Source organism: Schistocerca cancellata, chromosome 2, assembly GCF_023864275.1.
Source record: "Schistocerca cancellata isolate TAMUIC-IGC-003103 chromosome 2, iqSchCanc2.1, whole genome shotgun sequence".
NCBI classification, from domain to species: Eukaryota; Metazoa; Arthropoda; class Insecta; order Orthoptera; family Acrididae; genus Schistocerca; species Schistocerca cancellata.
Window position 1 is genome coordinate 286,130,101 of NC_064627.1, and position 72,089 is coordinate 286,202,189.

Genomic DNA, 72,089 nt, shown 5'->3' on the forward strand with positions numbered 1-72,089 from the left:
GAAGAAACGTGCAGCGGAAGCGCGACCTCTTGCTTTCTCCTCTCCAAATCGCGAAAGCTACAATACTGTTTTCTCCATGCGGGAACTCCAACATGCACTCTTCTTCTCGCTCCTCCGCCCCAGGACCGGATGGTATCCACGTCCAAATGTTGCTGCATTTATCAACCCATAGTCTACGTTACCTCCTTCGCCTTTATAATCGAATTTGGACCGACAGTACTTTTCCCCGACGATGGCGGGAAGCTGTCGTCGTTCCTGTTCCGAAACCTGGAAAGGACAAACATCTCCCCTCTAGCTATCGCCCCATTTCTCTCACGAGTAGTGTCTGTAAGGTTTTGGAGCGTATGGTGAATTACCGTCTAGCGTGGTGGCTGGAGTCCCGCAGTCTTTTAACACCAGCCCAATGCGGATTCCGAAAGCATCGTTCTGCCGTTGACCATCTTGTTGCTCTCTCCACTTATATCATGAATAATTTTCTCCGGAAACGCCAAACAGTAGCGATATTTTTTGATCTGGAGAGAGCATACGATACCTGTTGGAGGACAGGTATCCTCCGCACACTGTTCTCTTGGGGCTTTCGAGGTCGGCTGCCCCTTTTTCTTCGCGAATTTATGGCAGAGCGCACATTTAGGATGCGGGTCAACACTACTCTCTCCCGTACTTTCTCCCAAGAAAACGGGGTACCCCAGGGCTCCGTGCTGAGTGTTGTACTGTTTGCCATTGCCATCAATCTAATTATGGATTGTCTCCTTCCTGATGTCTCGGGCTCCCTCTTTGTGGACGATTTTGCGATCTACTACAGCTCTCAACGGACCAGCCTTCTTGAACGACGTCTTCAAGGATGTCTCGATCGCCTCCACTCTTGGAGCATCGAAACCGGCTTCCGTTTTTCTCCCAGTAAGGCCGTTTATGTGAATTTTTGGCGCCGTAAGGAGTTTCTTCCACCCTCCTTACATCTAGGACCTGTCAACCTTCCGTTTTCAGACGTCGCTAAATTCTTGGGTCTTATGTTTGACAGAAAACTGTGCTGGTCCTCCCACGTTTCCTATCTTTTGGCTCGCTGTCTGCGATCCCTCAGCACCCTCCGTGTCCTGAATGGTACCTCCTGGGGAGCGGACCGAGTGGTCCTTCTCCGCCTCTATCGCGCCTTAGTGCGCTCGAAATTGGATTACGGAAGCATAGTCTACTCCTCTGCTCGGCCGTCTATTCTTCGGCGTCTCGACTCTATCCACCACCGTGGATTACGTTTAGTGTCTGGAGCTTTTTACACCAGCCCTGTGGAAAGCCTTTATGCTGAGACTGCTGAACCTCCGCTGTCCAATCGGCGAGCAGTCCTTCTGAGCAGTTATGCCAGCCGTCTTTCTTCCATGCCTGCTAATCCAGCCCATGCCATATTTTTCGACGCCTCCTTTGATGTAGAGTATGCAGGCCGCCCCCTCCTCCCTAGTACCACCGGGAGTCCGCTTCCGTCAACTGCTCCATTCTCTTTCCTTCCGCTTTCCTAAAACCTTCTTGACAACTTGGGGTACAGCACCGCCTTGGCTCCGTCCCCAGATCTGCCTGCTCCGTGACCTTTGTCGATTTCCCAAGGATGGTACCCCTTCACTTGTTTATCGTCGGGCATTTGCTGCTCTATGTGCACAAATGACGGAGGCCACATTTATTTACACCGATGGCTCGAAAACATCGTTAGGTGTAGGGAGTGCCTATGTTGTTGGCGACACCCCAAATCACTTTCGGCTTCCCGACCAGTGTTCGGTCTATACCGCGGAGCTTTACGCTGTTCTCCGGGCTGTCCACTACATCCGCCGCCATCAGCGGATACAGTACGTTATCTGCTCCGATTCTCTCAGCTCTCTCCTCAGTCTCCAAGCTCTTTACCCTATGCAACCTCTGGTCCACCGTATTCAGGACTGTCTGCGCTTGCTCCACCTGGGGGGCGTCTCGGTGGCGTTCCTCTGGCTCCCGGGACACGCTGGTATCTGTGGGAATTAGGCGGCCGATATAGCGGCCAAGGCTGCAGTCTCTCTTCCTCGGCCAGCTATTCAGTCGCTTCCCTTCACCGATCTACGGAGCGGTTTATGTCGCAAAGTTGCTCATTTATGGCATGCGCATTGGTCAACACCTCCCCGTAATAAATTGCGGGAAGTGAAAGCCCTTTCTTGCGCTTGGACCTCTTCCTCCCGAACGCGTCGTCGGGAGGAGGTAATTTTAGCTAGACTCCGGATAGGGCAGTGTCTTTTTAGCCATCGACATCTTTTAAGCGGCGATCCTCCCCCACTCTGTCCCCACTGCTCTCAGCTGTGGACGGTAAGACACCTTTTAATTGAATGCCCCTATTTTAATCCGTTACGCTCCCGTCTACAGCTATCGCCTGATCTTTCGTCGATTTTAGCAGATGACACGCGCTCAGCTGACCGCGTTCTCGAGTTTATTAGTGACAGTGAAATGACGTCAGTCATTTGAAGCTTTTTTTTTGGGACAACCAACCCCTTTCTGTAGTGGGTTTTTAAGCATTCCTTCTGCTTTTAGTTTCTCCAATTTTATGACTTTGTTCCCATTGCTGCTGGTTTTAAATTTCGGTTTTTACTGTTTCCTAAGTCACGGGCTGGGCGCTAATGACCATAGAAGTTTTGCGCCCTAAAACCAAAAAAAAAAAAGACACGCTGGCTATCATGGGGATTTTCTTGCAATGAGTCAATCATCTTTTTGTCAACGTCTACCAAACGTAAACGGAATAAGGCTAAGGGTTCAAAGACCCTCCCAGCTACAATACGTTTTCTCGTGGTTTCGCGTACTGAAGAGTCAGTCCTTCACTACATTAAATCCTTTTATTATTCAGAAAGGTGTTGATGCAGTTGCTGCCCCTGTGAAATCCTGCTCGTTCACGCAATGGTATTTTGCTTTTGGACACTGCTTCAGATTCTCAAGTACACACTGCTTGCAGCTTCGCTCCTCCATGGCTGTCCTGTTCATCTCGAGGCCCACTGAACGCTGACTTCTTCCCTTGGTGTTATTTACACTAGGCTGCTCGATTGTCTGACATAGGCAGAAATCAAACGTACCTTTCTGATTAGGGTTTCATAGCAGTCCAATGGGTGATAAATGCAGATGCCTCCTTAGTGCCCACAAGCCCTTTCTCAGTTTCGATAGGGTTCTTCCGTCAAAGATGAAAGCAGGTTATGAAGTTCTCTCTCTCAGACCGTATATCCCGAACCTGATGCGCTGCTACCAGTGTCATCATTGCAACGACACTGTAGGCTCCCAGCCAAATGTATAACCTATGGTAGGGATGCTCCCAAGTGCGATTGTCCACCTCCTCCTCACCACTGTTTGAACTGCAATAGCGACCATGTCGCCGTCTCCCACGATCGTGTAGTGTATCTCGATGAGTGGGCTGTCTGAGTTCCGGATGAAGAAAAAATTAAGGAAAAAGTGCCTTACCCAGTTGGTCGCAAGTTTTTGGCTAGTCAGAAACACTGTTTTACCATCTGACACCTACAGTACTGTTCTTGATACATCTTGCTCCACAAAGCACATGGCCACGCAGACATGCGACCTGAAATTTAGCACTGCGGTTGTGAAATCGCCCAGCGTCATGGTAGTGCCCCGTCTCCTCCAGCTGTGCAACACACCAACAAACTTTCGCCTCACGGAGCAAAGTCAGCAGCTAGACGACAACCGGCAGGCCGGAAAGGACATAAAGAATACTCCCACGAAGACTTCTTACGTCCATCCAGCCAACCAACATCTGAGTCTTCGTCTGTCAACTAGAAAGGCAAACGGTCTTCTCCTTCACCGACTCTGAGATCCTCTGAGACAATGTCGCTAAGTGATAGCCTGTCCAGGCGACATCAATGTCGCCAGTGCACACCACCAACAGTTTCTCTGCCCTGGAGTCTGCAGGCCTTTAGAAGAATACCGACGCTTCTGTAGTCCTCATGGAGTAGCATACTCCTGCCTCTGTGCGCTGTAGCACAGTCTTTGAAGGCTGGTACTCGGCACACACTGAGGTGAGACCCCTTCGTTTTTACCTCGTCATTACTCTCCTCCAATAGACTGTTCACTATCTTCGATCCAACAAGGAGGATTTATGGCTGCTCTTAAAATCGCAGCATCCAGAAATAAAATTGCATCCTCACAATTGCTTTGAACTCTCGCATTTCTTCCCAGTCAGTTTTGACATCCCCCTCCGAGGATGGCATCCCATCTTGTGGGGGAGTCATGCTGCTCATACGGGGGCGACATGCATTGTCAACCTATCTCCCTGACTACTTACCTTCAAGCTGTTGTAGCTTGCCTTTTCCTTCCTCTCTTGACCTTTTGTTTGTACCATTTGTGTCCTTCCATCATATGGTGTCACTAAGGCAGGCTTCCTCCAGCTTATTGGAAGACTCCCTCACCAGTCTATTGCTCGGTAACTTTTTGCACATCAACCCCTTTGGGATTCTCTCAGAACCTGCCCAAGAGGTGCCCTCTTAATTGATCTTCTCAATCAATGTCTTTTCTGCCTTAACACAGGAGCACCCATGTTCCTTTCAGACTCCATGCTCAGTCCCATTTGACCTACCCTTGTGCACTGTCCAGCTTGCCCATGGTCTCTAGTGGTCTGTTCTCTCTGACAAGTACTCGAGTGACCATTTTCCATGTGCTACCACTTTGCTAACTCCTACCCTACCTATGTGCGCACTCAAATGGCAGCTTATTAAGGCTGACTGGAGGTTTTACTCTTCCCTGGCAACCTTCGACGAATATTTCCCCATTTGTGACCACCACGTTAATTATCTTACAAACGTTTTGCTTATTACCGCAGCACGTTCCATGTCTCGCACTTCCGCTTTACCGCGCTGTGTCCCAGTCCGTTTGTGGACTGAGGTGAGCCGCGACACAATTCGCGGTCGGAGATGTGCTCTCCGCGTTTTTAACGGTATCCCTACAATGGCAAATTCTATTCATTCAAAATAGATAGAGCACAGTGTTGTCGCCTTATCTGGGATAGCAAAAAAGATAACTGCCACTATCAGCCAGCTTTCCTTCATGAGAAACGAGCGGAGGCGGCTCGGGCGATACCCTTCTCTTCTCAGAATCGTGAGTGCCACAACGTCACCTTTGCTATGCGGTAGTTAGATGGTGCCCTCACTTCATTCTGATGCTCTGCTCCAGGGCTAGACGATGTTCACATTCAGATGTAGCAGAACCTTTATCTTGCAGGAAAGCACTGGCTTCTTTATACGTACAATCGCATCTGGACAGAGGGCTAGTTTTCCAGACGCTGGCGTGAAACTACAGCCATACCCATATGCAAGCCCTGTCAGGACACACGCCTCCCTTCTAGCTACCATCCCACTTCTCACCAGCTGTGTTCGCAAGGTGATGGAACATACGACTCATGCCCGGCTGGTATCATGGCTCGAGTCGCGCACTTTACTAACCACTCCACAGTGTGGATTTAGTGGGCTGATCTGAAGTTGATCATCTCGTCACTTTGCCCACCGATGTCATGAATGGTTGTTGTGCCATTTCTCTGGCGCGTTGCGTATCCGGCACTATCGATAGCGACTTGTATTCCTGTTTCCGTCTGGTTCGGCCTGCGCAGTCGCTTAGGCGGCTGCTGCCCTAAGGAGCGTTTTTCGCGGGGGGGCCGCGCGCGCTCGGCTCGGCAGTTGGATTCGCACCGAGCCGGTGGTATTTTGCCTTCCGCCCCGGCACGGAGGTGTGGTCTCGTTGTTGGCGGGCCTCGTTGATTTGGCCGTTGGGCGGTGTGGCGTGCTAGTAATGTGCTGTAGCGGACAACTGATGGATCCCCGCTGTCGATCGCTCGAGGTTCTCCGCCTCTGAAAAGGGTGCCAACATATCGCTTGGGTTTGCGCACCCAGGAGTTGTAAGGACTGCAGGGCAGGATTTCTGTCTGTTTGATCTGTCCGGTCTGCGTGGCGGGGTTCCTTTCACCTTACTTCAGCTGTTGTTTATATTTTCTGCGTGATTCCGTTTTAGCCGGAGTCTGGGTGTCGAGTTTTCTGCTGGTGTGTACCCGGTCGTCGTCCGTTTTCCCGCCCGGGGGGGGGGGGGGGGGGGCGGGGGGGGCACTGTATCTGTTGGTGGGAATTATTTAGCAGTGTGTGTTTTGCGTGGACCCGGTGTGCTCATGCGCCCCGCTTCTGAGTTGAAATTACTGTGGTGATGCTGGCTCGGTTGCTGGAGTGTTGTTGGTTTTCTGGCTTGCTAGGGACTGCGCACGCGCCTGTTCCGTTTTGTGATGTGGCAGCAGTCTATTTTTATGTGTGCTTGTTAAGTTGCTAGCAATTGCTTTTAGCTTTGTGCTTACTTATTTTTATTTAAATTTCTGGACAGTGTGATTTGCCTGTTCTTTTACCTTTATTTGTAGTGTCAGTTAAGCCTAAGACTATGTCCAAGGTGCTAGCAATTGATTTTAGCCTCGTGTGTACTTAACCCTATTTAAATTCTTGGGCATTGCCATTTGCTTGTTCTTTTATTTATCTGTTGTTCCAGTTAGCCCTAAGATGTCGGACCTTGGTATCTGTCAACCTTATTTTGGCTACTAGCGCACTAGGTGCAATATTCCCTGGCCCTATTGTCATTGACATCCTTTTATACTGTAATTTTAGTAGTAGGTTTGGCAAGGGCACTTGCATGTGGTATTTATTATGTTCCAACCCCCCCCCCCCCCCCCCCCCGACCTCTTCCTCCTTCGTGTAAACTGATTTACTGATTTTGGTAAGATTGCTAGGTGGCCTGTGTTCTTTCATTACCTGTGTAAGTTTCCCCGCTGCCTCAGTCGTAACATGTTTTGACCGGCAAGCGACCCATGTTGGCTAGAGTTTGAATGTGGTCTGCGCTGTTGAAATCAGCAAACTTCCTGTAAGGACGGAAATGTTGGGCTTTGCCGTACATATATTTATTATTTGAGCCAGTCATGTACGTGTTGTGTTAAGGGTTTTAGGGCATTTTTTGAGATACCTTTTGGAAGTTTTATCACTCCGTTAAAGAAGGTACAGGAAGGAGTAACTTCGACTGAAAATTTAATTGTAAATTATACATTTGTGCTTCACATTATAAAACTGTATTAGGTGAAAGTATGTAATTTAATGCACAATGATTATTTGTTAATGTATCAAATTGTGAACAGTTTGTTTGGCAGTGATACAAACGACACAAATAAGTTTCTCTGTTCACCTGTGGCATATAACATTACCTCATATTGTAAGCAGCTTGATTTATGTCACTGTAATTTGTAAGCTACAGTGTAATTTATTACAGTTAATTGTTCTGGGGAAATAAACCTTGAGTTGTATGTCCCCTTTTCATTAACCAAATCCCATCCAAATCGTCCGCTCAGTTGTCGCGGAAATCCTAGACTGTGGCCATGTTCTTCGGTTTGGAGAAAGCCTGTGACACATGCTGGAGGACTGATATTCTCCATACTTTACATGTGGGGCGTCCGTTGCCCCCCCCCTATCCTGCTCCCCTCAGGAGTTTTTAAAAGACAAGTTTACAAGGTACATTTAGGTTCTGCCTTGTCGGACACCTTCATCCAGGAAACACGAGATGCTTCGTGGTTCAGTCCTGAGCGGCGTCTTTTTTTGCTATTGCCATTAACCCTACAATGGCTGGTCTTCTGTTCGGCATTTCCAGCTCCCCTTTCGTTGGCAATTTTGCCATCGGTTGCAGTTCTCCACGGACCTGTCTCATTGAGCGGGGTCATCAGCAGTGTCTAGATTGTCCTCACTCATGGAATGTCTACAATGGCTTTTGTTTTTCCATTGACAGAACCGTTTGTATGATTTAATGGAGGTACAATTGGTTCCTTCCACTGTCTTTACACCACCCAGGGTGTCCATGTATCTTTGTGTGTGTGTGTGTGTGTGTGTGTGTGTGTGTGTGTGTGTGTGTGTGTGTGTGTGTGGCGAGCATGGGATCCCTGGCTAGTGCAGCTCTTTCCTTTCTGGGCTGCATACCTTCCCTTTCCACACCCCTCCCTGTCCCCAATCACCCCTTCCCCTTGGGAGTATGTTTTGTGCCTACATCTGGAGGTGGACACTTATGACTGTAAGACTTGGTTTCTCTTCTTTCCTCTCTATACTGGAAAGTCTGTCCATACTTTGTTCTTCTCTTTTCCTTGATTCTTCTCTTTACCTTCCTCTTTCTTTCTTTCCTTCCTTCCTTCCTTCCTTCCTGTGCATGTGTGAAGGCCGACTCACTCGTAGCTGGTGACGGGGTAACGCGTAATTCTTCACCCTGGGTAAACACGTAGTACACATAAGTACCCCTGGTAGAGGTCAGGCCCAGGGAGGGGTGATTACACTAGCTGGTGCCTTCTGAACATGCTTATTGGTCCCTCCATCCGTATCTCAGGAGGTCTGACCTGACCTGAGGTGGGGACAATCACTTAAGGCGGGAGTGCCCACAGGGAGGGGCTCCACTAAGGAGGAGCGCGCCATTGGAGAGGCCAGTAATCATTGGGGATAATTTAGCAATGCTTCCTCTATTTCTAAAACTTCTGCCCACAACAGAAATTTAGATCAGTCTCAGCTATGGACAATTCTTCCATCAGTGCCAGATTTTCTAGTTTCTCTGTCTGACGAAGGTAAAGATTTCACAGTCAACCCTTTCATTATTCAGAAAGGAGTCGACACAATTGCTGGTCCTGTCAAGTCTTGTTCCTTGTTACGAAATGGTACCTTGTTAGAAACACAGTACGCCCCCCCTCCCCAGGCACAAAATTGGTTTGAACTAAACTGCTACACACCTTCCCTGTCCGGATGGAAGCGCGCCGAACGTTAAACTCATCACACGGGCTGGTTTATACAAGATCATTAGACGGATTATCCAATGAGAACATTGAAAATTACCTCTGATCAGTGCGTAACGGCCGTATATCGCGTCATAAATGGGTTGCACAAGAATTGGTACAGACCTGTACTTTTTGATTTTTGACAGTTCAACTTCCATTAAACATTAAAGTGGGATATGAGATAATTTGAGTTCGCCCTTACATCCTGAACCACAATGCGTTGCAATAGGTGTCAGCGGTTTCATCATACCAGCCAGTCGTGTTCCAATATGGACAAGTGCGTTAAATGTGGCACGGATGCCCATGAGTGTGATTGTCCACCTGTTACCTCGTTGCATCAACGGTATGGGCGACCACGCTACTTCCTTTCGAGATTACCATATTTTTAAAGATGTACCATGAAATCAGCGTGAAGGAAAAGGTGTCTACCTTTGCTGCTCGTAAGTTATTCGCCAGTAGAAAGCACTGTTCCCAGTGGGTAAATATGGCACTGTCCTCGCCTCTCCTTGACCTACTAAGGAGGTAGCCATGCAGACTTGTGATCTCACCTTCAGCGCCACGGTTGCCAGATTGGCCAGACCAAAGATCGCCTGTTCCACCTCTCCACTATCACCTACTCACTCCAAGCTCAGCCTTCATTGGCTCCTGCTAAATCACGGGCCCCAAAATCGGACACCCGGACATCCAAGAAAGAGCCTACTCGCGAAGATTTTTTTTATGTACCCAGACCTCACAACCATCGATTCCTTCCTCCTCAATCCTGCCTCCAAGAATTTCATAAGAAACGAAGTTCCTCTCCTTCTCTGCCACAGCGTCTCTCTTCTACAGCTCCATCCAGCAGTAGCCGCCCTCGGCTGTCTTCTGTGTTGCCAAGAGACACTGCTGGAGGTTGATCAACCAGCAGATCACTGGTGGCAGGAGCTGCTCCTGAACAACCTGTGGGTCAGGATCTTCTGCCTTTGGCTGAATGCCGTTCCACGCTGTCAGCCATTGGCGCTCAGCGGTCGTTGACAGCAACTGTGGTGAGATTTTTCCCTCTTCTGTCCACCCTATGTCAATTATCCATTGGAAATCCGCGGAATTCGCTCCAATCGGGATGAATCCTACGATCCTACTCCCCAGTCGTTTACTGTCTTCTGGAAACAAAGCTACATCCACATGATTGCTTCCTCTTCGCTCATTTCCAATCAGTCTGGTTTGATCTCACTTCTGATGGCACCCTGGCACGTGGGGGACTTAAGATTCTTCTCCATGATAGAGAGTATCACCTAATCCCCTTAAACAGTTCCTTCCAAGCTGTCGCTGTACGTCTTTCTCTTTCTGGATACATTTTCTCTCTTTGTACCATATACATTGCATCGTTCACACTGATGGCAGGGGGGCGATCTCTTAAATTTCCTTGGTCAGCTCCCACCCCCTTATTTGCTGGTTGGGGACTTAAGCGCCCACCACCCGCATTGGGGATCTCTGCGTCCTTGTCTGACGCCGGCCGCTATGGCCGAGCGGTTCTAGGCACTTCAGTCTGCAACTGGGTGCCTGCTATGGTCTAGGGTTCGAATCCTGCCTCGGGCATGGATGTGTGTGATGTCCTTAGGTTAGTTAGGTTTAACTAGTTCTAAGTTCTAGGGGAATGATGATCTCAGATGTTAAGTCCCATATTGCCTAGAGCCATTTGAACTTTGTCTGAGAGGCTTCCTATTGATTGACCTCTTCCACCAAGCGGATCTTCGTCGCCTCAACACCGGGAGCCTACATTTGTCTGCCTCCTCCCTGCGGGTCCGGGGATTAGAATAGGCCCGAGGTATTCCTGCCTGTCGTAAGAGGCGACTAAAAGGAGTCCATCCCCCTCACGGGGGTAGTTAGCGCCTGCGTCCGGAGACGGACGGTTCCACGACCTATAATTGTGGTCTTTTTGGTTTTTCACTTCTCGTTTCTTCCTTCCTTTTGTTGGTTCCTTTCTTTGCTCTTCTCCACCTCACTGTCTTCCTTACTCTTTCCCTTGCCTTCTTTCCCTTGCCTTCTTTCCCTTGCCTTCTTTCCCTTGCCTTCTTTCCCTTGCCTTCTTTCCCTTGCCTTCTTTCCCTTGCCTTCTTTCCCTTGCCTTCTTTCCCTTGCCTTCTTTCCCTTGCCTTCTTTCCCTTGCCTTCTTTCCCTTGCCTTCTTTCCCTTGCCTTCTTTCCCTTGCCTTCTTTCCCTTGCCTTCTTTCCCTTGCCTTCTTTCCCTTGCCTTCTTTCCCTTGCCTTCTTTCCCTTGCCTTCTTTCCCTTGCCTTCTTTCCCTTGCCTTCTTTCCCTTGCCTTCTTTCCCTTGCCTTCTTTCCCTTGCCTTCTTTCCCTTGCCTTCTTTCCCTTGCCTTCTTTCCCTTGCCTTCTTTCCCTTGCCTTCTTTCCCTTGCCTTCTTTCCCTTGCCTTCTTTCCCTTGCCTTCTTTCCCTTGCCTTCTTTCCCTTGCCTTCTTTCCCTTGCCTTCTTTCCCTTGCCTTCTTTCCCTTGCCTTCTTTCCCTTGCCTTCTTTCCCTTGCCTTCTTTCCCTTGCCTTCTTTCCCTTGCCTTCTTTCCCTTGCCTTCTTTCCCTTGCCTTCTTTCCCTTGCCTTCTTTCCCTTGCCTTCTTTCCCTTGCCTTCTTTCCCTTGCCTTCTTTCCCTTGCCTTCTTTCCCTTGCCTTCTTTCCCTTGCCTTCTTTCCCTTGCCTTCTTTCCCTTGCCTTCTTTCCCTTGCCTTCTTTCCCTTGCCTTCTTTCCCTTGCCTTCTTTCCCTTGCCTTCTTTCCCTTGCCTTCTTTCCCTTGCCTTCTTTCCCTTGCCTTCTTTCCCTTGCCTTCTTTCCCTTGCCTTCTTTCCCTTGCCTTCTTTCCCTTGCCTTCTTTCCCTTGCCTTCTTTCCCTTGCCTTCTTTCCCTTGCCTTCTTTCCCTTGCCTTCTTTCCCTTGCCTTCTTTCCCTTGCCTTCTTTCCCTTGCCTTCTTTCCCTTGCCTTCTTTCCCTTGCCTTCTTTCCCTTGCCTTCTTTCCCTTGCCTTCTTTCCCTTGCCTTCTTTCCCTTGCCTTCTTTCCCTTGCCTTCTTTCCCTTGCCTTCTTTCCCTTGCCTTCTTTCCCTTGCCTTCTTTCCCTTGCCTTCTTTCCCTTGCCTTCTTTCCCTTGCCTTCTTTCCCTTGCCTTCTTTCCCTTGCCTTCTTTCCCTTGCCTTCTTTCCCTTGCCTTCTTTCCCTTGCCTTCTTTCCCTTGCCTTCTTTCCCTTGCCTTCTTTCCCTTGCCTTCTTTCCCTTGCCTTCTTTCCCTTGCCTTCTTTCCCTTGCCTTCTTTCCCTTGCCTTCTTTCCCTTGCCTTCTTTCCCTTGCCTTCTTTCCCTTGCCTTCTTTCCCTTGCCTTCTTTCCCTTGCCTTCTTTCCCTTGCCTTCTTTCCCTTGCCTTCTTTCCCTTGCCTTCTTTCCCTTGCCTTCTTTCCCTTGCCTTCTTTCCCTTGCCTTCTTTCCCTTGCCTTCTTTCCCTTGCCTTCTTTCCCTTGCCTTCTTTCCCTTGCCTTCTTTCCCTTGCCTTCTTTCCCTTGCCTTCTTTCCCTTGCCTTCTTTCCCTTGCCTTCTTTCCCTTGCCTTCTTTCCCTTGCCTTCTTTCCCTTGCCTTCTTTCCCTTGCCTTCTTTCCCTTGCCTTCTTTCCCTTGCCTTCTTTCCCTTGCCTTCTTTCCCTTGCCTTCTTTCCCTTGCCTTCTTTCCCTTGCCTTCTTTCCCTTGCCTTCTTTCCCTTGCCTTCTTTCCCTTGCCTTCTTTCCCTTGCCTTCTTTCCCTTGCCTTCTTTCCCTTGCCTTCTTTCCCTTGCCTTCTTTCCCTTGCCTTCTTTCCCTTGCCTTCTTTCCCTTGCCTTCTTTCCCTTGCCTTCTTTCCCTTGCCTTCTTTCCCTTGCCTTCTTTCCCTTGCCTTCTTTCCCTTGCCTTCTTTCCCTTGCCTTCTTTCCCTTGCCTTCTTTCCCTTGCCTTCTTTCCCTTGCCTCCTTTCCCTTGCCTCCTTTCCCTTGCCTCCTTTCCCTTGCCTCCTTTCCCTTGCCTCCTTTCCCTTGCCTCCTTTCCCTTGCCTCCTTTCCCTTGCCTCCTTTCCCTTGCCTCCTTTCCCTTGCCTCCTTTCCCTTGCCTCCTTTCCCTTGCCTCCTTTCCCTTGCCTCCTTTCCCTTGCCTCCTTTCCCTTGCCTCCTTTCCCTTGCCTCCTTTCCCTTGCCTCCTTTCCCTTGCCTCCTTTCCCTTGCCTCCTTTCCCTTGCCTCCTTTCCCTTGCCTCCTTTCCCTTGCCTCCTTTCCCTTGCCTCCTTTCCCTTGCCTCCTTTCCCTTGCCTCCTTTCCCTTGCCTCCTTTCCCTTGCCTCCTTTCCCTTGCCTCCTTTCCCTTGCCTCCTTTCCCTTGCCTCCTTTCCCTTGCCTCCTTTCCCTTGCCTCCTTTCCCTTGCCTCCTTTCCCTTGCCTCCTTTCCCTTGCCTCCTTTCCCTTGCCTCCTTTCCCTTGCCTCCTTTCCCTTGCCTCCTTTCCCTTGCCTCCTTTCCCTTGCCTCCTTTCCCTTGCCTCCTTTCCCTTGCCTCCTTTCCCTTGCCTCCTTTCCCTTGCCTCCTTTCCCTTGCCTCCTTTCCCTTGCCTCCTTTCCCTTGCCTCCTTTCCCTTGCCTCCTTTCCCTTGCCTCCTTTCCCTTGCCTCCTTTCCCTTGCCTCCTTTCCCTTGCCTCCTTTCCCTTGCCTCCTTTCCCTTGCCTCCTTTCCCTTGCCTCCTTTCCCTTGCCTCCTTTCCCTTGCCTCCTTTCCCTTGCCTCCTTTCCCTTGCCTCCTTTCCCTTGCCTCCTTTCCCTTGCCTCCTTTCCCTTGCCTCCTTTCCCTTGCCTCCTTTCCCTTGCCTCCTTTCCCTTGCCTCCTTTCCCTTGCCTCCTTTCCCTTGCCTCCTTTCCCTTGCCTCCTTTCCCTTGCCTCCTTTCCCTTGCCTCCTTTCCCTTGCCTCCTTTCCCTTGCCTCCTTTCCCTTGCCTCCTTTCCCTTGCCTCCTTTCCCTTGCCTCCTTTCCCTTGCCTCCTTTCCCTTGCCTCCTTTCCCTTGCCTCCTTTCCCTTGCCTCCTTTCCCTTGCCTCCTTTCCCTTGCCTCCTTTCCCTTGCCTCCTTTCCCTTGCCTCCTTTCCCTTGCCTCCTTTCCCTTGCCTCCTTTCCCTTGCCTCCTTTCCCTTGCCTCCTTTCCCTTGCCTCCTTTCCCTTGCCTCCTTTCCCTTGCCTCCTTTCCCTTGCCTCCTTTCCCTTGCCTCCTTTCCCTTGCCTCCTTTCCCTTGCCTCCTTTCCCTTGCCTCCTTTCCCTTGCCTCCTTTCCCTTGCCTCCTTTCCCTTGCCTCCTTTCCCTTGCCTCCTTTCCCTTGCCTCCTTTCCCTTGCCTCCTTTCCCTTGCCTCCTTTCCCTTGCCTCCTTTCCCTTGCCTCCTTTCCCTTGCCTCCTTTCCCTTGCCTCCTTTCCCTTGCCTCCTTTCCCTTGCCTCCTTTCCCTTGCCTCCTTTCCCTTGCCTCCTTTCCCTTGCCTCCTTTCCCTTGCCTCCTTTCCCTTGCCTCCTTTCCCTTGCCTCCTTTCCCTTGCCTCCTTTCCCTTGCCTCCTTTCCCTTGCCTCCTTTCCCTTGCCTCCTTTCCCTTGCCTCCTTTCCCTTGCCTCCTTTCCCTTGCCTCCTTTCCCTTGCCTCCTTTCCCTTGCCTCCTTTCCCTTGCCTCCTTTCCCTTGCCTCCTTTCCCTTGCCTCCTTTCCCTTGCCTCCTTTCCCTTGCCTCCTTTCCCTTGCCTCCTTTCCCTTGCCTCCTTTGCCTTGCCTCCTTTGCCTTGCCTCCTTTGCCTTGCCTCCTTTGCCTTGCCTCCTTTGCCTTGCCTCCTTTGCCTTGCCTCCTTTGCCTTGCCTCCTTTGCCTTGCCTCCTTTGCCTTGCCTCCTTTGCCTTGCCTCCTTTGCCTTGCCTCCTTTGCCTTGCCTCCTTTGCCTTGCCTCCTTTGCCTTGCCTCCTTTGCCTTGCCTCCTTTGCCTTGCCTCCTTTGCCTTGCCTCCTTTGCCTTGCCTCCTCTGGTCTCCGCCTCGGCGTTTGAGACAGTCTGTCCTCTTTCTCCCTCTCTTTTTCCTCTTCTTCCTTCCTCCCTGTGCGTGCCTGAAGGCCGACCCACGCGTTCGCACGCGTAGCCGGTGACGGGGTAACGCGGAAGTCCCCACCCTGGGTAGACATGTAAGGCACGCGCGTACCCCCTGGTAAAGGCCAGGCCCGGGGAGGGGTGATTGCCTGAGCTGATACCTTCTGACCACGCCGATTGGTCCCTCCGTCTGTTTCTCGGGAGGTGTGACCTGAGGTGTAAACATTCACCTAAGGCGGGAGTGCCCTCTGAGAGGGTCCCCACAAGGAAGGAGCGCGCCATCGGAGACGCTGGCAATCATGGGGGATTCCTCCGCAATGGATTCTACTCCATCGCTTTCGACTTCTGCCCAAAAACGGAAACTTGACCAGCCACCAGTGACAAAAGTACTACCGCCTGCCCCACAGTTCCTCGTCGTTTCTCGATCTGAGGACGGAAAGGATTTTTCCTCTGTCAACCCTTTCGTTATCCAGAAGGGCGTAGATGCCATAGCCGGATCTGTCAAATCTTGTACCAGGTTGCGTAACGGTACCTTATTACTAGAAACTGAGTGCCTTTCAGGCACAAAAACTGCTTCGGGCTACACTCCTGTACACGTTCCCTGTCCGGGTGGAGGCCCACCGAACTTTGAATTCGTCTCGTGGTGTAGTCTATACTAGCTCCCTCGACGGATTGACTGACGAGGAGATTCAATCTTTCCTCGCTGAGCAGGGCGTGACGGCTGTCCATAGGGTCATGAAAAAGGTCAACAATGACCTTGTACTGACCCGGACACTTTTCTTGACCTTCGATAGTGTTAAGCTGCCATCGCGCATCAAGGCGGGCTACGAGGTTATTTCTGTTCGCCCCTATGTCCCGACACCTACGCGCTGCTACCAGTGTCAGCGTTTCAATCACACTCGACAGTCTTGTTCCAATGCGGCTAAATGTGTCACTTGTGGCAGGGATGCCCATGAGGGTGACTGTCCACCTCCGTCTCCTCGTTGTGTGTACTGTCAGGGTGACCATGCCGCATCCTCCCGCGACTGTCCTGTCTATCTACATCTACATCTACATCTACATTTATACTCCGCAAGCCACCCAACGGTGTGTGGCGGAGGGCACTTTACGTGCCACTGTCATTATCTCCCTTTCCTGTTCCAGTCGCGTATGGTTCGCGGGAAGAACGACTGTCTGAAAGCCTCTGTGCGCGCTCTAATCTCTCTAATTTTACATTCGTGATCGCCTCGGGAGGTATAAGTAGGGGGAAGCAATATATTCGATACCTCATCCAGAAACGCACCCTCTCGAAACCTGGCGAGCAAGCTACACCGCGATGCAGAGCGCCTCTCTTGCAGAGTCTGCCACTTGAGTTTGTTAAACATCTCCGTAACGCTATCACGGTTACCAAATAACCCTGTGACGAAACGCGCCGCTCTTCTTTGGATCTTCTCTATCTCCTCCGTCAACCCGATCTGGTACGGATCCCACACTGATGAGCAATACTCAAGTATAGGTCGAACGAGTGTTTTGTAAGCCACCTCATTTGTTGATGGACTACATTTTCTAAGGACTCTCCCAATGAATCTCAACCTGGTACCCGCCTTACCAACAATTAATTTTATATGATCATTCCACTTCAAATCGTTCCGCACGCATACTCCCAGATATTTTACAGAAGTAACTGCTACCAGTGTTTGTTCCGCTATCATATAATCATACAATAAAGGATCCTTCTTTCTATGTATTCGCAATACATTACATTTGTCTATGTTAAGGGTCAGTTGCCACTCCCTGCACCAAGTGCCTATCCGCTGCAGATCTTCCTGCATTTCGCTACAATTTTCTAATGCTGCAACTTCTCTGTATACTACAGCATCATCCGCGAAAAGCCGCATGGAACTTCCGACACTATCTACTAGGTCATTTATATATATTGTGAAAAGCAATGGTCCCATAACACTCCACTGTGGCACGCCAGAGGTTACTTTAACGTCTGTAGATGTCTCTCCATTGAGAACAACATGCTGTGTTCTGTTTGCTAAAAACTCTTCAATCCAGCCACACAGCTGGTCTGATATTCCGTAGGCTCTTACTTTGTTTATCAGGCGACAGTGCGGAACTGTATCGAACGCCTTCCGGAAGTCAAGGAAAATGGCATCTACCTGGGAGCCTGTATCTAATATTTTCTGGGTCTCATGAACAAATAAAGCGAGTTGGGTTTCACACGATCGCTGTTTCCGGAATCCATGTTGATTCCTACATAGTAGATTCTGAGTTTCCAAAAACGACATGATACTCGAGCAAAAGACATGTTCTAAAATTCTACAACAGATCGACGTCAGAGAGATAGGTCTATAGTTTTGCGCATCTGCTCGACGACCCTTCTTGAAGACTGGGACTACCTGTGCTCTTTTCCAATCATTTGGAACCTTCTGTTCCTCTAGAGACTTGCGGTACACGGCTGTTAGAAGGGGGGCAAGTTCTTTCGCGTACTCTGTGTAGAATCGAATTGGTATCCCGTCAGGTCCAGTGGACTTTCCTCTGTTGAGTGATTCCAGTTGCTTTTCTATTCCTTGGACACTTATTTCTATAAGGAAGAACGCTGTATCCAAGAAATTCGGGTCAAAGAGAAAGTGTCCACCTCGGCTACTCGCAAGCTATTGGCTAGTAGGAAGCCCGCGCTGCTCCCAGCGGGGAAATACAGTACTGTCCTCGCCTCTTCTCGGACTACCAGGGAGGTAGCAACCCAGACATGCGATCTGACCTTCAGCACCACGGTCGTCCGTTCGGCCAGTGCGAAGATCGCGCGGTCGACGTCTCCTCTTCCTCCCATCACCCCACAGACACCAGCTCCTTCATCAGCTTCTGCTAAGACGAAGACCCCGAAGTCAGATGCACGGGCCTTCAAGAAGGAACCATCCCGTGCAGACTTCCTACCTCCCTCGACCTCCCAGCCTTCGACCAGTACTTCCACCAAACGTCCTTCCAAAAAGGATCATAGGAAGCACAGTTCTCCTTCTCCGCCACGGCGCATTTCTTCTCCTGCCCCACCCAGCGGTTGCCGCCCCAGGCCGTCATCCGTTTCGCCTGGCCGCACCGCTGGTAGCCGTACATCTGGCCGTTCACCGGCGGAGGGAGCTCCCCCTCCCGGCCATCCTCCCGAGATGACCGATGAACCTATGGACCCAATGGACGATGACTGTCCGCCTACTGATAGCGGCGGCAGTGCTCGCTCGAAGCCAGGCCCTCAGCGGCCTTGGAGGTGACCCCTTCTTTCATCTTCCTTTTCTTACGATGGCACTTATTCACTGGAATATTCGCAGCATTCGCTCCAACCGAGAGGACTTGAAGTTGCTGCTCCGCTTGCATAGTCCGCTCGTCGTAGCCCTCCAGGAAACGAAGCTACGCCCATGCGATCACATTGCCTTGGCACACTACACCTCTGTGCGTTTTGACCTACCCCCTGTGGTAGGTATCCCAGCTCATGGAAGGGTTATGTTGCTGGTCCGGGATGATATTTACTACGATCCCATCACGTTGCACACCGGCCTGCAGGCAGTTGCCATCCGCATTACTCTCCCCACTTTTACGTTTTCCTTTTGTACCGTTTACACTCCATCGTCATCTGCCGTTACCAGGGCAGACATGATGCAACTTATTGCTCAGCTACCTGCACCATTTTTGTTAACTGGAGACTTCAATGCCCACCATCCCCTTTGGGGCTCTCCAGCATCCTGCCCGAGGGGCTCCTTGTTAGCAGACCTTTTCAACCAGCTCAATCTAGTCTGCCTCAATACTGGCGCCCCTACTTTTCTTTCGGACACATCTCACACCTCTTCCCATTTAGACCTCTCTATATGTACTCCCCAACTTGCACGCCGGTTTGAGTGGTATGCACTTTCTGATCCATATTCGAGCGACCACTTCCCGTGTGTTATCCATCTCCTGCAGCATACCCCTTCTCCGTGCTCCTCTAGTTGGACCATCTCCAAGGCAGACTGGGGGCTCTTCTCTTCCAGGGCGACCTTTCAGGGTCAAACCTTCACAAGCTGCGATCGTCAGGTCGCACACCTCACGGAAGTCATTCTCGCTGCTGCTGAATATTCCATCCTTCACCCTACTTCTCCACGTCGCGTACCGGTCCCCTGGTGGACCGCAGCATGTAGAGACGCTTTACGTGCTCGTCGACGTGCTTTACGCACATTTAAACGCCACCCTACAGTGGCGAATTGTATCAATTATAAACGATTACGTGCTCAGTGTCGTCGTATTATCAAAGAAAGCAAGAAAGCCAGCTGGGCTGCTTTCACAAGCACCTTCAACAGTTTTACTCCTTCTGTTGTCTGGGGTAGCCTGCGCCGGCTATCTGGCACTAAGGTCCACTCACCTGTTTCTGGCTTGAAGGTCGCGAATGACGTCCTTGTGGCCCCTGAGGCCGTCTCCAATGCCTTCGGCCGCTTTTTCGCAGAGGTTTCGAGCTCCGCTCATTACCACCCTGCCTTCCTCCCCCGCAAACAGGCAGAGGAGGCTAGGCCACCTAACTTGCGCTCCTCGAATTGTGAAAGTTATAATGCCCCATTTACCATGCGGGAACTCGAAAACGCACTTGGCCGATCACGGTCCTCCGCTCCAGGGCCTGATTCTATTCATATTCAGATGCTGAAGAACCTTTCTCCTGCGGGTAACGGTTTTCTTCTTCGTACATACAATCGCATCTGGATTGAGGGATATGTTCCCGCATGCTGGCGCGAGTCTATTGTTGTCCCGATTCCTAAGCCGGGGAAGGACAAGCACTTGCCTTCCAGTTATCGACCCATCTCGCTTACCAGCTGTGTCTGTAAAGTGATGGAGCGAATGGTTAACTCTCGATTGGTTTGGCTGCTCGAGTCTCGACGCCTACTTACCAATGTACAATGTGGGTTTGGTAGGCGCCGCTCTGCTGTTGACCATCTGGTTACCTTGTCGACCTTCATTATGAATAACTTCTTGCGGAAGCGCCCGACCGCGGCTGTGTTCTTTGATTTGGAGAAGGCTTACGACACCTGTTGGAGGGCGGGCATTCTCCGCACCATGCATATATGGGGCCTTCGCGGTCGCCTCCCTCTTTTTATTCGTTCCTTTTTAATGGATCGACAGTTCAGGGTACGTGTGGGTCCTGTCCTGTCCGACACCTTTCGCCAGGAGAATGGGGTGCCACAGGGCTCAGTTTTGAGCGTCGCTCTCTTCGCCATCGCGATCAATCCAATAATGGATTGCCTCCCAGCTGATGTATCAGGCTCCCTTTTCGTGGACGATTTTACCATCTATTGCAGCGCGCAGTGTACACGTGTCCTGGAGCGCTGTCTTCAGCGTTCTCTTGACCGTCTTTACTCCTGGAGTGTCGCCAATGGCTTCCGTTTTTCTGCCGAGAAGACGGTCTGTATTAACTTCTGGCGCTACAAAGAGTTTCTCCCACCGTCCTTACGACTCGGTCCCGTTGCTCTCCCAATCGTGGAGTCAACCAAATTTTTAAGCCTTACATTTGACAGGAAACTTAGCTGGTCTCCACATGTCATATTTGGCCGCCCGTTGTACCCGTTCTTTAAATGTCCTCCGTGTTCTCAGTGGTATGTCGTGGGGAGCGGATCGAACCGTCCTACTTAGTCTATACCGGTCGATCGTCCGCTCCAAGCTGGATTATGGGAGCTTCGTATACTCCTCTGCACGGCCATCCATCTTACGCCGCCTCAACTCCATACAACATCGGGGTTTACGACTTGCGATCGGAGCATTTTATACTAGTCCCGTAGAGAGTCTTCATGCTGACGCTGGCGAATTGCCACTCACCTACCGGCGCGATATACTGCTTTAACGGTATGCCTGTCGGCTACTGTCAATGCCCGACCATCCGTCTTATCGTTCCTTTTTTGACGACTCTCTCGACCGTCAATACGGGTTGTATGTCTCTGCCCTGCTACCCCCTGGAGTTCGCTTTCGTCGCCTCCTTCAACACCTTAATTTTTCACTCCCTGCAACCTTTCGAGTGGGCGAGAGCCACACGCCACCTTGGCTCCAGCCTCAGGTCCGCGTTCACCTTGACCTCAGCTCGCTCCCGAAAGAGGTTACCCCCGGTTCGGTCTACCACTCCCGCTTTTTGGAACTTCGTTCGAAGTTCATCCATATGACTTTCATTTATACAGATGGCTCTAAGACCAATGACGGGGTCGGGTGTTCCTTTATTGTCGGGGCACAAAGTTTCAAATACCGGCTCCATGGCCATTGTTCGGTCTTCACAGCTGAGCTCTTTGCCCTCTACCAGGCTGTTCTTTACATCTGCCGCCACCGACATTCTGCTTATGTCATCTGCTCCGACTCCCTGAGCGCCATCCAGAGCCTCAGTGATCCGTACCCGGTTCATCCTTTCGTACACCGGATCCAACGCTCTCTTCAGCAGCTGGTGGACGTCGGTTCTCCAGTTAGCTTTATGTGGGTTCCTGGCCATGTCGGTATCCCTGGGAACGAAGCTGCAGATGCCGCGGCCAAGGCTGCGGTCCTCCAGCCTCGGACAGCTTCTTGTTGTGTCCCTTCGTCCGATTTTAGCAGGGTCATTTGTCGGCGCATTTTATCGCTGTGGCATGCCGATTGGGCTGCACTTACAGACAACAAGCTTCGGGCCTTAAAACCTCTTCCCGTGGCTTGGACGTCCTCCTCACGCCCTTCTCGGCGGGAGGAGGTAGTTTTGGCCCGGTTAAGAATTGGACACTGCCGGTTCAGCCATCGCCATCTGCTGACGGCTGCGCCGGCGCCGTTTTGCCGCTGTGGGCAATTGCTGACGGTCCGCCACATTTTAATGTCGTGTCCGGATTTTAACGCACTGCGTCTCGATCTTAACCTGCCATGTTCTTTAGATGCCGTTTTAGCGGATGACCCACGAGCAGCTGCTCGTGTTCTTCGTTTTATCCATTTGACAAACCTCACTAAGGACATTTGATGCTGCTGTTATTAATCCTATGCCTGTCAGTCTGTCTTTTATCGTGTTTTCCCTTTTAGTTGTTGTTTTAAACTTGTGACTCGCGGTGCATCCTTAACGTAGTCAGGGCGCTAATGACCATTGAAGTTGTGCGCCCTAAAACCACAACAAAAAAAAATTGTCTGCCTACACGTCAAACTTCTCTCATTTGGACAAATGGTCGGTACTGTTCAACTAGTTCAGCGATTTCAGTGGTTCCCTCTTGATTACCGTCAATTACCTAGCATCGATGATCAGGTCACTCATGTAACGGAAGTTGTTCTTACAGCCGTGGGACGTTCAATACCTCGTACCTCCACTTTGTCACGGCGCCCCCTAGGTCCTTGGTGGAACGAAGCCTGCCGGGACGCAATATGCGAGCGGAGACGCGCTCTTCGCGTTTTCCGCCACCATCCTACGTTGGCCAACTGTATCCGCTATAAGCAGTTAGGTGCGCGATGCCGTCGCATCATCCGCGATAGCAAGAAGCCAAGCTGGGACTACTTTACCAGCTTCTTTAACACCTTCACTCCTTCATCTGTAGTTTGGAGTCGAATTCGAAGGTTATCTGGCCCGTCTAGTTTCTTCCCGAACCCTGAGCTAACTCTCGTGCAATCTACCTTAGTGGACCCAGTCGCCATTTCTAACTCATTGGATCGACACTTCGCTGAGATTTAGAGCTCTTCAAATTATTCATCAGCCTCTCTCCCGAAGAAACGAGCAGTGGAAGTGTGACCTCTTCCTTTCTCCTCTAAAAGTCGCGAAAGCTATAATACCAATTTTTCTATGTGGGAACTCCAACAAGCACTCTTTCTCTCGATTTCCGCCCCAGGACCGGATGGCATCCACGTCCAAATGTTGCTGCATTTATTATACCATAGTATGCGCTACCTTCTTTGCCGTTATAATCGAATTTGGACCGACAGTACCTTTCCCAGAAGATGGTGGGAAGTTACCGTCACTCCTGTTCCGAAACCTGGAAAGGATAAAAATCTCCCCCTCTGGCTATCGCCCCATCTGTCACAGGTAGTGTACGTAAGGTTTTGGAGTGTATGGTGAATTGCCGTTTAGGCTGATGGCTGAAAAGATTATGAGAAACATGTTAACTTCTGCACGTGATCATTAAGACAGGATATTCCAGATGTATCATGTACCTTGTACCTTGTTTAGTGATAAAGCAACATTTACCATTCATGGCCAGATAAATCACCGAAACATGCACTATTGGTCTGTTGACAATCCCCATTGGCTTCGTCAGGTGGAACGTTAGCAGCCACGGATTACAAACGTGTGGTGTGGGATAGTGAAACATCCGCCCATAGGTTCGTTTTTCATAGACGAAACACTGAACGTGCACAAGTATCGTAGCCTCCTGACATCTACAGGTGCCATAAGACGGTCGTCTGCAGACTAGGAGGAATCTGTGGTACCAACATGACGGCTGTCCAGGCCATAGTGCACGAAATATAGCCAAATCGTTGGATTGGACTCAGAGCACCTGTGTCTTAGCCTTCCCATTCCCCGGATTTGAAGCCTTTAGAATTTTTTCTGCGGCGGAAGTTGAGAAGCTGTCTTCCAGGACATATCGACTACACCCCATGATAGGCAACGACGTATTATTGCTGTCTGCCCGGACATCTCGGCTGAAATGCTATCACGCGTGCACCAGTCGTTCCTTACCAAGCTTGCCGCTGTGGGTGGTTATTTTGAACACAATTTGTGATAGTCATTGTCTCCTTACTGGTAGTATGCATGTAACTAGCACATGCACTTCTCTTTAGCGTGTGTTACCGAAGGTATCTTAAGTGTCGGTGTGGGAACTTTTCAAAATACGGTACCTTATAAAAGACTCGCATTATAATCTTGAAACAGACACCGCTGACATTCAAATTTACCCTTGTCAGTTTTTTAATGTCAATAGGCGTTGTCCTATTTAAGAAGTATATTTTTGCACTAAAACAGTTTAAGTGTTGTTGAATGACTAACAATACGAGCCCCCGACCACTACTCCAATCTGCGAAAACTGCACGTTAACAGCACTTTCCATTTCCGCAATATTTGCTATGCACGTTTTTGGTGATTAACCCTGCACATGTTATGTAGTGCACATAAAAATGAAACTCAATCCACTGTAATCCAATAGCATGTCACTACAAGTATGTATATATAACGTTGTGAAACAGTATAATGTGGAAGATGACAGTATATTCAGGAAGGAAAAAATCCACGCACTGTATCAAGGGAGATTATTGAACTATGAACCACATTTTATTGATAAATGTTCAAATTACGAACTTGCGAAACATGCAGACACCCAGCGTTAAGTCCACAAGTGTACATGCACAGGCCGTGTATTGTGAGCAGCCATTTGCGAAAAACAAATCACGCTATCAACGATAAATAGCATTTTACTATAGGGTATGCTACATATCACGGTATTTTCCGCCTTACGTGCTCGAAAGTCTTTTTAGTGCATTATTCTCCAATGAATAAGATTCATTGCCTCGTCTGTCGGTTCCAGCGGCAGTCAATCAAGCGATGATTTGACGGTTCAAGGATAGTTTTACAAGACTAAACTTCAGAAAACGCAACACAGTGGAATTTGGACTGAGGGAGATGTGCTAGAGTAGTCCATGCAGTTGTGCACAGCGTCTGTGCCAGTTTGGCGTAGTAGTTACCGAATCTGCCTAATACGGAGACGTGGGTTCGACCTCGACCTCGGCCTCGGCCTTGGTATAAATTTTAGCTCCTCGCTTGTCTGCGTATATACATCTTACACGTCTGAGACTTCAAAAGGTCTCTGGAACCCCATAGCTTCACACAGTGTCCCAACCAACAAAATAGTTAGGTCATTTCTAAAAAGAAAGTTGGAAAGTTGATTGATTGAAACAGGGCATAGACTCCAAATATTTCAGTGATATTGTAATAGGAAAATAATGGAAACATTACCCTACCTAACATGACGGCCCGGGTTGTGCGTCGGTTGGCAAAACGGCTTATTCCCAATATACAAAGAAATGTTTGCTTCATGAGACAGCTGTGGAGTCGCTCTAAAATGTGCTACCAGACCTGCTGCAGACTGTGAGCATTATCGATGTTGTTTAGTCGTCAAAGTTGCGGCCTCTTGGATTCCCGCGCCGGCCTCTCCTGAACTGGCTAGAGTGCAGCGCCGAATGTGGCGCCGCCTAGTTGCAACCGTGGCTTAGCGAACACATCGCTGCAGCTGTCTGGATGTAATCTGCAACCTGGAAGGGTTCACTTCGCCTCTCCCTCCCTACAGAAAGCCGTCCGCTACACCGACCCAGCTTGTCGATATCGGTGACAGTGGCGGTCACCATCACACTTGTCACTGGTGTCCTAGATAGTACCCCTGGTCAAGAAAGTTTGTTGCTGTCTAAATTGGTCGCGCAGCGCTAAACAATGTGGTTTATGGGTCTGTCACCTAAAGAGGGACCGATGTTGTTATGAAGCAAGTAATGTTAACAGCGCTGTAGATACAAGACGTTCCTGTGGAAGAATGCATTCTGATAACTGTGAATGGCGTTGATTTGTAATGTTTCTTTAATTTGGAAAATTAAACAGCATTACCCGTGTGCCTTGCAGAATCGTTATCCAGGCACTTTCTCCGTCAACTGAGTATATGGCTATGTACTTTCCGCTTAAAGTTTTTGTGTCGCAAAGGAGGTGCATCTTCAAAATCATTTACGTTGTGCGCTAGCTTGCAAACCTAAGTCATCAATTTATATAAGGGTTTGTTCAGGTTGGAAGTGAAACTGTGCATTGTTGCAATTGTGCGAGAAATAATATTGAGCATTCTGAAACTTTCGTACTATTGATGTTACTGTGTGAGGAATTATCTGAAATATTTTCAAATTCATTATTGTTATGTGAAGGATCATTACAATAAACTGAGAATGTTGACACTTTATAACTCCAATACAGAAATTGTTGGTCGGAATTCTAAAAATTATCTTAACGAAGACACTGTCTTGAAAGGAAGATACAAGATGAATATCAACAAAAGCGAAACGAGGATAATGGAATGCAGTCGAATTAGGTCGGCTGATGCTGAGGGAATTAGATTAGGAAATGAGATGCTTGAAGTAGTTGAATTTTGCTATTTGAGGAGCAAAATAACTGATGATGGTCGAAGTAGAGAGGATATAAAATCTAGACTCGTAATGGCAAGGAAAGCGTTTGTCAAAAAGAGATATTTTGAACACTGATTATAGATTTGTCAGGAAGTCGCTTCTGAAAGTATTTGTATGGAGCGTAGCCATGTATGGAACAGAAACATAGACGATAAATAGTATGGACAAGAGGAGAATAGCTTTCGAAATGTGGTGCTACAGAATAATGCTGAAGATTAGAAGGGTAGATCACATAACTAATGAGGTACTGAATAGAATTTGGGAGAAGAGAAATTTGTGGCACAACTTGACTAGAAGGGATCGGTTGGAAGGACATGTTCTGAGGCATCAAGGGATCACCAGTTTAGTACTGCAGGGCAGCGTGGAGGTAAAAATCGTAGAGGGAGACCAAGAGATGAATACGCTAAGCAGATTCAGAAGACTGTAGGTTTCAGTAGGTACTGGGAGATGAACTTGCACAGGATAGAATAGCATGGAGAGTTGCATCAAACCAGTCTCTGTACTGTAAAAAAAAAAAAAAAAAAAAAAAAAAAACTACTACTACTACTACTTAACGAAATGCTGGTTGGTTTTTAATATTGTGATAAATGGATGTTGTCTTAAACGAATGTCACAACCACTTCATCCTAGCCCGTCCACTCACTGAAACTGTAACATTTGTCTTCAGCCCAAAGACAAGTTTTAATTTGGCGCTCCTTGCTGGACTATACTGTTAAAGACCCTTCATGTCTAAATAGCTACTGCAACCTACATCCATTTGAATCTGCTTACTGTATCCATGGCCAGGTTTCCATTTTCAATTTTAGCGCCCTCGCCCCCCAACGTCTCGCAATTGCCAAATTTAGTTGTCAATGATGCCTCTGGATGTGTCCTGTAAACCGAACCCGTCTTCGTCAGCCATGCAGGACGCTCGTAGTTCATGTGTACACACATGGGCACCAAGCTGTTGCAGTCCAGTCTTCCTATCTGGGCTGCACTTCCCTCTCAGTCCTGCCTCCTTCGTCACTGCCACTTCCTCCTTTCTCTCGGTGTTTTTTTATGTCGATGAGGATGTCCACCAGGTTCCATGTGTTCCTTGCGATTTTGTTTCTCTCGCCTGTTCTTTCATTCTTTCCAGCGTTTTTGGTCCTCCCTTGGAGTTTGATGTCCACTTCTAAATTTTCGGTCTTTAGTGTGGGCCATTTGGGGAAGAACTTCCTGCTTATTGTTTTCGGCGTGGATTCCTCTACCTCCCGCCTTCCTTCGTCTTTGTGCCCCCTCCTGTCCGCCAGGTCACCAGCACATGTTTTCGTGTGGTGGGGCTGGTATGTAACCATCTAGCTGAGCCCCCTGTCACCACAGGGATCACACTCCTGTTAACTGGCCTGTTCCATCCCCATGTATGCCAAGCAGTGGTTGCTGTCATACAGGAGCATCAGATCTCTCAGCATAGTCCACTGTGCCAGGTGGCAGTTTGTGGCTTGGTGGCGCCCATGGGGAGAGATCTAGATCAGAGAGGGTGGTAACAGGGCGATGCCTGGTGTATCTAGCATATCAAGGTGTAAAACTCTGGCCGTTCTCAAACAGCCATCTCTCTGAGTGTTAAAGGATCACTAAACATTGCTTCGTATGATCCTCCTGCCTTCCATTCCCTGGCTTCACTCTGGGAGGAGAGCCAGGATTGCAGTCTTCGGATGAAACATTTTCCCCGCTATCTTGTCTGTAAAGGATGGATGGGGACACATTCACCGCTCAAAGCAGTTATTTTTTGTGGAGAGTATCGAGGACAAGTTTGGCGAAATGGTATCTCAATAAGATGCAGTCGGGCGTGAAGCCGCATGTCGAGCCACGCTTGAAGAGCGTTTCACTTCCGTACAAGGCTACACTTAGGAGAAATACATTCAGAAAAATGCTTCCTGACCCTTAAATTTGTATTAAATCTTCACGAACTACTCTCTTCCAAAAACGCTTTTATTGGTATAGCCAGTTTGCATTTTCATTATTTCTATTTTGGCAAAATTTATCCGCTACTTTGTGTTCTTTTTCATAATCTACTCGTAATTTCCTCAAATCTCCAGATTTCATTTGACTACATTCCATTATCTAAGTTTTATTTGCGCTGGTGTTCACCTCATAAGCTCTTTTCAAGGTACTGTCCATTCTGTTCAGCTGCTTTGTATAGTGCAGTAAGGAATTGAAAAACCAGTGTTCCTGAGAGCGGAAAAACTGTCTCTGCCACATTGCGTTTAGAACAGGAAGTAGAAGAGATTATTGCGGCTGCGTACACACAGTGGTTTCTTCTTTGAAGCATTCGCGAGTCAAAGTTGATATGCGCTAGAGCTGCTTTTGAGTGGTAGTATGCTGGGCCATATTTTTAACAAATGTAATAAAAATAAAACGCTTTATTACAGCGATAAATAGATGGAACAGTCTCATCGATTACCAGCAGAATTTAATTTACCAGCATTTTTTTTAATGAAAAATGTTCAGAAAAGGATGTTCAGAAAACATTCTGACATCTTGGCATTAAATCCATGCCTTAACTCAGAAGTTTAGTAAGACAATCTATCGTTTAATAATACGTTCCAAATTTAAGTTTTAGGAACCTACATAAGTAATTAGCAGTCCATTAGCATCCCAAATAGACAAGTAAAATAGATTCAAATTCTTAAATTGCAATCAGTTGATCATGCAGACATGTCCGTGAGGACTCAAGATAACTTCTTTCCTTTGATTAATATCAACAATCAACCTGGTTGGCCAGATAAGTTTTTAGACTCTCTAGTACTGTTAGCAGAGAGGGCTACCATTTTAGGACTGACCATTTCTTCTATTCAGCACCCTTTCAGCGGTAATCACAATCTAAAACACATGTGTACTAAAGCTATTCTGTAAGACATCAAACACCAGTTACAATTCTCAAAAAAAAAAAGAAAATACAACACAAGACACTGTGCGCTGAAATCGCTTGATGTACTGCTTATTTAGATAACGCGTGTTTTGACTGGGATCGCTTCAAAACTACAAATAATCTGCTTTACAGAGAATTATGGATAATTAGGATGGTAGGTAGGAAAATAGTCCGTTTCACACGAAAAATATAACGGTTGTAACTGTATTTGAATGCTCACCGTAATTTCCGGTGAGTAGGAACGTAAGTTAACAGCCGTTCTGTCAATGGCTGTAATAGATTGAGCATATCCACCAGTCGCCCGTGTGTTCAGTCCTCTGGGACTGGCCGACAGGAAACCAGCCCGGCGCCGTAGTGGACACGAGCTTCTTACGAATAATCCAAATCGAAGTATGTGCACAAGCTACAGACACGTATCATCTACAGCGAGCAATCTCCACTGATCCGGCCGACACATGACATGACGTAATCTACTCTGACATACATTTCAAATGTAGCAGCGAGCCAAGGATCTCAATGTTCACGGCGCTTAAATACCCGCCGTGTCGCCACGCAAACCGCTTGACAACCGGTCAGTCACAGACAACCGCCCCCGCGGTGTCTTTTTAAATCGGCATAATCGTCCCTGCGTTTCCCTATGGCGGCGGAAAATCGCTATGACTCTACCAGCGCCAGTGTTGCTGCCAAACATAGGGATCGATCGATATTATCCCTCTAACGGTAAGGTTGGGGTTGGATCTGACCCCAAGGAGTCTGTTTTGTTTATAACTCCCCACTCCCTTTTCTGAGAGCGCTGTGGTTCCAGTCGTCCCGAGAACGCCGAGGAGGCCACGTCAGTCTGGTGAGTGACCTGCAGCTACCCTCTCTATCCGAAACTTACATTACCCGCGCTCGGGTTGGATCCGACCCCACCTTACTGTTTACGTCACACTTATTAGTTTCTTTCGGGGGGGGGGGGGAGGATTCAACCCCATATTTATGTTTACATTACATCTAAGTTTTGTTTTCTCTTTTAGTATCTTACTAAAATGGCGAATCAACTCCTTAGAACTCCTGAGGAGATATACAACGAGTTTCTCCAACAGGAGGCTGAGTCAGAGGATGGCGACAATATCGATGCAGAAAACTGTTCAGAAACCACCTATTACATTATGTGTACAAAGACATTTATTATTGAGAACTTAATATTTCGAAACTGCTGACACTATAATTATTTTCTACAAGTAGTAAGAGATGTTTCACATTTAGTTCCTATCTGTAGAATTTCTAAAGCACTCAAGTTTCTAGTTGATGACTGAATCTATTGATTTTTTACTATGTTTTCAACAATTTTATAGAGAATATTTCTATTAAGTTATTTTTTTGTAATCAAATTCCTATTGTTTCCAAAGTACTTTATATTCTTACTTATTGACTATAAAAATAAAAAAACTTGTTATAACAAATATATGTGTTTAATTAATAATAAAACTTTTTCCAATTACTCATTTTTTATTTTACCTCGAAAAATCGATATTTGGAGGGTGGGGTCTGATCCAACCCCACTTTAGCGTTTGTCAGGAAACTTCACCTTACCGTTAAAGGGTTAAATCGCTCCGAATCCACACGGCACAGAAGTATGAGACGAGCCTTTAACAGGAGTATAAACAGTACTAATCTCAATGACTTCCGTAGTGAAGGTTTTTCGTCTCTTTTCTGATTGAACAGGCAATTATAAAAGTCTGAATATTAGGAAGAGTTATGTATGGATACTGCACACGTAATCACCATGGCGACCGAGAATGATTCGCAATCGTGTATACGCTTTCCTTTTCCATTTTCAAGGAAATCTATCTCATATCTGTAAGAGTGTTTTTCTGGTCTACAGTTCCTCACCTCTAAAAAACTTGGTATCGCTTGTTGCCAAACCAGCCTTGTAGGGTAGCTGACTCTTCATTTCCAATACGAGTCGTTGAAGATTCCACTGAGTTGTCGCAGCAGTGTTGTCTTCATTAGCAATGTCTCACGCTATGGAGCACCTACAGATTAAGCAGTCCAACTGAAACGTCCCCTTAGAAAAATAATGCATGACTGTGCTTAAACTGACACACAATTTTTTTTTTTTTAGCGCAACGCAACCTGACTTTGAATAATCCCTACAAAAGAATGGCCCTGACTAACATTAACCTATACCTTTCATAAATCACTTACCTCACTCAAACTACTGCAATACAGCGAGCGCCAATACTGCCAGCTAAATAAAAGATTAAAACTACTGAAGGCACTAACTACTGATAGGCATAGTTATCAAATGAAAGATTTTGATAGAGAACAATGTATTTACCCTAATAGTGTTCAAAATTCATAATATATATATATATATATATATATATATATATATATATATCAGTTCATGATATCCAGTCTTAAAAATTTACTGTCTCTGTACAGATTATCCGCTATCAAAACTCCATCTCACTCCCCACATCCACCACTGCTGGCGGCTCACCTCCAACTGCGCAACGCTACGTGCTGTTAACATCCAGCTGCCCAACACTACAATAGCCAACAACAATGCAAACCAGCCACAGACTGCACACAGCACAGCCAGTGATTTTCATACAGAGAGCTACGTGGCGTTACCAATAAGAAAACCTAAACAGGCTACTTACACAACTTAGAAAAAATTTTTGCTTTTACATTTAAAGTGGGTTGTTGTTGTGCTGAATAACTTAAGAGAAAAGCAGTCTCAACCACCATTTGTGTCAAAAGTAAAACTCGAGTAAAATGCATTTTAGCGGCTTTTAATGTTAAGGGTCCTTGAAGAGGAATACTAAATGTTTTAGAAGCGTGTGGTACTGGCTAATTCCAGTCAGACGTACCGTAAAACGTGTGCTCCGTGTTTATTACTACAGATGTACAGCTGATTGTAGAGATCAGTTCAGATTTCTCGTTGTGGTACTATGTGCTATCGGTTTGTTTATAGATTCTCATTTTTGTTCTAAAGATAAAGGTGTGAAGTTATGCTTGTGTTTACATAACTGAATTTTTCACCTACGTTGTTTTGTTCACCAATTCTGCAGTACCTGACTCAGCATGCCGCACATACCTTCCCACTGAAAGAAATTAAGCTTTTCAATAAGGCATTGCCCACCTCTGGCACGTACCCAAGCAAGTACTCTGCTTGGCATTGACTGACTGGAATTGATGGCTGTCCTGAAGGACATCGTTCCAAATTCGGTCCAATTGGCTCGTTAGATCTTCAAAATACCACCCTGGAGGACCATGCCCACAATGCTCCAAAAGTTCAGTTGGGAAGAGATGTGGTGACCTTGGTGGTCAAGGTATGGTTTGGCAAGCACGAAGAACAGTAGAAATTACCGCTGTGAGCGGGCGGGAATTATGTTGAATTGTCAGCCCAGGATGGCTTACCATGAAGGGCAACAAAACAGGGCGTATAATATCGTCGACGTACCGCTGTGCTGTAGGGATATCACGGATGACAACCAAAGGGGTCCTGCAGGTTGGTGTTCCAACTCTCTTGGGGGCGTCTCAAGACACGTCTTCGGCCTGTAATCATATTGACTGTAACTGAATCGTCTTCAGTGATAAGTCTCACTTCGAAGTGAGGCTCAATGACCAGCGAAGATGTTTGTACTCAAAGATTGCAGGCTCTGGAGGGGCGAACGGAATCTGTAACTAGAGAACGTGTCTGATTCTCGGAGACTGAGGTGTTTCCCCTCACACAAACAAGGTCTTGAGAACCTGAGAAAGGAACTTAAGTGGCCGATAGTTGCGGAATCATGGCCTCACCTAGTAGAGAGTACTGGAAGAGCGAAAGACGAGCGACATGTTTGTGATAATTCTGTGACTAGTGGAGCGGCGTCAGCGTCGCAAAATAGGATCATAGTGAGGGAAACGTGTCATTCACTAGATCCGTGTTCCTCAACAGAAAAGTTTTCGATGATACTTCTTTTCACTAAGGAAATTTTTCACATCCACGACAGGCGGAGTCCTGCACATTAACACTTGCCTAAGGCAATTTAAGGATGATTTATTGAATTCCTGGCCAATCCCGAGAAAGTGACTAATCATGAGTAGTCATATAAATGGAGTGGTTATCACAAAAGTTTTGACAGTCACTGGGCACTGTATGGCGTTTGCAGAATTTGAAACAGAGTTCATTAAGTTGTTATGGTCATCTTCCGAACAAATTAGGTTACAAGGGAGTATCATAAAAGCTCCTCCACTAGCAGCTACACGATTCCGATCTTATCTGCAGTATCTTTAGAAGATTTAAAAACGGAATTACCATCTCGACCATCCGTGGCACGACGGTCTCGAGTTCAAACTTTTTGAACAAGGGATACCGAGTCCCACATGACACTGCTGCGGTCGTACCTGTCCGAACGAACCTTCCACGTGAGGGCTGACGACGGTACGTCCACAGACCGGCAGATACGTGCAGGGGTGCCGCAGGGGTCGGTTCTCGGCCCCTCGCTGTACTCCCTGTACACTGCAGACGCGCCGAAAGTGGCAGGAGTCGAACTGGCGATGTACGCTGATGATACAGACCTGTTCACCCGCAGCATGAAGCCCAAGTGCTGAGAAACCGCCTCCAACGCGGGTGCGACGCCTTGGGCTCATGGGCAACAAAGTGGCGGTTGAAATTCAACGCCACAAAGAGCCAGGCAGTCGTCTTCACTCGAAGACTTCTGCCGCCAGGGCTTACGCCGCTCGAAATCCTGGGAGAACCTATCCCATGGAGTGGGACGGCGAAATACCTAGGGGTTACCCTAGACCGCAGGCTCACCTGGAAGCATCACATCCGTGATGTGAAAGGGAGAGCAATAAGACGCCTCCGCGCCCTGTATCCGCTGCTAAACCCGCAGTCGTCATTGCCACCGCAACACGGCATCACGCTTTACCTAACATTGGTTCCCCCACTGTTAGAGTATGCGGCCGTGGTCTGGGGGAAAGCCGCAGATGCTCACATTGTGACTCTGCAACGGATACAGAACCGCGCCCTGAAAACTGCTATGCATCTTCCGAGGCGCTTCTCGACGCGCCAACTCCACGAGGACACCGGGATCCTGCCTCTCCGAGACAGGTTCCGCGCCATCGCCAGGAAGTTCTGCGAGAAGACGGGACGCTCCCGCAACCGGCTCATCCGTGGACTGGGCCAACAACCTCATCACAGGCCAACCACGCATTGGCCTGACCTGCTGAGGGATTAAGTTTTACTAATCCCTCAACAGAATGTGTCTTTCTCTTTTTCAGGTTACACCAGACAGTATCAATCGACAAGAGTGGTAATATATATTTCTCTCTCTTACAGGAACTGCAGAAATGACAAATTTTGTCTAAACTGCACCACCACGAGCCAAGGACAGGCTCGTCATTCCAGAGTCAGCGTCAGCGTCGACCATCCGTACTGCAATGGCGAGCTGATTCAACATTTCATTAACAGAGCGCCAAAAGAACACAAAAGGTCTTTCCTCTGTGTTGACAACAACTATCCCTGGGTGCATTTAAGCTAGTCTAATGGATCTAGGTGAGTATATACGGGAAGACAAGAGAATGAGATCTGCATCAGAGCGAAACCTGTACGGAAACAGACGACACGGTGAGTAGACTAGTGGAAATGTCAGGTGAAGCAGCAACAGCAGTTGGCCTCAAAATCAGAAGTAAAATTGTGGAAATCACACACCCAGGCATTATAGGAGATTCCGTGTTTGTGAGATATCATACAAGGACAGGGAAATCAGAGGACAGATGGCAGTGCAGTTGCCATCAATGAGGATTGTTGGTGGATTCTGACAACGTTATTGTATCTTTGTCTCAAAAGTACGAAGAAGATAAGGTAACAAAGTAAGGTATCGTACTTCTAAAATCTTTCTTCTTTTGTTGTATCACCTCATTTTCCCTTTTCCTAATGTCAAGTCCGTACGTTGCGTAACATAAGTTTCCTGGCGAGATACTGAATTTTCTTTTGGGGAAACCATTATTTTGTCCTTCAACGTCTAGTTCTGAAGGGCGTAGCAAATCGTAGCGCTTCACAAGAGGTGACCTTTTGTGTGTGGCATGAGGAAGATTAATGGGTCACAGGGCCAATGCAGATGTTATTGGAGTTTTTCGATGTGACAACCGCTGCGAAGGCTACCCCGTGGTATCTGTCGAGTTGTTTTTAAGATGTTCTGAGCGCCAGTTTATGTCAGGAAAGCAATGAGCGATCTCGACCTTGCATTTTGTTACATACTGTGTTCTCTATGCTACCAGTCATGGGTGCCTGGAATTCGAGTGTAGGAAAAGGGAGAGAAGGAAACGTAATAGGTGAATATGGATTGGGGCTAAGAAATGAAAGAGGAAGCCGCCTGATAGAATTTTGCACAGAGCACAACTTAATCATAGCTAACACTTGGTTTAAGAATCATGATAGAAGGTTGTATACGTGGAAGAACCCTGGAGATACTAAAAGGTATCAGATAGATTATATAATGGTAAGACAGAGATTTAGGAACCAGGTTTTAAATTGTAAGACATTTACAGGGGCAGATGTAGACTCTGACCACAATCTATTGGTTATGACCTGTAGATTAAAACTGAAGAAACTGCAAAAAGGTGGGAATTTAAGGAGATGGGACCTGGATAAACTGAAAGAACCAGAGGTTGTACAGAGTTTCAGGGAGAGCATAAGGGAACAATTGATAGGAATGGGGGAAAGAAATACAGTAGAAGAAGAATGGGTAGCTTTGAGGGATGAAGTAGTGAAGGCAGCAGAGGATCAAGTAGGTAAAAAGACGAGGGCTAGTAGAAATCCTTGGGTAACAGAAGAAATATTGAATTTAATTGATGAAAGGAGAAAATATAAAAATGCAGTTAATGAAGCAGGCAAAAAGGAATACAAACGTCTCAAAAATGAGATCGACAGGAAGTGCAAAATGGCTAAGCAGGGATGGCTAGAGGACAAATGTAAGGATGTAGAGGCTTATCTCACTAGGGGTAAGATAGCCTACAGGAAAATTAAAGAGACCTTTTGAGATAAGAGAACCACTTGTATGAACATCAAGAGCTCAGATGGAAACCCAGTTCTAAGCAAAGAAGGGAAAGCAGAAAGGTGGAAGGAGTATATAGAGGGTCTATACAAGGGCGATGTACTTGAGGACAATATTATGGAAATGGAAGAGGATGTAGATGAAGATGAAATGGGAGATACGATACTGCGTGAAGAGTTTGACAGAGCACTGAAAGACCTGAGTCGAAACAAGACCCCCGGAGTAGACAACATTCCATTGGAACTACTGACGGCCTTGGGAGAGCCAGTCCTGACAAAACGATACCATCTGGTGAGCAAGATGTATGAAACAGGTGAAATACCTTCAGACTTCACGAAAAATATAATAATTCCAACCCCAAAGAAAGCAGGTGTTGACAGATGTGAAAATTACCGAACAATGTTTAATAAGCCACAGCCGCAAAGTACTAACACGAATTCTTTACAGACGAATGGAAAAACTAGTAGAAGCCGACCTCGGGGAAGATCAGTTTGGATTCCGTAGAAATACTGGAACACGTGAGGCAATACTGACTTTACGACTTATCTTAGAAGAAAGATTAAGGAAAGGCAAACCTACGTTTCTAGCATTTGTAGACTTAGAGAAAGCTTTTGACAATGTTGACTGGAATACTCTCTTTCAAATTCTAAAGGTGGCAGGGGTAAAATACAGGGAGCGAAAGGCTATTTACAATTTGTACAGAAACCAGATGGCAGTTATAAGAGTCGAGGGACATGAAAGGGAAGCAGTGGTTGGGAAGGGAGTAAGACAGGGCTGTAGCCTCTCCCCGATGTTATTCAATCTGTATATTGAGCAAGCAGTAAAGGAAACAAAAGAAAAATTTGGAGTAGGTATTAAAATCCATGGAGAAGAAATAAAAACTTTGAGGTTCGCCGATGACATTGTAATTCTGTCAGAGACAGCAAAGGACTTGGAAGAGCAGTTGAACGGAATGGATGGTGTCTTGAAGGGAGGATATAAGATGAACATCAACAAAAGCAAAACGAGGATAATGGAATGTAGTCGAATTAAGTCGGGTGATGCTGAGGGTATTAGATTAGGAAATGAGACACTTAAAGTAGTAAAGGAGTTTTGCTATTTGGGGAGCAAAATAACTGATGATGGTCGAAGTAGAGAGGATATCAAATGTAGACTGGCAATGGCAAGGAAAGCGTTTCTGAAGAAGAGAAATTTGTTAATACCGAGTATAGATTTAAGTGTCAGGAAGTCATTTCTGAAAGTATTTGTATGGAGTGTAGCCATGTATGGAAGTGAAACATGGACGGTAAATAGTTTGGACAAGAAGAGAATAGAAGCTTTTGAAATGTGGTGCTACAGAAGAATGCTGAAGATTAGATGGGTAGATCACATAACTAATGAGGAAGTATTGAACAGGACTGGGGAGAAGAGAAGTTTGTGGCACAACTTGACCAGAAGAAGGGATCGGTTGGTAGGACATGTTCTGAGGCATCAAGGGATCGCAAATTTAGTATTGGAGGGCAGCGTGGAGGGTAAAAATCATAGGGGGAGACCAAGGGATGAATACACTAAGCAGATTCAGAAGGATGTAGGTTGCAGTAGGTACTGGGAGATGAAGAAGCTTGCACAGGATAGAGTAGCATGGAGAGCTGCATCAAACCAGTCTCAGGACTGAAGACCACAACAACTACATGCTACCAGCCGGAGAAAATGCAATACCCTCAAGGGACAGTCATTGTAAGAGTTTGTGACACGAAATTCCGACCAAATGAAACCAGTATGTCACAGTAAAGTGTTTCCAAACAGTAGCATCAGAACACAATGAACCCACTCTGGCGGCAACCCAGTCGTATTTTCTCGCAATGAAGTGATCGTAAATGCGTCGGACGACATTCTGTGATAGATTATCTCGTACATCTTCCGCCTTTTGTTGGAATTCGGCAATGATTTTTTCGGGCTCTAGAGAAAGACTACGCTCCTATTTCATCGTTTTAGGTGGCTAGAAATCTGGCAGTTTTTTTACGTTCCATAGAGCACGTTGCGTCGCAGCAGCCTTTCTGGACATGCCTTGTCCTGTCATAAAGCTCATCACCTTCTAGTCAAAGAAGTTTCAGTAGCATGGGTATACCAGCATGTGAAATGTACCAGCCACTTGTTATTTTATCCAACAAAACACCAAATGTTATCGCGTGTTATAACTGAAGGCCATCCACACTATGAAGTCAATAATGGGACCCGTGTGTCACGGGCGAATACGCTCCAGAATAGGTAGCTCGACGGGTCTGCGTCCGTCACTCGCGTACCGACAGAATCTACTCTCATCAGTGACAACAACAGAGCGCCATTGCACTCTCCAGTCGACTCTTTCATAACACCAGGGCAGCCATGCTTGGCGGTGTCAGTAGTAGCCTGGCAAAAGGAACAGTTCATATTAGCCCTGCAGCCGGCAGACGGTTCCCATTGGTTCCTGGTGGTACTGTTGGTGCAAAATTTGTCCGGATTTCGCCCCTGGATGATAATCAGCCACCAACCACTGTCAGCATGTTGCACTGATCTTGATGTACGCCTATCTGCGTAGTTGCCGAGCTCCTGATACTAGTGTGTGATCCAGAGACCACTAATAGAACGCTGTAATACACCTCCGACAGACTGTGTTCAATATGTGCAACAGCTCTCCAAAAGTCCACCTACAGGTTGACGTGACCATGTTCTAATGGCTGAAGTTGTTGTAGAAGAGTATGTCCCTGTCAGTGGGGCATGATTGAATCCTAGAATGAATCTTGCACTGCTCACCTCTACACCCAGCACAGTTACTGCCTGCAGAGTCAAAACAGAGGGCGTACAAGCAGGTATCTGAGTTAAATCTGCGACAAATAATCAATAATACTAGAAACCCTCAGTATAAACATATTATTGATTGGCGACTCCTTAGTGTTGTGTGCACAACGACCATATACGTGAAATTAGAAGGAAGGTCAGCGTTGACCGTAATTTTGATGGTGATTTAAAATCGATTTTGCTGTCAATAAACCATCAAAATTAACGGCCAACGGTGACCTTCCTTCTAATAAAAATATTATATTCAGGTGCAACTGAACACGGTCCTTGAGGGCGTTGCTTTTATTTTCTGGCAGTACACGTTTTCGTATGTTCATTGGCCTGTACAGCTATAAAGTGTTGTCAATTTGAACTTGATACGTAACACACACCTCACTTTGATCACCATAGGACAGACTTGTAGCAGAGTGCTACAATTGTTAAACTTAAAACTTCTGGGCAGCCATGTTTTAAAGGTTTTTGGAATAAGCCGGTCGGAGTGGCCTAGCGGTTCTAGGCGCTAGTCTGGAACCGCGTGACTGCTACGGTCGCAGGTTCGAATCCTGCCTCGGGCATGGATGTGTGTGATGTCCTTAGGTTAGCTAGGTTTAAGTAGTTCTAAGTTCTAGGTGACTGATGACCTCACAAGTTAAGTCCCATAGTGCTCAGAGCCATTTGAACCATTTTTATTTATTTTTTTTTTATTTTTATTTTTTTTTAATAAGGGAGATTTTTCAGTGAGGATTCTAAATTAACTTTTGGTGAAGTAGCCACGAATTAAGTTGCATTATTATGTGGAAGAATAATCAGAGCTAAAGTCATTCATTAAATTAGTTATGACTGCCATTCTCGTTTCAAAATAGCGACGGGGACATAATACACTGTGCTGAGGCTGTACATAGTGGTCAGACTTTGCTGGTTGAAGTTACTGTTTCAGCGGCTGCGAACAAGAAGTGGGTCAGCTGGTAGGTACAGGGAGCCTACCGTCCTATGCTGGGTCTGCCTGGCACAGGGGCTGGTACCTGCAGGGGAACGCAGGGAGTCTGCCATGCAACAGCCTTCTTGCCATACAGCCCAGCAACTTGCAGGTGACGACGGCAACCAAGGTCACCGAATCCACAGGCACTGGAGTGGCAGTCCATCTGTTAGGAGAGTCACTGTGCATGACAATTGAAACGTTTCCAGTGTAGACGCAGACACTGAACACATGCAAAGAAGATACATTTTAAACATACACAAAGTGTGCATAATTTCCTTATTTTTTCGTTTTCCGTCGTTTCGTAGTTGCTTCAAAATTCATGTAGGTGTTTTCTGTTTTTGGAACAAATTGAAAGGCTATTTGTTTTTTTCCACACGCATTTTGCTTCTTTTATGTATGAATCATCACCATTGGCCTCTAATACATGTGCGTATGTATATGTGACAATGCATTTTATATTAATTGCAATTATGTTGCGTTTCTCATGTTCATACCATTCTTTGTTTCTCAGGTTAGAAACCATTTCAGCATTGTGCGTATATACGTGGGTACATGCATTTGCGTTTCGTATGGCGCTGTTCTCTCTCTCTCTCTCTCTCTCTCTCTCTCTCTCTCTCTGGTGCCTTTGACGTCGTGTCTGCCTAGGTCATTGAGTTGTTACTGTAGCTTGCTATGCCTTAGATTGTGTTCTTATTTAACTGTGTGACAGAACTCGCGTATCATATCAGTGACACTGGCTCCCCTACTGCGTGATAATACAAAACGATCTGCGCTCTTTGGCACGTTTTCCATGTCCCTCGTCAATCCTGTCAGGTAAGAAGTCCATACTGCACAGCAATACTTTAGCAGCGGACAGACAAGCGTAGTGTTGCAATTCTCCTTGGTAGACTTGTTGCATATTCTGAGTGTCCTTCCAATAAAATGTAATCCGTGCTTCGCCTTCCACACAGCCTTGTCTACTAGACCAATAGAAGCCAAGGGGTATAAGTGACAAACTTTTAATTATGGAGGTAAGTGCAGATTTCCGTAGTTAAAGCAGACTTAAATCTGTATGGCCAATAGATACGAGTAACAATCAGTCTGGCGCTGACATCTAGTGGCTGAAAAGAAAACTGCTAAGACAATTTTATACTTTCTTTGAAAGTCAAATCTTGTAATTGCACTTTTATCCCTTGGCTGCCAAGTGACTGCAAACAAAAAACAGCCCTTTGTCTTCCTAGCTGAGTCTTCAACAGAAGCTATTTAATTTAAAACTATTGTATTGATTCTTTGTGATTTATTATTTTACTTCCTACACAATTCGTTAATTTTAGGGACATTTTAAACTATAAAACACAAGTCCAAATCTGTGGAACACGGCAAGGGTTTTATCATGTTTACTAAATTTCTTATGAAGGAATTTACAAATTTATTATTGAATAAGTAAGGCACATATATTAAAATCAATCGCTCGCTATATTATAAATGATTGCATTTGTAATACAGTGTACCCTCTGTACTGTACATATTCATGGTATGGGGCCAGAAAGTTTTTAAGAATAAAAGATGCATAATGCTTGTTACTTCGTTTGCAGACACTGATGAAGGTAAAACTTTTGAACCTGATGTAGAATCTGCTGAAGCTATTGGAAATGGATAGCCACATCAAGAGGGAAGAGATTAAGAAGACGAGAGAATTGGAAAAGAAATAAATCTTCCAGACTTATAAATGAAGGAAAACAGCATACAGATCTGGAGGAGAAAGTTCATGAACTCAAGAGGATAAGGTCATATGTTCCCAACTGTAAATTTAAGTGTAGCGAAAATATTAATGAAGATGAAACACTAAAAATTTTTGATGAATATTGAAATCTAAAAAACTTGAATCTAGAAACATCACTCAGTTTCAGCACAAGAACCAATGTGGCAAAAAGAGGTGCTATGAAATACGAAGAAAGCAACCTGTACTTAAAAATCTGAAAAGATTCAGAGTTCGTAAATAGTTTTTCTTGTTGATGTTTGGTGTAAGTAACAAACGTGTTACCAAGGGCTTGTCTAAGAAATCTTCCACTGAAGTTCCCACGAAAGATTGAAGAGGACATAAAAAAAAAAACAGGAAAGAAGATTCCTGAAAAGCATGTTCGGATTGGTAAGAAACTAATAAACTCATTTTCAAAAGATAGGAATCCTTATGATAAAAAGAAGTATCCTAGCATTAAGTATTCGATCCTATCTTAAATATAACCAAAATCTACCAACTCTGTAAAGAGTTTTTTGCAGAAAATAATGTATCACCTCTTTAAGAGTTACTATAGATTGGTGTTCAATGCGGCCTTCAGTCTGGGTTTCCATTCACCTTGTACTGATAGTTGTGTGATGTGTGGCAGGTTGAAACACTGTTCAGACACTGACTCTCGAAAAAGGAATTACATTTGCTTAAGGAACGAGCAGCTGGAGAAGCAAAAGGCTGGGCAAAACAATGTTCAAAATATGACAGTTCGCAAATAGCAACAGGTTTTGATTTACAGAAGAAATACCATACACATGTGCGCTCTTGCAGCAGAGCATATTATGTGAGACAGCTGTGGACCTACAATTTTTGTATACATGATTTAGCCTCTGGATTGCAACAATGTACATTTGGCACGACAGTCAGGCTGCTCAGGGTGCCAAGAAATTGCCTCTTACACTATGTGATTAGATTGCCCACATGAGTCAAATACATCAGCTTTTAGGGACAGTGTTCGGTTAAAATACGTAGAGGCAAATACACTGAAACTGCAAATCACAAATTCATGATTTCTGGTCATTCCTATACGGAATGTGATAAAGATTTTGGAATTAATGAGTAGGTTGCAAGGAAATATCCTTCCGTTTTTGTATCTGATGAGTTGGCGCTTCTCATTTCCAAGGCCAGCAGAAGATATAAAATAGTGTGATGAAATAATTGTGTCATCTGGACTATGTGACTCAATATTGTCTCCAAGACTCAGTGAAAGGCTTGAACGAAATGGTGTGGTTGCAATTCAAAAGAAGTCACCCTCCTCCTTTTACGAAGAATCTCTCAATGAAGAGCTGGAAGATTTTCAGAAATAGATAGTGAAAAACCGAGGTTAACCCGAAAGAATTGTCTGACTTATAATTAATTTTAAACATTGAGTGTGTCAGCACAAAAAAAAACACCCTCTCTTTTTCAGTATATTCGCTTTAATACCTGCCATGCGTAAAGCAAGTCAACAATCAGCTTGAGTTTATCAATCTAACGATAAAGATATTATTTAGAAGTGATCACTAAATTAGCTGCACGTCTGACCACATGTTTCGCATTACATGTAATAAATAGGTAAGTCGAATAATCCACATGTCTCTGATTTTTCCATATTTTTGTTTACATTGAGTTCTCGGAATTTCTTACTTCATAGCGCTTTCTGAAGCTTCGGTGCAGTAGCAGTTGCATAATATAAGTGAAGAGGAAAATGGGAATGACGACGATATTTTTGACGACTCTGATGCTAGTTCTCATTATGTGGTAGATGGTGGTCATCATGAAATAGTGTGTGATACTAGCGAAGAAAATGCTTCATTGGCAGAAGAGCGAGTTGTGACTTGCACCACAGCTAATTATTCACAGCGAACAGTTTTTTTATCGCAAAGATAATCTCAAGTAGTTACGTTCAACGTCTATCACAGGAAGAAAAATACCTCAACACAACATTCTGAAAGGAGTAATGCTTCGATTAAATGAAAAAATTGGCGCAAACGCCTACCAAATCTCGAATATAGGAGGATAATTTGATGACATGGTAGAGGTATACGAACTGATAGACCGCAAAAGAGGGAGGGAGAGAGAGAGAGAAAAGGAAAAGTTCATGTAAGCAGCGATACAAGTGCACCAAATATGGTTAGCTAATTTGCCTGAAATGTGGTACGAAGATGTGTGTCGAGTGTACAAAAGTTCTGTGAATTAATACTTTCAGTTCTTTTAATTATTGCCTTCTTTTATATTTTCTGCAGTCTTTTTAATTTGTACTCACTAGTATCGTGACTGGTGTAACAATATCCACAGAAATTTTAGGACTCATACTACGTGACCACACATACTGTCCGCCCCGATGCCTGAATGATCAGTGAGACGGACTGCCATCCTAAGGGGCCCGGGTTCGACTCCCGGGAATTTTCTTCACTCAGGAACTGGGTGTTGTGTTGTCTTCATCCCCATCCGGCTCGCATGTTGCCCAATATGGCGTCGAGTGTAATAAGACCTGCACCAAGGCGGCCGGACCTGCCCCGTAAGGGGCCTCCCGACCAATGACGCCAAACGCTCGTTTCCATTTACCACACATACGATTTTTTTTGTTCATGGTATGTATCATAATCAAGAAGTCTGTAGAAGCGCTGATTATTATTTCATCTGCTTATAATATGAGCTAGTCCGGAATTACGTAATAAAAAATATTAAGAGGTCTATAAGAGCACATGTTTCTAGTTACACATATTTAAGAGATGTTTCGGGTTAAGGGTTAAAATATCTGAAGTACAGAGGCTTATAGACACTACTTCCCTTTGTGAAACCACTGCGTGATGAATTTTACCAGAAACTTCCACGCTATGAAGCTGCAAGAACACTGAAACCGGTTAAACAAAATCATGGAGTTGATAGTTACTCAGAAAATGAACACGGCAGGATTTGGGAAACACTCTCAGTCGACTTATCATGTTTAACTGAAGTATTAAATTGTTGCCTGCCATTAAAGTGTTCATATTAACGACACTGTGATCAGTTACTTCTATTATTTAAAAAAAGAGCCACTAGTTCAGAAGTGATTGCTCCGGATAAGGAAGGCAATAAAATCTGGAAAAAAGTGCAAATAATTATTTTTTCGGTAAGTTGTTTATGAAATTTTTTGGAGCGTTTCAACTTTGATCATCTTATGCCCAAAACTAGCATTTTGTTAGTTATACCCCTTGGCTTCTAAGGTTTGCAATGCAATTTAAGAAGTTCTTCAGATCAGTTACAAACTGACTTGATATTCCGTATTTTGCTCATGTACCTGTCACTATCCATTTCTTTGAGCTCTGTTAACGTTTGTTGCTATCGAGTCAAACACTAATTATAAATCTAGTTTAACACCACCACCATCTTCTTCTTTATTCAGAGTAGTATGGACAGATCAAATCGCGCGGGATTAGCCGAGCGGTCTTAGGCGCTGCAGTCATGGACTGTGCGGCTGATCGCGGTGGAGATTCGAGTCCTCCCTCGGGCATAAGTGTGTGTGTTTGTCCTTAGGATAATTTAGGTTAAGTAGTGTGTAAGCTTAGGGACTGATGACCTTAGCAGTTAAGTCCCATAAGATTTCACACACATTTGAACATTTTGATAGATCAAATGAAGTTATACTTAATAAGGTACTGGCAAACTCAGGCTGTATGATGCAAACCAGTGGTAGGTTCACGGAGATAATTAAGAAATTCACGTAGATTACGTGTACAACGCGGTATTCCAACAAAATGGACGGTAACCTCGAATAGATTGGGATGTGGAGCGGAGGGATGTTCGTCAGACAGTTGTCGAACTATTCTTGTCTGTTCAGATTTCTTGACAGTCTCATAATAGTGGTGCTAATTGCCTTTGAGGCTGCATATGGTGAGTTGATGTTAGTTGAGGCCTTTAAGGCTACAAATATGCCATTGTCGTGTAATAGGCGTAAGGGAAGCTGGATGTTCCTTCTGCGACATTGTAGAAAGAGTTGGCAAGAATGTCGAGAGTGTACGCGACTGCTAGTAGCGGTGGTCACTAGAATGTACGTCGCAAGAAGATCGGATTCCAGACAGCCATGTGGTACTACCGAGAGTAGTAAAGGTTTGGTGTATGTCTCTGGTGCATCGTACTGCATCTTCAGCGGCACTTTGCGCAGCAGTTGGCACCATAGTGACACAAAGCACTGTTACAAATCTGTTACTCTAATAACAGCTCCGAAAGCCTGCAGCGTGCATTCCACTGACCTCAAACCACAGCCATTTATGGCTCAATTGAGAGCTCATTGGAGGGCAGGGTGGAGCCTTGCTGTGTTTTCTGATGAAAGCTGATTTTGCCTCGGCACCAGCGATTTCCACGTGTTGATTATGAGGAGTCCAGTTGAGGGCCCACAACCAACCTGACTCTTCTGTGTGCATACACATGGAGATATGGTCTGGGCTGCGATTTCGTATGGCCGGTGGAACACTCTCGTGGTTATCCCAAGCGCCTCGACTGCAAAATTGTACGTCGGTCTGGTGATGCGCCTTGTTCTGCTGCCATTCATGAACAGTATTCCAAGGGTTTAAGGGTATGACAAGGTTCCAGTTCTACAACCCAACAGTTTAATCTATTCATCAAAGATGAATGAAGAGGCACTGCGAAATTACAGGCAGTTATTCCAGCAGAACACACATTTTAACGTCAGTCACCTTATATGGTACAGTCACAGGGTTTTCAGATGCTTCATAACCAATTTTTGCCCAGTACTTCACCTGCTAACATACTGTTGTTCCGATGCAGGTGAAAATGTGTCTCAACCTTGACTCTGCCTCTCACAGACATGAACTTGGAGAATCTGCCACATAGGTATGTATTGAATGTACCACGCGCAGTTCGTTATTAAACATAAGACAATCTCCCCTCTAATTTTTTTCATGAGACTCAACCTAATAATAATAATTTGTAACCACCATAGCAGTTCACAAAACTGTTCTGTAATGTACGTACGAACATTTAAATTATTCTTATTGCTAAGGAACACGTCATTTATGATGTGATTTAAGCTGTCAATTTCAGTGACAAAATTAACAAAGTTCTTTGACAATAATTGCAAATCAAAGTTTTTGACAACTGGACTCATCTTCCTACTAAAACGTTGTGCTCTTAAAGCAGATTAGAGCACGCATGAACAGATGAACTGTACAAGGTGTCTGTGGGAGGAAGGAAGGTAGAGAACTCTCACACTTTGGCAATTTCCATTGCACAATAGGTGTAGAAGCCTAAGACCGCATCTAGAGAGGGACTTCAAGTTGTTGCTGTGCTGCGAAGATTTAGCACGTTTTACATGAGATAAAACTTAACAGATCAAATGATGCAGGCTTAACATTTTCTGTTATTGTCACTATGGTAGATAGAAAAATAGCAGTCCCTGCATTTTCAGCTGTTGTTGGACATAGCAGTTCATTATTACAAGAGACGAAACGTGTGTGGAATATGATTGCTCAAAATTTAGCGAGTATACAGGTGAACCATGCAAGATCTCTGTTGGATTGAGGGAGGGAGACTCACGAGAGCCATCTTATTCCACGCCACACAGGATACTGCCTTTGGATATGGTGCATTCTAATCTGTTAATATAGCACTGCTCTGTTCAGAATCCTACCTTACAGAAGAACGTGAATGGCCTGCGACGTGAAGTTGTTGCTTATGTGGGACCATGTGTCGTTATGTGGTGAGCTATGAATGATACTGGCGCTGAGTTAAATGTAATCAGCCAGCCTGGGGAGATGCCTCCAGTGTGTGAACAGCAGTGCCGGGTAGAGAATTTCGAGTCACGGTGTGTGAAAGAATTGTTGGTCATAGTAGGGCTGGGAAAGCAAACATCTTTTGTCTCAGGTGAGTGATGTCACTGGAAAACCCAGTACCGATCTTGGATTTTACACTTACCATAAGAACCTACTTCTATCAATAGGAAAAAGCAGATTCTTGGATTTCTTGCAAATTTACACTTATTGCAACAGCCCTGCTTCCACAGTGATGTCATAGGAGTGGGGGATAGAAAACGACTGTCACAACTGGGTTATTTTAAATTTCCTGCTATTTTATACAGGGCATTTTGGCCTATTAGAAGAAATCTCACAACAGTGCATGATGTCATAGGGGAGGGGGAATCAGATGATGCCGTCAGTGGTGTAATAGAGGAAATGGGTGGTGGATTGCTTTCTTCCAGAGCACTCCTAGCCTACCTACTACTTTCTTCCATCAAGTCGATAGTTGCCATTCAACAGCCAAAGCATTGTGTTTAGTGTTCAGGTTAATGTGGAGCAGTTGTAGCAAGTTTCACCTTGCGATGTATCAGTTTCGTCTACTGTGAACCAATGTGAGGAAGAGAGGAGGAGGCTGAAGAGAATGATAATGACAGGTGTGGCTCTGCTAGTTGCCAGGGTCAGTGAGCTCTTTGTATCGCACTTATGACTCCAGTGTATCGATAGCAGAGGATACCTACTGTCAATGTAGAATGTGCTTTCCTTTCGTCACTAACTTTTCATTTGACCATGCGTATGATACAATTTTCAATCTGACACAATACCGTAACTACATCAAAATCTGATGGCCGAAGGATGGTTGCGATCTGTAGGAAAACTCTGTTTTTATGACATCCAGTGTTTGGTGCATTATGTGTTATGACTCAAATATCCCAACCAGCATGTCCATTTGTGTTTCGTCAAATTTCCAGAACCATTTTTTAACTACTCAGTCACTCATTATTTGCAACCATTATTTGCTGTTGAATTTCTCCTGTTTATGACCTTATGCGTGAATAAAAAACATCTCGAAGTTCACATTAGGCTTTCCAAGCAATTGAGAAAAGGTATACGCCATTTCAATTTTCTAGAGTGGTCGTTTCACAAATGCACAGTTTGCTGTAGAATTATGAAACTCATTTTATGGTAGCCTATTATGAGCTTCTTGTGTAATAAAAATTTCTGCAGGAGTAACTAGGATTCCAAAGACAGAGATCCTCTGAAAATAAATGGTCCAAATGGCTCTGAGCACTATGGGACTTAACATCTGTGGTCATCAGTTCCCTAGAATTTAGAACTACTTAAACCTAACTAACCTAAGGGCATCACACACATCCATGCCCGAGACAGGATTCGAACCTGCGACCGCAGCGGTCACGCGGTTCCAGACTGAAGCGCCTAGAACCGCACAGCCACACCGGCCGGCTGTGAAAATAAGATAACTGTGTTCGTCCATAAGGTCAAGAGGGATGCAAGTAACAGTGCCATGTTACCTGGCTTTGCGAAGGCAAGTAATACGATTCCATCCTGTTGCTTAGACAACAAAATACGAGCTCCCGAGTACTCGCCAGCTTCATGACTGCGTTAATAAATATCCAGTAGATACAATGTGGTACTTCTTTTTAACGGGAAAAATTCGTCAGATGTAATCGCAAGTTATTGTAAAAGGGTGCACTGAAGGGTAGGAGTGATTCTCTGCTGGAGGTTGGCGATGGAGCAGGCGAAGAAGGAAGGAAATCTGTTGATAGAACACTGCATTGATGAATACAAACGGACAGGGTTCAGCACATCTGAAACAGACAGACTGCATACGACGAGAAGTGATCCTTAAACCCCCAGCATTCGGGTACAGGCATATCGATTCAGGTATCTCCTTTGGACAGTACCAATGGCCCAACTACCACAGTACCCTAGCGAAAGGCGGCTGATGGCTGTGGGGTGGTGAGGCAACATCCCTGTGCCTGGGCTGGACACTCTGACCATCCACTCTTCCACCATCACGGACGACCCAGCTGTGACGACTTGCTGACAGCCTGGTCATGGCATTTTAAATTCTGTTTCCACCTGTTGACAGCTGCGGAAGGCCTCCCTGTATCGAGGCCATTTAGAAACATTTGAAACAGGGTAAATGTACTATCAAGTCGTAATCGGTATGTCAGTCGCTCACGAGTTAGGAATCGGCGTGATGTGCCTCACATGCAAGTGTTGGTTGCGAAAGCCATGACTGCTAATCCTGCTGAGCTGGCAGGGCTTTGGCTGGTAACTGCGACCTTCTTTTGGCTGCCGGTCTGCTGTCATGGCTGCTGGTGTTTTGGCTGTTACATTATGGAGTTCTCTGAGGACTGAAACTGTTCATTTTATAAATAAATAATGTGGCGAATTAGTTACAATTTCCAGGATGCTTATCGTGGGAGATTTGTTATACGGGTAACCTAGACCCCACCAACAAATTGTTCAGGGATATAATCTGAATTTTTTGGTAAAGTGATGCAGGGTTTCTGAGGCCCCTGATAGAGTAATAATGGAACTGTTACCATATTTAACTTTATTCTGACAAAATAATTTCACAACAGTATAAAAGAAATGTAATATTTAATCATCAATAATTACAACACCAAGTAGCAACCGACACGTGAAAGAAAAGTACAGCAATGTGGTTGTTGTTGCTCCGAGAACAGCTGGGCATATCGTTGTACTGTCTGAACTGGCATATTTGTTTGCCTCTGGCAAGAGAGTTTGGCGGCTTTTCGTGGCAATAAGCCATCAGTTGGCAGGCTGTCTGCGCAGATATTGACATGAGAAGGAGTTAATGTATTTGGTGGTTGAACACCAAAGGAGCTAGGATCGTGCTTCACAGCTGGCGTGACGAGAGCCGGGACTGGGACTCCACTAACAGTTGATGTGAGGTGCTGTAGCAGAGTGTGGACAGGAGGGCACTTGGTGTCCTTCCGAAGTCAATCATTCCTGAGCATACTCAAGCAAGGGCTCCCATATTACAAGAGGAGCATTAAGAGTGCCCTTTGGTGACTGGCAGTGGAATACTGCTCGGATGAGTTGATTCAAACAGTGACTAGTGCACAGCAAAGGACACAACCCGTGTGTACTGAGTGTAACAATTTACAAGACATATTCCACACAGAAGGACTCTGTACAAACTGTGATGTTGAGGTTACTGTGTTTGCTTCCTTTGGGGGGGGGGGGGACGTTTGTTTCCCTGAAATAAGAGCTATTCTCATCTCGTCTGTTAGTATTAGACTGTGACTGTAACCAGAATTGCATATGCTATTATATGGAGAGTAGTTTGCTACTTTGTGTAGGTAGTATTTAAGTTGGTGGGTAGAAGTGTTGATAATAGTAGGTAGCTGTTGAAGGAAATGGTTAGTAGTTTTGGTATTTATTTATTTATTTAGAATGTAAATGTATGAGAACCCAGTTGAACCTGAGAGTATCTTTCCTGCTTTATTGATTATATTAAGTGCTTCTGTTGGCAAGCTATTTTCATTTTATTAATGTTGTTGTTTTTTGGGAAAGAGGCAGAATACTGTGAACTGTTTGTATTCTTGCTGTTGCCCCCTACCTAAGTGTTACTGCGGTGGTGTTAATATCAAATGGTTTTATTACTGTGCTGAAGAAATCTTAATTCACTTATTATGTTGTTGCAAGGCCCATGCTTCAGGCCCTGTAACTGGGCTACGCATTTAAATGCCGTTTGTCAAATAGCTTTTTCATTATCTGTTAAGGTAGATTTTTTTGGGATAATATAAATTATTAGTCAAAGTAACTCCACATCTATGTAATCCCCAGTCTGAACTCCAATTTACCCAAATCCTGCACTACGATTTCTAGCAGAGTATGGTTCGTCATTGTGGTGGTATAATGCCATATGCCCATAGTATCAGATTGCGAACTAGAGATTGAGTCTTGCTTTCCCATGTGCTGTTGTACACATGGCCACTAGGAACATGCTGGTCGTAGCATGGCTGGGCGAGGAGGAGGTATCTTATGTAGTAGTTATTTGTGGACACATCCCTGCGAGCACCGTACTGACGCGGTCTCAGGAGCTTCGGCAGGTCGGTAGCGAGCTGGTGTAGTTTACGGCGGGAGAGCGAACGGATGTGAGTGCTAAATTAATCTGTATTCTGCTGCCGGCCGGAGTGGCCGAGCGGTTCTGGGCGCTACAGTCTGGAACCGCGCGACCGCTACGGTCGCAGATTCGAATCCTGCCTCGGGCATGGATGTGTGTGATGTCCTTAGGTTAGTTAGGTTTAAGTAGTTGTGAGTCCTAGGGGACTGATGACCTCAGATGTTAAGTCCCATAGTGCTCAGAGCCATTTGAACCATTTTTTTTATTTTATTTATTTATTTTTTTTATATTCTGCTAGCCATCTCAGAGTTCGAGTTAATATTGCAACATCCCAGGACCAGTCGCTAACAAGGACTACAGATTATGCGAGTATAAGTAATGATTTGCTGTTAGTAGTTGATGGGGAAATGAGGCTTGTGTTGAAAGAGTTACAGGTGAAAATGGCAAGGGTAGAAGGTATAATTAGCGATTTGTCACGAGCATGTTCCACGTAGGGTATCCTCATAAATTTAAACTTAGTAGAGACTAATTTAAAAACGCTTGTAAGACATAGCTATCAGAACAGGTGGGTAGAATGTGGCAAATGCAATTTGCCAGGGTACTTCATTCGTTATCAGGAATGTTGAATATCAAGGAATTTTCGGTAGATTCAGTATGTGCTACAGGCAAGTTTTTATTTCATATGGTATTATTCATGGAACAGAAGCAGGTGTCTGCATTGATATATGTGGAATTCTTGCAGATAATGTATCATCACGCTAGAGGCAGCTTGGGACGTGGGATAGTGACAACCACAGAGGAAGGGGATAGTTGAATGGGATACCGTAGCGGATTTCCACTGATATTTTTGTAAAAGGGCACTTCCTGTGAGGGCAATACGAGAATTCATTGATCTACATTATGGACAAGAACAATAAATAAATGAGGCATCCAGAGGGTATGCTAACTAGGTTTACACAGCCGCATACGCATTTTTTTCTTCTGGACACCGAGAGCAAGGTGGTGGCTAATGTCATAGGAAGCATAAAACCAGGTGATCATGTGTGGCTGTTTTCGATCAGCCCCCGTGCACCTTCAACAATTCAGAACAACTAGCCTAGCATACTGAAAGGTTTAGATATGTGGGCTTAGAAGGGGATTGTGAACAAGGTAGTGAGAACGAGGTTCAGAATATAATAGGTGCTTTCGCTGTGGAAGGACATATCCAGAGAAATTGCCCACAGCAGAAGAAGGTATTGGATACTAGGAGTTGATAGTGTCCTAAGAGGGCAACTACGTGTCAGTTCGACTACTGTCCCTCGAGGACTTTAAGCTAGTTTTGTGTATCAGCGATGTAGGATACAGCTTTTTTTCCCTGTGAAATTAATAATGAACCGATATGTGGTATCCTTGAGTCTGGTAGATTACTGACAGTCGTGACAAGTAGTGTCAAACCGACCAGACAGTTTGTGGGTAGCTGGTGTTGGATACTGATGACATCTTGTACTTGGCAGCCAATTCTAGAGCATCGTGGGTGTTGGCACCGCTGAAACACAGAAGCCACATCGCTAGTCAGACTGCTGAACTTCGACTTTTAAATCTGAAATCATACACGTAAGGAGGAACAGAAAGTATTATTGTGGACAGGCTGGGTTGCATGTTTAAAGAGGGTTAAGAAGAAAATGGAGTGAATGGACCAGATCAGGATAGTGAGCACCAGGGAGTGAATGGTGTTTTGAGAAATTTCCTAGCAATGTTGAAGGGTATTGCCATGTATCAGGGAGAGGATGTGTTCTTAGGGGCAATTAAACAGAGAAGAGAGTGAGCGAAAGTTATTAGGCCATGGTCAACCCGAGAAAGTTGTATCCATGTTATTCGCCATTCGCCTATTCTCACCAGTATCGAACAGCGGGGGGGGGGGGGGGGGGGGTGTTATAAAACGTGTCCACTAGGGATTGGTGTGAAAGGGAAAGGTTGTCGACGGTGTGAGCATGGGAAACATGTTCCACTAGTCAACCCTAGAAGATACTGAGCACGTGTTGCTAGCTTCTAAACGAGCAGAAACTACATGTAGACATTGTACATCGATTTCGTGGGTCCGTTTCCCAGATCAAGGGCAGCAGGCACGTGGACATTGGATGAAGAGTATTTTCGTTACGTTTGGTCGTTGCAGTGTTAGTTTCTGATAATGCCGGAGCATTTACCTCCAGAGTCTTCAAGTAGTCTCTACTGGACTGGGAATCAGGTATTCTATAGCGGCGGGTACCTCCTGAACCCTTCGTTTGTGGAAAGACTGAACCGAAATTTGAGGGCGATCTTGATTTCTTATCATCATTTTGACCACACACGTCCGAACAACACTCTGGTTAATGTTTGCCTTTAACACAGCCAGGCATGAGATGCATAATGACCGTCGGCGGCACTCATTTTATTATTATTTAGAATTAACTCCCCATTGTCTAAGTTGTGGTAGACTGAGATTTAGTCGCCGAATAAGTTATTCCCGCCAATGACCTTGCCGCAGTGGTAACACCAGTTCCCGTCAGATCACCGAAGTTAAGCGCTGTCGGGCTAGCACTAGGATGGGTGACCATCCGGTGTGCCTAGCGCTGTTGGCAAGCGGGGTGCACTCAGCCCTTGTGAGGCAAATTGAGGAGCTCCGGTCTCAGGAACTGACGTACGGCTGGGAGAGCGGCGTGAGGACCACATGCTTCTCCATATCCGCATCTAGTGACGCCTATGGGCTAAGGATGACACGGCAGCCGGTCGGTACCGTTGGGCTTTCATGGCCTGTTCGGGAGGATCTTTTTTAAGTTATCCCTGAAGGAGATCGGAGAAATATTGTGTAGGGCGTGAAGAAATATCTTGGTGGGCCATGAGCAAGGGGCTAAGGATTACCATCGCAGGTGACGGTCTAATACGTTTAGAGTTGGAGGGGGGGCGGGGGGGGTGGGTTCTGCGTGTACATGAGGAGATTGCAGTTGATGGGGAAGCTCCTGCCACGCATTACGGGACGTTTTATAATTATTCAGTTTGTCATTTCAGTCTCTGTTTTAATTAAGGGCATTTCTATGGCAGGGAATGTAGGGCTCAAATCTCACAAGTGAAATCGGCATATACTCAATGGGTTATGTTGTAATATGTGCAGCCTTGTGATATTACCGCAACTTGTTTATGTTGTTTATCCTGTTTCTGTATATGGGTGCTCCCTTCATCCAACTGGTGTACAAGCAGGTAAGAGTATAGGAGGACAAGTGGCATGTTTGTTTTGCTTATAGTCAGAGAGAAGTTTTGGCAGATGTTCGAGGTGGTGCGCCACCAGAGGGTGGTCTGTCTGCACGGGATCAATACGAGCACCACGGGGGCCAAGGTGTGAGGACGGAGGAATGAAGGAGGTCAGTCAGTGGACAACCAAGGAAGACGGAGTCCACTGAGGATTTGCTGTGCCGATGATGAGCGACGTGGGCCGTGGCTGTAGAGTGTGAAGATAGACAGGAGAGTGGTTAATGTCTTTCCTGGGCCATATACGTGGACAGGGGCTTCGGTATTACGAGAGGAGCACTAATGGTATGCTATAGTGGTGTGCTTAGTGGAATGTTGATTCATATACTGTTCATATGCTATTTAGTGTACAGTGAAGGGCACAAGCGAGGGGCGCTGAGTTTCAGGCATTTACTACAAAGAAGGGTAGTGTGCACACGTGCTGTCGAAGTTTCTATGCTTACTTACAAATTGGGTAAACTTTTCTTTCGAAACCAGAGTTTTGTTAATCGCATCTGTCATTGTTATCATTGTTATTATTGTTGTATATGCTGTTGTACAGAGAGTAGTATTGTAATTTTGGGGAGGTAGTATTTTAGTTGGTTGGTAGTAGTGCTGCTAACAGTAAGTAGCTGGTGAAGATAACTGTTAGTATATCTAGTAATTAATCTAAATGTAAATGTATGATACCTTAATTAAATTTGATAGCTGATTTTCTGACTTATTGTTTGTGTTAGGGGGTTCTGTTTCCAAGCTGTTTTCGTTTTATGATTATTATATATTGTGACCTGTTTATGTTCTTTTTCTTACCCACTAATTTAGTATTACTGGATTGCAGTTAATTTCAATTTTTTTTCTTATTATCTGAAAAAATTGTTTGTCACAGTAAGCCCACGCCTGCACAGCCACCGATCTGAATCCCACTCCCCGTTCCCCTCAAAACCTACATTGCAGTGGCATTCTGTCGTTCTTCCACTGAAATCAATCAACCCATACACGACGTGCATTTTAGCCAACTCCAAATCAGTAACCCTATCCATACTGTTGTGTGTCACCGTTAATATGTAACTGACGGGAACATAAAACGAGACGGAACCGAGCTATGCTGAAAGCAAGTAGAGAGCGAAGAATAAAGTGGGAGTCACAGTTGTCAACAGAAAATACCACTAGTGAACTAACTTGGTTCCTTTCATAGTTACTCTCCCATATTATAGAATATGAAGTTTAAAAGATATACCACATTAAAGACCCCTTCAGTCTTGCAGATTGTGTGTGTGTGTGTGTGTGTGTGTGTGTGTGAGAGAGAGAGAGAGAGAGAGAGAGAGAGAAGGGGGGGGGGGGAGAGGAAATAAAATAGGGACGGCCGGAGGGTCCACTGTGCCTTGCACAAAGCGAATAAGAACACGAAACCATCACCGCCGTCGTCGAAGATACGTCTCCTGTAAGTTACACCAGTAATGTCAACCAAGTGAGTTGTGTATATTCTGTATTGTTATATAGAAAAAACCGTTACATATTTTGATAAACAATACAGACAATTTTTGGCTTGTTTAAAGATTGACTATTCATCTGCTGTTAGAGATCGAGCTTCCATCTGTGTGAAATCTTGCCTAAAGACATTATCACTCCTGAGACTTGTAGTAGTACAGCAAACCCTTCACCTATTGAATGCAGTTCTTTTCCCTCTAATCTGTCTTGGAGACTATAACAGTGTCGAACGTGAAAATAAGTTGTGGAAATTAATTTTAGGATCCACTGTGTCCTACACTAAAGTGGGTGCAAGGAAAAAATTACAGTCACGTACAGATTCAGGTGGAAGAGGATGACTGGCTTTAAGGTGTTCTTCCAGGCTGGCTGTTGCGTTATTTATTGGGCAGTGATTGGAAGATCTAAATACGTCCCTTTGGGCGTAGAAGCTCTTTGACTGCCCTATTTGAGGCATTAAGATGGAATCACAGTCGTATCTTAAACTGCAAGTTACAGCAGTGGTGTCAATAAAGCGAGCTGTGTGTGTTTTCTTCTGTTATAGAACAAATCTTCTACTATTTATACAATTAATATTGACAATTTGGTCATGGAAATGTCAATGTGGCACTTAATTTGATGGTCCGTTATGCATTACACCAAGTGCATACTAAGATCGAAGTACATTTTACATGCAAGAGGGGATACAATATAGAGGTGGCGGGTGGTGCATCTTGAGTGAATACTTTGTTCTTAACACACACACACACACACACACACGTTTGCACGTTTGCTGAGGCAGCAATATTTATTCTCCAAATGCTGACAAAAGCAATACATTGTCACTCTCCTCGTCACCACCTACCACTGTTTGATGGCAAGTGGAGCATCTGCCAGCACAAATACATATACTATGGGCCAGGAGCCCTGTAGATATATTACTAGTATACTATACTGCTTCAGTGTAATACACTGATCCTTAATACTTTCAATTTAGGCGGGATACACGTTTTATCATTTGCGTTTTGCACTGCTCAAGAATCGATAAATCTGTGAACTTGTGTTGTAGACGAAATAAGTTATGATGTCATTGTCTCTGCCACCATATTTCTGGAACTATTTCATTATCTAGTCTTACTTGCTGCGCTTAACATTTTTATGGGAAAATTGCAAGCACAATTTTTGTGCTTTGCCCTAGACTAATTGCAAAGAGATTGAATATGGTACATTTTTTTTAAGCAAGTCTCAAGTACCCACACACAGAGATTTAGGGCAAATACTGGAACTCGTGAACCAAAGAAGGAGTCCAAGGTAATACACTCCTGGAAATTCAAATAAGAACACCGCGAATTCATTGTCCCAGGAAGGGGAAACTTTATTCACACATTCCTGGGGTCAGATACATCACATGATCACACTGACAGAACCACAGGCACATAGACACAGGCAACAGAGCATGCACAATGTCGGCACTAGTACAGTGTATATCCACCTTTCGCAGCAATGCAGGCTGCTATTCTCCCATGGAGACGATCGTAGAGATGCTGGATGTAGTCCTGTGGAACGGCTTGCCATGCCATTTCCACCTGGCGCCTCAGTTGGACCAGCGTTCGTGCTGGACGTGCAGACCACGTGAGACGACGCTTCATCCAGTCCCAAACATGCTCAATGGGGGACAGATCCGGAGATCTTGCTGGCCAGGGTAGTTGACTTACACCTTCTAGAGCACGTTGGGTGGCACGGGATACATGCGGACGTGCATTGTCCTGTTGGAACAACAACTTCCCTTGCCGGTCTAGGAATGGTAGAACGATGGGTTCGATGACGGTTTGGATGTACCGTGCACTATTCAGTGTCCCCTCGACGATCACCAGTGGTGTACGGCCAGTGTAGGAGATCGCTCCCCACACCATGATACCGGGTGTTGGCCCTGTGTGCCTCGGTCGTATGCAGTCCTGATTGTGGCGCTCACCTGCACGGCGCCAAACACGCATACGACCATCATTGGCACCAAGGCAGAAGCGACTCTCATCGCTGAAGACGACACGTCTCCATTCGTCCCTCCATTCACGCCTGTCGCGACACCACTGGAGGCGGGCTGCACGATGTTGGGGCGTGAGCGGAAGACGGCCTAACGGTGTGCGGGACCGTAGCCCAGCTTCATGGAGACGGTTGCGAATGGTCCTCGCCGATACCCCAGGAGCAACAGTGTCCCTAATTTGCTGGGAAGTGGCGGTGCGGTCCCCTACGGCACTGCGTAGGATCCTACGGTCTTGGCGTGCATCCGTGCATCGCTGCGGTCCGGTCCCAGCTCGGCGGGCACGTGCACCTTCCGCCGACCACTGGCGACAACATCGATGTACTGTGGAGACCTCACGCCCCACGTGTTGAGCAATTCGGCGGTACGTCCACCCGGCCTCCCGCATGCCCACTATACGCCCTCACTCAAAGTCCGTCAACTGCACATACGGTTCACGTCCACGCTGTCGCGGCATGCTACCAGTGTTAAAGACTGCGATGGAGCTCCGTATGCCACGGCAAACTGGCTGACACTGACGGCGGCGGTGCACAAATGCTGCGCAGCTAGCGCCATTCGACGGCCAACACCGCGGTTCCTGGTGTGTCCGCTGTGCCGTGCGTGTGATCATTGCTTGTACAGCCCTCTCGCAGTGTCCGGAGCAAGTATGGTGGGTCTGACACACCGGTGTCAATGTGTTCTTTTTTCCATTTCCAAGAGTGTAAATTCATGAAGAACAAATGTATGAAAAAAGGCATTATACATAATGTAACGGCTGTAAGTGCAGATATTTCTATTGGTGACAGAACGGTCTACTCAACATTCCATCAGAATTTACTTTATTTGCAGACTATTAATTAAAATTTCATGTTTTTAGGTTGGGTAGTACCTCCAGGTACATGTATGCCTCTTTTCTCTTGACCGACAGCAGGTCAGGTGTTACAGTGTGAAAGAATGGATGCAAAATGGGTAGATTAACCTGAAGGTGTAGTCCACTTAGTGCAGCAGCTACAACCGTGCGGAGAACTATAAGTGCTAAAGCTTGTGACTTGTTTGTGGGAAGAGTGTTGGTCACAGAGAAAAAAAGAACCAACACAATGATGTATTTACATGCACCTGTACCCAATACACCCTGTATTGTAGGAAAAATTATCAGATCGAACTGTTTAAAATTCTCACAAAAAATTTCAAAAAAAGGTTAAAAGCCTCTGAAATATGACTTTGTGACTGAGATAAAGTATTTGTAAATCCCTCAAATTCACCAATGGCTAAATTAGAAACAGATGCAATCTCCAGAGACCAAAAGAGAAAGCAGAGGTGTAATATTCCCCATGACAAGTACGAATGCAAAATGAACCACAAAAAGGAACACATTTCTGTATGACCTTCAAGCATTCATAGTTCCAAACAAATAAACTCAAATAACGTCACATGCAGCAATCTCACCATATTGCTAAAAGTTGTTGGTCGAACGGTCCCATCTAGCAACTGCAAGACTAGTGTCAAAACCACATCCGTTCAGTGTGCAGCCGTAAACAAGACTACTATGTGCAAAGCTCCCTGGGGCGTCCAAACTGAATAATAAACGCCCACTGTTCTCATTGGCTGTCGACTGTCAAAGCTTCTGCAACATTTGTAAGATTAATTGTTTACTACACTGTACCAAGTGCAGTGCATTGCTGTCTCTGTTAACACATTTATTAAGTATGAGTTTTGCCGTTTAAGTACATAAATATTTTTCAGACCTTCTTTAACATTCACATAATAATACAATTTTTCAGCGCTTTACCGTCCTTTTACTGCATCACATGGCTGAACAAACCCTGCAGTTTACTCGTGCTGCCGAAGAAACTTCTTTTTTCCGGTGTTGTTATCCTCGATTGTTGTGTGGCTGTGGTAGGGCAGGCAAATATCGCCCATTCCTTCTTCTCGCCATTGATTCTGTCATAAAAAGCAACGTTGAAACTTTACATAAATTACTGACTGGCAACAGTGCACTAAACCTATAAAACAAATACATTAATTAGTTAAATTTGATTTCTATTACTGGTATATACAGTGTTATGACACTGCATTCTTGAGTGTCTCCTGTCTGACATACTGGTACTGACACTCATTCAGTTGTTTCCTTCAGCTACCATCGTAATGCCAGGTGAACCGCCTGCTGGTAGTCATTAGCCTCTCTGGCTGTGAGCTACTGAAGTTCAAATGTGTCCTTCCTCGCCTGTACTTAGTTACCTACAACTTTATTACATTTCTGTTTGTACTCGCTGCAACACCATGTTGAAGATTCTTTACTGTTTTTAATACGTGTTGAGGAATGCACGCGTTCTTGCTCTCTGGAAGAACTCGTCTTTTGAAATACCAACGTTGATTATTGGTATACAGTGCCTAACATTTTTTGTGAAAATATTAAACGGTCTTATTCGGTAATTGAAATTATCAGTGACGAATAGCTGTATGTACATTATCTATTCCCAACAATGCAGCGTGTATAAGTGCATATATTTTTATACATTGTATCTTGTTATATACAAGTACCAGTGTGTCGGCTGTTTTTTCTCTGCATCGAACGATCTTCTCATAAACACGTCACAAACTATGTAATCCGTGGTTCTCTGCAGTCATAGCTGCACCAATAAATAGACTACACATGTCAGAATAGACTAACCGTTCTGTCTCCATGCATTCACACTTCAACACCTGACCTGCTGCCCAAGGGAAAATAAGCATTAATGGCTTGCTCTTGCCACATCTATTTAGAGCTGCTACCCAATCTAAAAACATCAACTTTTAATTAATAGTTAAGTCATAAAATATGTACTGATGTAATGTTGTTCAGTAGACTGTTCTCAGGCACCGATAGAAATATCTGCATTTGCAGCCGTTACAGACTGTGTATTGCATTTTTCATACATTTGTTCTTCGTGAATTTATTACCTTTGGTCCACGAGTTCCATAATGTGGTCTCAATCTCTGTGTGTGGGTACTTGAGGTCTAATTCATAAAAACGTGCCACATTCAACCTCCTTTCAATTAGTCCAGGGCAGGACACAAATACTCAGAACTTGAGTTTATCTTCCTTAAGAGTTCTACAGCACCATGCGTTAAGTCTAGATAATGCAGTACTTCGCGAAATACAGCGGCAGAGACGATGCCATCTGAACTTTGTATAGCTTCGTCCTTATGTCACCACCGCTTCTTTCAGTGGTTGCACGTGAGAACCCGTTCATAATACGTTGACAATTTTTTTTACCTGCAAAATCCCCTTGAAAACCGTTCTGTACACACTTATGGTTTTGGACACTCTTTCACGTCTTTTTGGAAGCACAAAGTTCTTAATTACTTGATTTCTTGATACTTTGTCATCTGTCAACTCAGGTTTCCGAAAAGATGATACGGTGACATGCTGTTGAATATAGTTGCTCTGGCAGTCTCGGTTACTTTCTCTATAAAACGTTTCATGGACCCATCATATGTCCTGCATATTGAGCTCCTTACATTTCAAATTTCTAGCAGTATGTTAATAATTCGGCATGTGTGGAAACCCTTTCGGTTGGTATCTAAAAATGGATGAAAAATAAAATTAATTGGAAACCAACAGATACTAGTTATATGTCAGAGCAATCAAAAGTTCAATGTTTCTCTTTTCAAGTACACTGAATTAACAAGGAATGTGTTCGGAGGGAGAATTATATTTGATTTGTAGAGGTTCCCTGGCAACGAAGAGTTTAAGAGCAGGTTAAGTTATATGGCTACGTAATTAATTCCAACAATATTAAGTCTGTAACTTATAAATATTTGAATATTGCTGAAAGAAGTGGTCTCCCTTATCTCTTCTTTGTCTCGAGATTTCGTTCACGATGCTCTATATTTCTTCATCTCCTCCTGGAACTACAATTTGTCGTCGCCTCTATTTTCGTCGAGTTCGTCGACATGTTCTTCAATATTAGAAGTTTAGTTTCCATTATCCTCGTCCACTGCAGTAGAACTGACCGCATAATACTTCTAAAATCAACTGTGGAACGAGGGCCCAGCCAGTCAGTTTCCTTAAGACTTGGCCTCTTTTGCAGCTGGTTAGCATTTGGTCAATGTTGCAACCTTACACGTTGAAGACATGGTCACCTTTGCACCCACGCGCAACTTTCCCACCTCATTTTAAACGTACAAGAGTCATTTTTGCAGCCTGATTGATACAGCACGCTAGGCAATAAAAACCCTCCCAGAGGGCGGCTCTAAATAAATTTTTGTTTTCTGTTCACATAGCCGCGTTTGCACCTGGGTCACTCACTTGGTATCTGATAGCAGCTGCTTGCTGAAACATGTTATGTGCTTGGAAGTAAATTAGTCAAAGGTAAAGAGCCCAGCTTATGAACTCTGTTGCATCAGCAGTCTAACCCAACATCATCATAATATTAAAGCTCTGATTATCGTGACACTCTACAAAGCTAATGAGAGGATGAGTAGAAAAACAAATAAGATAGCATGTCAGAGATAAAGAAGTGGCTGCCTCGATCGTATTCTAGATAAAGCCGCTTACATCAAGCACTTACAAAATATTGTGCAACGTACTACATGTAACACCAATGTCTCACATATTAAAATCGGAATGATCACCGTCTTTGTGATATCCAGTAAGCTAAACTTGCCCTTGCTTTCCGGGAATGGGACAAGATAACAATGTATTCCGAAGAAAAGTGCATGAATTCAGTGTTCTGCTAGCCTCAAGGGATAAACTTATAAGAAAAATGAAACATCTGGATAAGCGGGGAATAGGCTAAATAAAAATTCCATTGAGGTTAGTGAAGAAATAGTGAGAGCAGATATTACATATATGTGTTCGTAAAAGTAAATGATCACATACTTAACTAAAGATAAAAAGAAGTTAAAAGCAGAAATAAACACAAAGGGAGTTAATCAACCCCGGATCTACAATATTTCTGAATCGGGGAAAAAAACTTGATAGTGCTCCCCCATCTCCCCCTTCCTAGAGAGGTTGTGATAGAACGTCAAAAATTAAGAAAAAAAAAAGATTTTTCAAAACTACGTTCATTTTGTGGTGCACATCTTCCTGAAGAGTTTCCTATATAAAACATATATGTTCGAGAAAATTTAAGTTGTGTTATTTTCTCTTAAGTGCGCCGAAATGCAGTACCACGCCTATTCACACAACATTCTTCTATCGCATATCAATGCATTTCTCTCTGTGGAATTTAAACGCTTATGTGTTGTAATGTAAATCATCAAAGCATTATACAGGACAATGTAAATTAAAATGTGCCGTGGTGCCTCTCCCCCCTTAAAAAAAAAATTCACGATTAGTACAGGGTGGGACTACTTGTACCCGAATGAATAAGAGTTCTTCCGAAAATTTGCACTCTTCATTGTCTATTAGCTAATAACTTTCTCTTTTATGCGACATAAAATTAAATATAAAACCAGTAAAGACAAGCGACAAGCGTACACATTTCTTCAGTCCTTAAGTTCCAGAATTGTTTTCTCTGTAATCTTGCTACAGCTTAGCAATGCGTGCTTTCCTTTCTGCGAAATAATCTATTACCTCATCAAAGTTCATCAAACATTTTGCTACTTGAAAAATCAAAACGTCGTTGTCCAATACTGGAAAGGCTGTTAACATGAATAGTACCCAAGACTGGTGTGGTTTCTCGAATTGATTACGTCTGTTTTCTTACTGTGTGCTAGATCATACAAAGCCTTTCTGATATTGCGGAAATTGTAACACACGCCAAATAAGCGAGATTGCTTAGGCACAAATAGTCATTTTCATCTATCTCATTTACATAAATAATACGACAGAAAATAATCCACGAAGTACCAATATGAAATGCAAATTAGGCCTGCTACTAGCATAAAGTTTTATGTTAGGAAATAGTTTCACATTTCATTCAGACGCTCCAGTTTCTCAAGCATGAAATCGAGAAGCATTAGTACGAAATTTTTACATTAAACTTCGACTCGTCATATTCTTCCCTATAATGTGTGTAATATCCCGTTTCTTGTCCTTTCTCGTTCTAACAAATCTTGTCATCATTAATTCTGTAAATTTTCCTGCCATTGTCAAAACTTATTCTCCGGTTAACCTTACTAGCACTGTCAGAATCACCGGTTTATTTATCCCGCATTTATTCTCCGGTTAAGAGAATTACGCGTGCGTACAACGCGTTTTCCTCGATATTCCGAGACTAGAACTCAAGCTGCTGCTAACTGGGGACTACAACTGGCCCTTAGTAGTGTAGCACTCTGGCAAAATTTTTTCTGTCAAATTTTAATTTTCTTGCACAGACCGAGAAGATTAATTTGTAACCTTTCTTACCTGTTGTTCTTGTTAGTCGTTGATTTCCACTCTGGATTTCGCTAATAATTACAACAACGCTGATCATTCGCACATCCAATCTGCCACATAAATAAACAGCGATTTGCATTCACCCGTTCACGTTTATTCAGCTCTGCTCGTATAGCTCCGTCCCCTTTTGTCTGTGGGAGAGATTCCTAGAAGCGACGGGGATTCCCCTGCCAAAGACCACCCTCCTCCAGCTACACTATGCACACATTCAAAAATCAACTTATGATTCGCTCAGAAATCATGATGCGTTCAAAAACCAACTAAAAAACTGCATAGGATTTTTTACATTTTTTTAATAGTGTTTGACCTCCCAAAAACAGGAAAAATATTCAAAAAATTCTATCGTATAGGTTTTTATGCATATTGCAGTATTAATGTTCATCAGTAATAAAATTATGTGTTCTTTAATTTAATAATTATTAAAAATTATGTCAATTGTAATTGATAAAATAAACTTAAATTTAAAAAATTTACGATGTTCCCTATTCTTTGTTACCACTTGCAGGTTTTACCGTGAACTACTGGGTGCCAGAAGCAAATGCAAACGCTCTTATTGTTCAGTTTTATTGTGTTGCGATAAGTCAAATGACGATTTGTATCTCGCATGAAATGAAGAGAAATTCTCAGTAGACATATTGCTATTCAAGTGAACAGTGCTGTTGTTTCTGTCTAGTCATTACTACAAGAGGCTGTGTTATTTCTCCAAACAGTTTATGTTATATCTGTGGTGAATACACTATTAAAAGTCAGCAGAGAAACATCAGTGATTTTGTGAGGAAAGTTTATTTTGCTTACTTTAAATTAAAACTTGGTGATGAAGGTAAACCATGGGCCCCGCATAAGGTATGTAGAGGATGTGAAGAAGATCTTCGTTTGTGGTTTAAGGTTAAGAAAAATGCATTTCAATTTGGAATTCCTATGACATGACGTGAGCAGAAAAACCACACCATTGATTGCTACTTCCGTTCAGTTGACGTAAAGGGATTCAATTAAAAAAACAAAAGAATCATAAGTTATTCTAACCTTGACTCAGCTATATGTCCAGTGCCCAATAGCTCTGAAATACCTATCCCACAACCACCTCCCAGTTTGGATGAATACCGGGTGAGTTGGAGGACGAAGTTACATTACCTCCTCAGGGTGAATCAAGCTCAGGTTTTTCTTCTGACGAAGATGACAGGCCTCAACTATTTTCCCAAAGTGAGCTCAATGATCTAGTAAGAGATTTAGGTATTTCAAAAAATGCAGCCGAACTGTTAGGTTCCAGATTAAAAAATAAAAACCTTTTATCATATGGCTCCTCATTTTCATGGTACAGACACCAAGAAAAAGAATTTACTCAGTTTTTCTCAGAAGAAGGAAATTCAGTTTTTTGCAGTGATGTGGAAAGACTCATGCATTGCTTTGATATACAGTATGACTCATCTCAATGGCGCCTATTCATTTATTCATCCAAAACTAGTATTAAAGTAGTATTATTGCACAATGGAAATAAATTTGCATCGCTTTCGATAGGACATTTAGTGCACATGGACGAAAACTATAACGAAAAAAAATCAAATATCAGGACTATCAATGGAATGGTTTGTGGGGACTTAAAAATACTCACGATGCTTTTGGGTCAGCAAGCAGCTATACTAAATACTCATACCTCTTACGCTTGTGGGACAGCAGATTCAGAAAACAGCACTGGACTAAAAGTGATTGATCACCCCGAGAAACTTTAAAACCTGGAGGGAAAAATGCTATCAATATTACTTTGGTACCACCAGAAAAGGTTTTGTTGCCAAATTGGTGTTTATGAAACAATCTGTAAAATCGCTGCAAAAGGAATGGGACTGTTTTAAATATCTATGTACAAAATCCTCGAAGCTGTCAGATGCAAAGTTCAAAGAGGGAGTGCCGCGCGGGATTAGCCGACCGGTCTCAGGCGCTGCAGTCATGAACTGTACGGCTGGTCCCGCGTAGGATAATTTAGGTTAAGTAGTGTGTAAGCTTAGGGACTGATGACCTTAGCAGTTAAGTCCCATAAGATTTCACACACATTTGAACAATTTTTTTTTAAAAGAGGGAGTTTTCACTGACCCCAACATAAGAAAACTTTTAACCGACACCCTTTTTTTGGAAAGTATAAATCAGAAGCAAAAAAAAGCTTGAGTGTCGTTCAAGGATGCAGTGCGAAAGTTTTTGGGAAATACTGAAGATCCTGACTACAAAACCATTGTTCAACGGATGCTAGCAGCATACGAAGCTCAAGGTTGCAAGATGAGCTTGAAGGTCTATATTTTACACACCCACATAGACAGTTTTCCTGAAAACCTGTGAGCTTACAGTGAAGAACAGGGGCAGCGGTTTCACCAGGATGTCCGTGATATCGAGAGACGGTACCAAGGAAGATGGGATCTCACTATCCTTGCTTATAACTGTTGGATGCTTAAGCGGGAAACTAAAGATGGAAATCGGAAAAGAACTCGGCGAAGTATCAAGGAAAAGAAGAAAAGGTTTCACAAAAAAATAAGTATAATGGTTCAAATGGCTCTGAGCACTATGGGACTTAACATCTGAGGTCATCAGTCCCCTGGAAATTAGAACGACTTAAACCTAACTAACCTAAGGACATCACACACATCCATGCCCGAGGCAGGATTCGAACCTGCGACCGTAGCAGTCACGCGGTTCCGGACTGAAGCGCCTAGATTCGCTCGGCCACCGCGGCTGGCTAAGTATGGTATTGTTATTATATTTCTCAAAATAAACGAGTGCTTTTACCAATTTTTTGTATTTGAATTTGCAAAACAACCTTCTGTGATAGAAATAAATGAACATAACGTCTGAAATCAGCGCATTCTAAAACACATAATTTGATAAAAATATCTCATGCAGCTGACAATTTTTTTTTTTTTTTTTTTTTTTTTTTTTTTGCAGACCTATGTAATCGATAGACCAATGTGCGCTGGATGCTAGGCGCTTTGTGAAAAGAGGTCTTTTTTCTTGAAGAATATGAATTTGGCGCCCTCTAAAATTGCCGCCCGGGGCACATACCCCGGTTTGTCCCCCCACCCCCTCTTAACCATACATAGTAAAGATACTGTGCAATGTCGGATGTTTTAAGATAATGTTGTTGAAGGTAGAGAAAATGTACCGCTATGGATGAGTCGAATAACTATTAAAATACTGTTAAATTTGTTTCTTGGAAAAGTGATTTGATATTTTTTATCCCATCTACAGTGATAAGATTGGTAGTATGCAGATCTCCACTGCGGCTGGTGCTCAGTTGCTGCCTTCTGCGTTTTAGCATAACTGCTGCATCGCACTTCACCAATCAGCCTTATACTCTGTGTGTTTAAACAAAAGTGTCCCACATTCTTATTGGAGGTAGTACGGATAAAAATTAGAAAAAAGCATCAGCAGAGTTTGTCAATAAACAGTGCTTGCTGAGATGTAAGACGCTCTGCTTGTTTACAGAGCGGCCCATACTCATTAAGCGCTCTTCTCTTTTCTTATACAATCTGAAGGTCAGTGTCTGGATACCTACTTCTCAAAGGCGTGCGAAGCAATTCTCAAAAATCTCGTAAAAACTGCGTTTGAAATTTAAAAGATATCCGTCCACTATTTACAAATTCTGACTTCATTAAAATACACTCATGCTCATAAATTAAGGATAATTGCAGAATGTGGTGCCTCACAACGTGCCACTACACAAAACTAACGCTAATAGCATAGGCATATACGGAACACACACGACATAGATCTGTAACTCCACGGTATTGATGATAAGATGAGAAAGTCGTCCCGAAACACATGTTCTACAAAACGCCACTGTTTCCTGCGCATTTATCCCGACATCAAAAATGGTTCAAATGGCTCTGAGCACTATGGGACTTAACATCTATGGTCAGGAGTCCCCTAGAACTTAGAACCACTTAAACCTAAGTAACCTAAGGACAGCACACAACACCCAGTCATCACGAGGCAGAGAAAATCCCTGACCCCACCGGGAATCGAACCCGGGAACCCGGGCGTGGGAAGCGAGAACGCTACCGCACGGCCACGAGCTGCGGACTACACCCCGACATCAATATGGGATATGATCACCATGCACACGTACACAGGCCGCACAACGTTTGGCATACTCTGGATCAGGTGGTCGAGCAGCTGCTGGGGTATAGCTTCCCATTGTCGCATCAGTGCCTGTCGGAGCTCCTGAAGTGCCGTAGGGGTTTGAATACGTGCAGCGATACGTCGACCGAGAGCATCCCAGACGTGCTCCATGGGGTTTAGGTCTGGAGAACAGGCACGCCACTACACTCGCGTGATATCTTCTGTTGCAAGGTACTCCTCCACCATGGCAGCTCGGTGGGGCTGAGCGTTATCATCCATCAGGATGAAGGTGGGACCCACTGCACCCCTGAAAAGGCGGACATACTGGTGCAAAATGTCGTCCCGATACACCTGACGGGTTACAGTTCCTCTGTCAAAGACATGAAGGGGTGTACGTGCACCAGTCATAATCCCACCCCACACAATCAAACCACGACCTCCATACAGGTCTCTTTCAAGGACATTAAGGGGTTGGTATCTGGTTCCTGATTCCTGGTTTACGCCAGATGAAAACCCGGCGAGAATCACTGTTCAGACTACCTGGACTGGTCCGTGAACATATCCTGGGACCACTGATCCAATGACCATGTACTGTTCTGTTCACACCAGGCTTTACAGGCTCTCCTGTGACCACAGATCAGTGGAAAGCGCCTTGCAGGTCTCCGGGCGAATACACCGTGTCTGTTCAGGCGTCTGTAGACTGTGTCTGGAGAAAACTGTTCCAGTGGCTGCGGTAAGGTCCCGAGCAAGAATACCGGCAGTACTCCGCTGCCGTCTGCGGGCACTGATGGTGAGACATCGGTCGTCTTGTGGTATTGTACACTGTGGACGTCCCGTACTGTAGCGCCAGTTTCTGCTTTCCGGTATGCTGGAATCGTTGCAATAATCTTGAGATCACACTCTGTGGCAAACAGAGAACCCATGCTATGACCTGCTGTGTTTGACCAGCCTCCAGTCGCCCTAGTATTCTACCCCTCATAACGTCGTCAATACGTGTTCTTTAAGCCATTTTCAACACACAGTCACCATTAGTACGTCCGAAAACGACTGCACACTTAATCGCTGCACCGTACCCTGACATGCACCAACACACCTCTGCGTATGTGGACTGCTGCCAGCGCCACATGGTCATACCCCGAGGTGATTTAACCCCGCAAACCGCCCACCAGAGCGTTGTTTCACCATGTATCAGCATTATCCTTAATTTATGAGCATGAGTGTAGTTGTCAGTAGCTGAATGAGTTCGCCAGTCTATTAAACGTAAAACCGTTGGCCCGAATATCGTTGGAAGAAAGTTTGTTTTAATTCCATATATGTTAACAAATAGATATGTTAATTAATAAATACTGAATCGCAACGTTTCATAAAAATAACATCTGTAGTTTTTAGTTAGCTGCTACTCGTCAAATGGTAGGTAGCTTGGATGAGGTAGTCGTAAGATGAAACATAGAATTCCCTCAACAGTTGCGTCAACACCATAGAATGACAAAAAATAAGTCACAAGAAGTAATGTAACAGCCACTATAAAATCAGCAATAATATCGACAATGAAAATGACGACATTTACCAAAATCTGTCAAGTTTCTAAACATGATCTTCATGTAAGATAATTAGTCTTAGCGAGCTCACAAGTTTCCAAACAATAACTCACAAAAGATCTGAAAAGAAATGGTACGGAAATATAAGGCAACTAGCTTAAGCTTGCCCATACATAGTTCAGTCCCTTCAAATATAAAACACACACAGAGTAACATTAAAACCAAACAACTACGAACTGCATGCCAGTAGATCTTAAAAGTCCGCTAAAATTTTCACTCAACAATTCAAGTTTGCATACCTCGCCACTGTACACTTGAGTTATAGGGATCACTGCAGTATTTAACAGAAAACGACGACGTAAATCGGTTGTCGGTCGTAATTCTTGGGGAGTAAAACGAAAGCACATAATTTAAAAAATGCATGAATACAGAAAGACACTTCTACAGAAAGGTCAGTATTAAAATATAAAACTCTATTTGACCTTTACAAACAGGCTCATACTTTTTACTACTAGGCTGAAAATAACTCTGACATGAGCTGTTAATACGTGATCCACATAAAAATCTGTGCCAAATTTAACTCTCAACGGAGAAAGGTAAGCAGCGTACTACGCGAGAATGCAAAGTGAACTTCTCTCAACGAATATGGCACTTCGCGAATAGCAACAATCCTTTATGTCCTTTAGTTACACATAACAAAGGTGCTCACCGTTTTCTCGGTACGTCTTAGTTTGACTGCAAGTTAATCCCAAAAGCACGGCATCCGCAACAAAGACAGGAAAAGAAGAAAAAGAAAAACTGCGCTGACTCCGAAGAGACAAACGCGCGACGATCAGGGCATAGGATAGTCTTCAACTGTCTTATGTACATCGTTTCCTTCGTATCCCCATTTTTAGCTGCATACAAGTACTGGCGCTGAAGAAGCATCCACCAACAAGGCGGCCAAAATAAGAAGTGTACCGTCTTCGGAGACGCAAACTCACGACTATATAACTCATGTGAGCAGCAATACTTCGGTCACCGATAACACGACGAACTGATCCTCTCCTCGGTGAGCTACCAAACAAAGTTTGTAAAGAGAATTCACGACCGACATGAAGCAGGAAGGAGTGTGCATGTTGTTAAGTGAGATCGGCAAGCGACTCCTCACCCTCTCGTGAGACGCCGAAGAAACTGTCGCTAGGAAGCGCTGAGCAAAGAAGTTTCATGACCGGGAAGAATCGATTCCAACATGCGCACGGCTCAAATTGCACGAAAATAAATAAAATTTCGAGCAGGAGAGGCACCACAGGACATTTTAATTTCCACTGTCTGTACTTTTACAAATAAATTCATAAACCTTTGTCAGCATGACCAGGAAGGATTCAGAATTCACACTTTTAGCGGTGGAAGTTCTAAAACATAACGACATAATTTTTTTTACATGTGAAATTTCATCATTTTTTTCACTTACTTATGCCAGCATTTGTTGCTACAGGTACACTGTTCTTCATAAGTAGGAGAGATTCTTCGATGAATTTTGCACAACATACAAACCATACTTAAAGGTGTATCAAACTCTAGAATTTTCCAAATCTATTAAAAACTGTGGTAAAAATTGAGGTAATTAACTACAAAATTTGTGTTTTTTTCTAAACATGAAGTTTAAAATACAACAGATCAATTCGTTTTTTCATAAATTAAATAAATTCTAAGAGTTTTATACACCTTTAAGTATGGTATGTATGGTGTGAAAAATTCATCGAAGAATCTCTCTAACTTATGAAGAAAAGTGTACCTATAGCAACAAATGCAGCCATTACTAAATGAAAAAATGAAGAAATTTCACACGTAAAAAAAATTTATTTTGTTGTGTTTTCGAACTTCCACTGCAATGAGTGTGAATCCTGAATCCTTCATGGTCATGCTGACAAAGTTTTATGAATTTATTTGTAAAAGTATAGACAGTGGAAATTAAAATGTCCTGTGACGCCTCTCCTGCTCCAAGTAGGCCCGTTTAACGTCCTACCCCCCCTTAAACGGGATA

At 44.8% G+C, this 72,089-nt stretch overlaps 1 protein-coding gene across 1 annotated transcript; it reads right to left on the reverse strand.

Moving 5' to 3' along the window:
• Positions 1–7,190: 7,190 nt before the first annotated feature.
• Positions 7,191–52,884, reverse strand: LOC126153327 (uncharacterized PE-PGRS family protein PE_PGRS54-like). The gene is made up of 3 exons (XM_049916064.1): positions 52,778–52,884; positions 10,942–14,724; positions 7,191–7,194 (listed from the first exon to the last, which is right to left on the reverse strand). Exons 1-3 carry the CDS (start codon positions 52,882–52,884, stop codon positions 7,191–7,193), a joined length of 3,894 nt encoding a protein of 1,297 aa, XP_049772021.1.
• Between the last annotated feature and the right edge of the window lie 19,205 nt (positions 52,885–72,089).

What these genes read in the sequence shown, in the direction of transcription:
- LOC126153327 (XM_049916064.1), bottom strand. Translation starts at nt 52,884, where the DNA reads ATGTGGCTTCTGTGTTTCAGCGGTGCCAACACCCACGATGCTCTAGAA. An exon ending in AGCTACCCACAAACTGTCTG is followed by an intron (nt 14,725 to 52,777) that starts GTCGGTTTGACA and finishes GGCAAGGCAAAG; the next exon opens with GAGGCAAGGCAAAGGAGGCA.